Below are 60,948 nucleotides of genomic sequence, written 5' to 3' on the forward strand. Positions count from 1 at the left end.
GATTTCACCCAATTTCAGCAAATAATATAAGGAGTGCATTAGATCGTGAATTATTTATTTTGAAAGCATTATATCGTGAGTTTAGCCCCAGTGGTATGTAAACAAAATTCTAATTTCGTGCGTACCAAAAATTATATGAATTCTGGTTATTTAATCAACAATGGCGTGATTCACTTAAGATTAGAAAAACGTGTTATTTGTTGATATAGCGGTACATGGTATACGATATTCAACACTGCGTTTCAAAATTCTATGTTAAACCAAGAATTCTGGTTTATAGTTCAATAATTAAACGGCAGTAGCATCTTGGTATCCCTTTCTGTCACGTAGCATAAAGGCATATATTATAGGAAACATTTTCTAGAAGACTAATATATGCACGTCGCGTCTTCCGGCATGGTTCGTGCTCATGCTAATATGTGCCTTCGACATGCATCGTGTGCATTTATTTTTGAACAAAAACACATAAATTTTTTTCATACTTTTGATCCTACTTTTCTCTTTTATTTCATCTTAATCTAACATATACCCAAAGTTCCGTGACATAGGCAGAAAGCAAGCATTGTAAGGCGTGCTTTCAAAGACGCAGAATAGGTCTTCTGCCTATGTGGCACAAAAAGATGACAATCTGAGAAATAATTGAAAATAGGAAAGAGCGATGAAGAAAGACTGGCTTTTCGCATGAAATCCTCAGAGATTCAAGAAAAACAAAGCTTTTTGCCTGTAAAAAATGCGGTGCATTTCTGGCATGGAAAAAATTTCGACTGCAAGATATTTGCAAACAGGGACCCAAATAACCCAAATCTCGAACTGAAAACGTAAAAGCATCAACATCCCACAAGAGCATTCTCAACAAAAATGGTAGCAAGAACATCAATGGTACCAGGATCAATAAAACCAGACTTCCAAATGCCTTAATTAAAAGGTAACAACAAACCAGAACTTGTTCATTCAGGTTAAACTCATAACAAGCTATTTACATTAAACTCGAGACATTTTTTTATTAAGATTACCTCAAATCCTTATTAACTACACTAAACACTATTACCAACAAACTAGAACAACACTATTTTTACAGAGCTTGTGCTAGCGGGAGCCATAAAATGTCCCAGAGTCATGCAGCCAATGATCCCAATTGCTTGTTTCAGATCAAGCTCTGCTCAATACTCTCTATCTTCCATCTCCAAGCTTCGATGTTAGGGCAATCTTTAGCTGCTCCGCCGTGTAAAATCGACTCCCCATCTTCACAGTGGCTTGTTGGATCATCAAGTCTTTCATTACTGATACACTGGCATGGTGCACTTCCAGGTCTAGCTCCTTCAAGGCAAACATTAACCTTGCTGCTGGATGGTTCTTTTTACTGCATTGGATTTGGATCATTGCATCCCATCCGATAATTTTCGCATCAATCTCCAAATCTATCAGTTTACTGGCAAGGTGGTTAGACATCCTGTGTTCTTGATCATGTGTTGGTGGTGCTGTACATGACAATTCCTTCTTCATTGCCTCTAAATGGTTGTGCAACTCATCTTTCTCCGCATCTGCATTTTGTAGCTTTGACTTGAGCTCGTTGATATATGAAATTGCATCACCCAAGAGTGATGCTTTATCCATCTTCGACACGTTAGGAACCACGGCACGCAGGGCATAGAACTTCTGGTTAAGCTTCTCCCTTCTTTGACGCTCTGCTTCGACATGATTCAGAGGCTCTTCTCTTCCATTTGCCGGCTTTCTCCCTCGTTTTCGAGGCCTCTTTTCCGGCTCCACAACTCTACTACTATCGGCCTCCTTTACGACAGAAGCTTCGATGTCGGAGTGATCTGAATCACCAGCACCCCAACTTGATTTCACCACACCAGAAGGCAAAATTACGCCTGAAGTAAACGAAAGCATCTCTTCTTCATTGTTCCCTCTTGAAGTAGACGACCTCTTCTTATTCTCCACCAAAAACTGAGAGTTCCCTGAAAACAAATTTCTATTCCCAGTTCGCTTACTCTCACCAAAATTCAAAATCTCCCCGGCTTCTGGTTTCAACAAATGAGAAGACGAATTTCCATTCCTCACACTGCTGCTCCCATCAAAGCCATAATCCGAAAAATTCAAGCATAAACTCTGCCCCTGCGGATGATTCTGCTGCTGATTTACAGTAGGAATGAAACTGGGATTCTCGGTTAAACTACTGGAACTGCGGTTGTCACAGAACTGAGGCGACTTCTGAATCTGCTGATTGCTACTATTGTTGTTGTTATTGCTTTCCTTGAGCTCGACCCCAGGATTTGGATCACTAATCCAAAGTGAAGGAGGATCATTTTCTCCTTGATCAGCGGACCAAGAACCATCTTCAATTCCAGCATTGAAATTAAACAAAACCCGGACCTTGTTCATCAGATCTGAGCTTTGCGTGATAACTTCCGTTGAACCTAACTCAACAACTCCACTTGCCGACGGTATACAAACCATCGTCTGCAAACCGAAAACCTGGGCTTGCCTCGCTCTCTCGCACATGGAGCTCGCAAGTCGGTCTGACCCCACAACCCAAACCGGACTCGAATTGAAAAAGGCTTGTCCGGGAAGCCCGTTGCCGTTGACGAAAGACTGGGTCATGGAAACCAAAAAGAACCACTCGGTGTCGGTGACTTCTTCGTCGACGGCATCGTCGGATGGAGCCGCGGATCCGGAAATCAAGGAGTTAAGTTCTCTAAGCACTTTTTTCCGGTGCTCTTGTTCCGCGAGAGAAGAAGAAGAAGATGCTTTGGACTTAGCTTTCCCTTTATCCTCTTCTCCTTTGTAATACCCATCGCCCCAACCAAGTACGGTAGTGGCGGAGTAATCGTAGGAAGACTGCCAAAAGATGGCGTAAGTCCAGCTCTCGCGAGCCCCTTCGATGAGCGCTTGGAGACGGTGTTGAAGAGACTCTTGATTAAGGGAGAAGTTTGAAGGGTTGAGAGCAGCAGGAACAGGAGCAGGAGCAGGATGTGTGGAAGTGGAAGTGGATGCTGAGGATAGAGGCGGAGGCCAAATAGAAGAAAGATCAGAGGTCATGAAAGCTTCCATAACAGATGAATTATCGTCGGTCCAAAGATTCATGGTGGGTGGTAACTGATAGTCCGTCATTCCACAAGACTTGGGCAGGTTTATGTGAAGAAGATGAAGCAGAGAAAGTGGGGTTGGTTTGGTTTGGGGATTTATTTGGAGTGAAATTGAGCTGATATTTTTGGTTTAGCGTGTGGATTCCCTCAAAAAAGGTGGTTTCTACGAAGAAAAGGATGAGCCGAGCGTACGAAGCTGCTCATTGGCTTCCCTTTCCCTTTCTCTAGGCAGCCTTATTTTGGCTCCTTTTCCCTCTCTCTAGGAACCTACTTGGCTTTGCCTTACAGCACGTGGCCGCTTCTTGTTTCCCCTTCGTTATGGGGCTTGACTGATGTTTGAGATGCGTCAATTGCTCCACTTCCTTATTCTCACACTCAAATCAATTCAATTTTGGGTAAATTTGGTATATAGCTATCCACCTATTATTTGGGTTTTATTTTGGTAACTCAATTATTATTTTTATAAAATTTAATTTTTGGTTATGTTTTATCATAAAAATTAATAATGATGCTGACATGATTTTTTAAAATTATTTTTCAATGTTAATATGATATTACTTTATGATGACACATCAGTTTCATCGTTAATTTGTGAACAGTGGATGACCATAACAGAACCAAAATATAACGTTTAAGTATGATTTTGGAAGAAAAAAATGCATAATGTAAAAAAATACTTATAATATTTGACTAAATAGTCTCTTTGGTCACTATATTTTTTTAGGAGCATTTTAGCTCCTAACGTTTCATTTTGAGGCAAATAAGCCCCTCTATGAATGAAAAATGTTAGTTAACAAATGGTTATAGTCCAAAATAGAGATATTTTATCCTAAAATGAAATATTCAGGGTTAAAATGGTCCCAAAAAAAAGAATAAGAACCAAAATAATTATTTGATAAAATATTAGGGGTCTTTCTACTTTAAAATGAAATGTTGGCGGCCGAAATACTCCAAAAAATAATAAGGATTAAAATGATCATTTTAATAAATATTAGGAGCTAATTTTAATGTTATACCTTGGAAAAAATAGTTGAAGTTTAGTGATTAAAACAGAAATTAAGTAATAGGTGTGATCAAATAGGTAAGTTACCCTACAAATTTTTACATGTATATATATATATTCCTCTCTTTTTTAGTTTTGTTAACAGTTAGAAAACTGCAAGTCGGCAAAAATTAACTTTACGACTAAAGCGTGAACCATTGTGTCATAACTAATAAATTACTCGACTATAATATTATTAGTCAGAAAACGGATAAGCAGATAGAGCCAACACGTGGCTCAGCAACGTTACGGCGTGACGTTAAACATTCTAACAGTTAGTGACGTAAGCAAACCTTTAACTAAAAAACTAAAAGCATAATGATAAAAATCTCCAATATTTAATTAAATAATTATTTTAGATTGTATTTTTATAGCATTTTAATATAATTTTTTATTTTAGGATAAAAAGATCCCTCTATAGATAAAAATCGTTGGTCAACGTATGGACAACACTTTAAAATAGGTGTCTTTTTACCTAAAATGAAACGTCAATTATCAAAATATTCAAAACAAATTGTTAAAATAATTATTTAATCAAACATTAAGAATGATTTAACATTAAAATAAAATATTTAGAGAAAAAATACCAAAAAAACTATTTAATCAAATCTAGAAGCAATTTTTGACATTATGCGAAATATAAAACAACATATGGCCATTCAATTATAGTCACATTCATACCATTTAGGCTATAAGACAAGGCAAGCCTATTCAATCTTTATTGTAAACAAATCACTTTATTTTTTTTTCGTATTTATAATTTAATTTTATCTTATTCATTTAGGTAATAAGCATGTTCAACGGATACATATAATAACTTTATTATATAATTCATTTATCGATCATATCATAAAGACAAACAAACATGTTTTCATATCGAAAATGTTTAAAATATATTATTTAGTTTAAACATCACTTTATAACATTACCAACCTATTATATACTCTACATTGCAATTTAGTTACTTGCAGGCTAGATGAGTTTTTATTTTAATTATTGATGAAACAATGAGACTCAGATTTACTCGGACTACATTAATTAAGACCTTATTACCAGAGTTGAGATGGGATCGAGAGAGATGAAATCCTGGCCGTTGACGAGGTCTCCTTCTGTATTTCAAAATTTGAAAATAAAATAATGAAACGATTCCGCATTGCCCTCATCTCCTTACGATTTTAAATTATAGAAAAGATGAATTATTGAGGCACGTTTTGCTCGATGCTTTATAGTGATATTTAATATTTAACAACATTTTGCGGGGGCACCACTTTGCCTCTATTTTATCACAACTTCATTATTGTATTTTTGCTCAATCCAAAGCTTAGCAATTACATCCCATACTTCTACTTTTTTTACATTTAACTCCTTGTTCTCTATTGCAAATGAGAAGAATATCTCTAGTGGCGGATTTACACAGTGAATAAATGTTTTGAAATTTAAATTTTCTCAGTTAGTTAATTATTTATTTTGTTAATGTTTTTCATTTCATAATTTTATTTATGTCTGTCATATTAAAAAGTTATATCTTAACCATTTTGGAGAAATTACAAATAAATTAGGTTTTTGAGTGGAACATAATCCATATTAAGAAAAAAGTAGTACGTCTTTTTCTTTGGTCTTCGAATCACCAAAATTTTAAGCTAACTTAAACAATTAAGTTGGTGCGTTTTTTGCTGAATAAAATCAAATAATCAATCAAATGTTTGCGTACATAATTTTTTTATTATAGATTGTTTTGTGACTCAATCACTTAATTAATCGTATTTACTGAAGAAAATATTATAATTCTTAGATTTATTTGAATATATAATATTCAAAAGTCTAATAATAATTTCACCCAAAAAAGTATAATAATAATAATAATAATAATATGATTGAGTTAATACTCGATTAATAATTATAATTTAAATATAAAAAATTATATGGTAAAGCATCAAAATGGTGGTGGTTTATCGAGCAATCAATCCATTTTTTAGTACAAAGGAAATTCAAACTTAAAGGGTAGAAAATCACCCCTTACGAAAATAGATTTTGTAAAGAAGATAGGTAAACGTTTGAGCATTATTTTGGGTTCAATTGATCCAATCCCATCCTCCCCTACTCCATTGTCATTTTTACACAATAACCACCGTTATCGAGTGATTTTAGTGATAAAATAAATGCTAATCTCCTTAAAGATTTGGGTTCAAACAACGACATCTGTATAGTGTGTGTACGTTATCAATAGGTTAAGAAACTTCTAAGTTTTAATATATGAAACATTTACATTAAACATTATTTAGTCATAAATAATATTTAGGATGAACTACATATTTAGTCATTCAATTATTCAGATGGTTTTATTTTAGTCATTCAATTATCTTTTTCCAAAAGCATATTTATTGTTACGTTTCGGTTTCATTTTAGTCACTTGTCATTAAAAAAATTAACATAACTACTGACGTGACATTTTTTTATTTTTTTTATTGATGACGTGATACTATCTTATAGTAACAAATCAAAATTACTATTAATTTTTTAAACTGTAGATGACAAAAATAAAATAAAAAATGTAACGTTAGGTATAATTTTAAAAAATAATCAAGTGACCAAACTAGAATTATAATAATCATTAGGTGAAAAATATGTAACTTACCCTTATATTTATTGCTTCAAGGTGTTGGAGGGGGTGTTATTGCTTCTTCAATTCCAACATAAGCTTGCCTACAACTTGCCAATTTGCAAAGCACACTCCAACTGAAAACAAATTAAATAATAAAAAAGACAAGGAAAATAAATTATTTTCCTTTTTTCTAAAAAATAAATTGTAAACTCACGTGGCCATCAGAACCATGTTTCGTCACTGGCTGCTCTTTGACCGTGAATTATACAAATTCCACTCCCATGGATTGTAGTTATAGACACAAATTCATAATTCCCACGAGTTACATGCCATGTTATGTTAGGTTTAATTTAATATCACTGTCTATAGCCTACATGCATGTTGATATTTAATAAGGGATCGAAAAATATTTTTAAGAATGAATATATATATATATGTAATTTTTTTATTTAAATAAATATAAATAAAATTTTAAGATAAACACAATTAATAAAATAATTAATAAACTAATAAATTTAAATTTTAAAATAAATGGATAAAATATACAAATAATCTCCGATTATAGGATATTGTTTTGTTGAGTTACTTGACTATTGAAAATTACATAATGATCCCTCGATTGTAGGTTATTGCTTTGTTGAGTCTTCCGACTACTAAAAGTTAATAAATGGTCATCAGACTATTAATATGTTACAAACTCATATTTTTTTCGCTAAGAAATTGTCGACAGCCTGAACTGGACGTTAACTTGTTAATTGTGATATGATAAAATTTGATTCAAGAATCTTAAATAACTATACAACTGAAATGGTTCTTGGATTAAATTTTATCATATCTCAATCAACAAGTTAACGTTCAACTTATATGACCATTAATTTTTTAACGAAAAATGACAAGTTTAGAACATATGAACACTTGAGGGATAATTTTATAATTTTTAATAGTCGAGAGACTTAACAAAATAACGTCCTATAATCAAAATATTATTTTATAACTTTTAATAATCGAAAGACTCAACAAAATAATATTTTATAATCGAGGATCAATTATATACTTTACACAAAATAAATATTTGGTCATCATAAGTAAAACGTATATCCGGCACGAATGGTATGAGATTTAGTTGATTACAAGGCAGGTTTCTCCCAATGGTATTTAAATACGATTCTGATCACTATCAATAATAAATTAAGTATAGGAAATAAAATAAAGAAAGAAGGGGTTAGAAGAAAATAAACTAACGCAAAAATAGTTTTCTTTTATTATTACTAATATAAGATAAGTATAAGATAATATATTTTAAAAAAGATTTTTTAATTATTTAATAATAAATTTTTATATTTTTGGTATTTATAATGCTTAAATTTAAAATATTTAATAATAATAATAATAATAATATTTTTTATTACTAATATCATTTAATTCATGCTATTTCAAAATAATTGATTTTGGGAAATGAGTTTTGATTAATTTATAGAGGAGTGGGCGGCAACTCCACGTGAATCATACATTGAAAATCAGTGTCCACGCGTCTAATGTGACGTGTCAATTGTAAACTTTTAGCCACCGTGTTTAATGATGCGCTGCCTTCCACTCTGCCAAAAATGAGGTCAAATTTGAAACGTGCTATCTACTTTTGGACTTACTTTGACTCGCTTTTTACCCAAAACTCAAATTTATTTTTTTAATAATTCATTTATATCACATAATTTTTACTCTATATATAAATTTAATTTATAATAATAAGTAATATTATAACAACACATTAAATTACTTTATTTTCAACTCTAGATTGTCAAAACCACTACCAACGGTGAGGAGGCCTGTTTTGTTTTCAACCTATTGCTTTGCATTTAAATATATTCTATTTATTAGGAAATGAAACATACATGCAGGCCCACAGTCGTTTTAGTTTGTAAAGGTTTATCCGACCTTACAGGTTACAGGCAAGGCAGTGATGGAGAACACTAGGCCTGCATTTTCTAGGAGCTAAGGTCAAATCAAACAACTTTGAGAGAACATGATATAGACAAGAAAAATATTTCAAACCTTTATATATAGAAACTCAGAATGTAATTGGTTGTTGTTAGCTTCATGGCTAGGGTTTATTTACCCATTGTTCATCGTGAGAGATTTTTTTCATTGTGTTTTCCTCTTTTATGATCAGGAAATAAACGATTTATATGCGAAGAAACCCGCAACAACTAATCGACGTTATGTTGATGCCAGACGAAACAAATTCTAGAAAACTGAAGTATTCAAACTCTGGTTCCGGCTGCCAACTGGTGTCTATCTCAAAAGCTTAGAGATGTATATATATATATATATAGCCCATTTTAGAAACTCCCTAAATTCAACTTAGATATTACAATCAAATCATGAAGATAACACCGACGAGGATTCATAAAATCATATTTGTTTCAAGAGTCATCAACGGTTAGCAAAGTAGATTATAAAATAAGTAAGCATAAGTTGATAAACTCATAAATATATAAAAAAAATTCATATACATGCATACATACAAAGTAATACATGCCAAAATATAGTTCAAAGTCTAATATAAATAATATCTCAAAAGTTTAAATACATAATAGGTCTCAAGTTTGATAAAATTTAGACTTATTTACTATTCTATTCGAAGCATTTGTTTACTTTGAAATTTTTAGCTTAGCTCTTTTGCTTAATCTTTTTATATATATGAAATGAAAATTTTGTTAACAAACAATTTTTTGACAATCACCTTTGAAGCATAGTGTGGTAGTGCATTTGCTTCGTAAGTAAAGGTCGTGAGTTCAATCCTCACCAAGGGCTTGTTAAAGATTTTTTTTAATGGATTTTTCTAATAGTTAAAATAAATTATGTTGAATTCGAATTCGAGCGTTTTGAAGCTTTTAAAAGATGTTTGTATCGCTCCTTTTTGCCTTTAAGATCAGTGTCCAGGCCAGAGATATGTTCATACATACTAACATTTTGGTTAAAAATTCGCAGCACTTCAAAACTCGTGGAAGTGACTGACAATGTTGAAGTCACTTCTCAACGTCCATGGAAAATCGACACGTGTTTACCTTCAGAACATAAATGTTTTCTGTTTGTTTTGTCTTAAAATGCAGTGGAACTCATATGTGGAAACATGAAGAAAATGATCGATCATGTTTTCAGAGTTACGTAAATAGTTTTCCCGTGAACATGCAAGAAAAGAAAATGGTCCATGCTTTTACCTCAAAATTCTACTCTCAAGAAAAACCTATGAATGTAAGGAAAAACTTTAAGAAAGAATTAATGCAAAGATAAAGAACTAACGCAAAGGTAAATAATTAAAGGAAATGAAAGTGCTATGAATGGCAACATTTTAATTGATTGATTTTCTTGTGTGTAAATGACATTAAATAAATATTGAGGTGAAAATCTTTAATAGGTTGGGACCGTTGATGAGATGGTGGAAAGGGCCTATAAAATAATTTCGGGATTCAACATTTAAAACTCCAAAGGATAAAATTACAACATTGGTCCCTCATCCTTAGCTCCCACTTCAAAATCCCTTTTTATGACTATTTGGGCTCAATTCTCAACCAATTAAGTCCAAACTTTGATCAATGACTCTAATTAACCAATTTTATCAGTCCATAAGCTTTCGTGTCAACTCGGGGAGTTGCATGATTCTTGGGTATAGTCAAAGCTCGAGTGAGTAGTTACTGTTTCAATTAAGGGGCAGTGGCATGAGTGGTTAGAGTATTGGGTCTATGTGATGGGTGATGGTTTGATCAAATTTGGTTTAGGCCTGTAGGCCTATTGGGTTTGGGTTGAATTGGGCTCTGGTTAATTAATAGGAAATGTTAGTGGGATTGCATTTCCTAATTAATGCTTCATTGGCCTTTTGTCAATGCCTCATAATGTATATACTTGTGATGTGGGAAGAAAAAAAACAATTTGTCAATTTAGTAGTTTTAACGAGCAGCATATCTTTTGCATCTTTAATGATTCAAGTTTTTGGTAATAAAACACTCTGTAATAATATCAATAAAAATAAATACACAACCCAAGAATTTCATTAGAAAAAGGACTCAAAAGAACTGAGACAACGAATATGGACATAAAAACAAGTAAATTTAGCCTATATATATAAACAATACCATACATCTTATCCGTTACATAAAAAGGTAACACTCAGCATAATATCATAAATTTTTATTCAAATTTAATAATCAGCGACAAGGTTGAGTCTATTAATTTTTTAAACTAAAAATATGAAAATTTATTAAAAAGTTCCTAAATTGTTATATTTAAAAAAATTAAAATTTTTAAGTGACAATAATAATAAAAGTAAATGATATTGTTCATAGAGGATTTAAGTTTGAGTAACTGCGTTTGTAGAGTGTGTACGTTGTTAATGAATAATAAAATTTTTAAACAGATACTACTTATAATCACCATAAATTACTAAAAAAATAATTTATTTTAAATACTTTTTTAATCAATTTTATCACATCAAAGTAAAATTACTATTTACAAGCATTCATTAACAATTATTCGATTATCGTTTTAAGAAAATTTTACATATTTATTTGATGATTATAATGTAGTATTTGTTTAAAATTTTTCTTCACCATTGACAATCAACGTACAACTTTTCCTACAAATGTATATGTTCAAACTCAGGATTTGAATAAAAAATATCACTTTTCTAACCACTGAAATCGATTGATGGGTTTGTATTTTATATTTAAAACTTATATTAATAAAGTAAAAAAATCATTTAAATAAAATTGATTAAATTAAGGCATTAAGCAAAAATGAGAGAGTGAAAACGAAATTGAAATCAAAAGGAAAGGAGGAGGTAGGTTCCGTGCACCCAACGCATCTCTCATCAAGAGCTTAGCTTCGGTGTAGGGTCGGATGTGGACTTTGCTTAGATAAGAACGACCTCTTCCCTTTTCCAAGTATTTGCGTTTTATTTCTCCCTCAACTTACCATTAAGCATTCATCTTCTCTCTCTCTGGGGTTCCCTCTGCTTCTCACTCGAACGTTAAACACACTGTACCCTGAGTTTTCTCCTTTTCTTCTCTATTATTTCAAGCTGGCTATCGAAAATCAAGAATCCACTATCCATGAAATCAAGCCAAAGAACAGAAGAATCATGGTATCTTCATTCTCAAAATGAGCTCCTTGTTTTCGATTTTTTTGGAACTTTTTATTTTTTTAACATTTTTATATAGATTTCTTGGTCGAGGTTTTGTTTAAAATTTGAGTTAATGCAATGGTGCTTAATGGTTCATGTCGTGTTGACAGGGAGCTGGTGGGCCTGATGATGAAGACGAAAGGTGGCCTCCATGGTTGACACCTTTGTTAAGAGAACATTTCTTTGTTCAATGCAAGCTTCATGCTGATTCTCACAAGAGCGAATGCAATATGTACTGCTTAGATTGCATGAATGGCGCTCTCTGTTCTTTCTGCCTTGCTTACCACAAGGATCATCGTTATATTCAGGTTCAGTATTTCCCTTCATATTTCCATCTTGGTTTGCTTTTTATATCCTTTTTTTTTCTGTCAAAAATATCACCACTGTCTATATTTTTTCATTTGAAATTGATTTCCTTCAATGGTGGCATTCATGTTTCCATTCTGGGTTACAGTTTTATGTCCTTTCTCGATCGACTTTGTTTTCATCTAAACCACATTTATTTATCCACCTGTTTTTCTTCAGTTTTTCTAGGATAGTTTTCCTACATTAGCACGGACGTAAATTTTATTTGAATTAACTAATGTGATCTGCTATGGTATTTGACAGATTAGGAGGTCTTCATACCATGATGTGATAAGGGTATCTGAGATACAGAAATATCTGGATATTTCTGGAGTGCAGACTTATGTTATTAACAGTGCTAAGGTTGTTTTCATCAATGGAAGGCCCCAGCCAAGGCCTGGAAAAGGTGTCACCAACACCTGTGAAGTCTGTGATCGAAGCCTCGTCGACTCCTTCCGCTTCTGTTCTCTTGGTTGCAAGGTATATTATCAAACTTAAATTTTCTCGGTAGTCAATTGTGCTGTTTGGTAACTGGGAAAATAACTGTAGGACTCTTTCGAGGTTGATCCTATTAGTGTTCAATTCTTGATTTTACACGTGTTTTTGGTCAGTTATAACTTGTTTGCTAATTTATGTTTGAATTTATATTAGTATTTTGTTGTTGACTATATGGAATTGCAGATTGTTGGCACATCCAAGAATTTCCAGAAGAAGAAGAGGCACTTAGCCATGGCATCAGGCTCTGAGGATTCAAGCATCAGCAGTAGCCATGGAATGCTGGGGAACAACAACCACAAAAATAACAAAGCGCGAAGCTTTAGTCCTTCGACACCGCCTCAGACATCGGTCAATTACCGAACTGCAAAACGGAGGAAGGGGATACCTCATCGAGCTCCGATGGGAGGTCTGATCATAGAATATTAACCATGGCCATCATGATGTGTTTTAAGTATAGTTTACCCCCACGTATATAAATATGTGGATATAGATTATAGCAGCAGCAGCAGCAACAGCAACAACTAGATGTGGATAAATAATTCCCTTTTTCTTAGTGTTTCACAAGATAAAATAGGGTGCTTGGTTTATAGAATGAGATTACACATAAGGTTTTGGAGAGCAGTAAAACTGTAAAAGAGACTGAAAGATGTAAATAGGGCATTAAGAGTAGTGAAAAAAAAGGTTCAATCATCATGTGATGTTGTAATGTAATGTATTAACAAGAGAGAAGCGATGTCTATATTATATATGGAATAAAATTATTTTGTGTTATAGGACGGAAAACTACTTCGGATACTACAAAATTGTGTTCATTGACTCGTTTATATTATTAAACTTTTACTTTTGTTAATTATAATATTTAACTTTAGTTTTACATTTAATTATATCATTTTGTCATTAAGTCACTAATGGGATGATGCCATAGCTAACTATTGCTTACATGATATGTCATACCAAAATGATGTTTTGATGCCTAAAACGACGTTGTTTTAGACACTAAAATTTTGAGTTGTATCGATTTTGTCACTGAACTTTTTAATAGATTTCTTTTTTACTATTACGCTTTTTAGCTGTTATTGGTAGCCAAGCATTGTTGTTCATCGATTATATGTCGTGGTAAGATCAGTACTAAAATTTTCGTATTTCACTCCTCTTTTTTGTTCTTCCTAGTATTGTTTTTCATGAAACTCACTCAAAATTGATGAAAATCCATTTAAAAGTTAACGTATTAATACTTTGATCTCTTTTAATGACTGTCTGCTGAGGCTAGTTTTGAGGTGTGTTGTTCTTATTATCAAAATAATGCTTTTCACCGTTCAGATTATTAAACAAACACCTCAAATCCCGTAAATCTAAAAAAAATTCAAACATCTAAAAAGTGGTAGATTTTTGTGTTGAATTTCGTTGATTTTGAGTGAGTTTCATGAAAAAATAATCATATGCGAAGAATGAGGAGTAAAATACGAACATGTTGATATCGTTATTGATGTGAAAAATGATCAGTGACCGGCGATGATTAGCTGCCGACGGTGGTAGAAAATTAAATTAAAGTACCACTCTAATTTAATTAAATTTTTAACTCATCGTTGTTTTTTATTTAAAATTTTAAATTCTAAATCCTAAACTGTAAACTTTAAACCTTAAATCCTAAATTTTAAAACTAAATTTAATTAAATTAGATTACTTAAATCAAATCTATAATTTTTACATAATACAGAGACTAATGATATAATTTAACCGAATGAATATTTACTTAAATTTCAAGTACATATTATTAAAAACAATGTCATTTGAACTTATTTTTATATTTAATAATTGTTTACTATCAACATTTTGTATTTGATATTTAAAGTTGTTTAAAATAATTTAAAGGTAAATTTGAAGGACTTTTATTTAAAAGGAAATAATAAACACTTGCATTGCTGAAAGAGGAGTGGGGTTGAGCTTAGGCATGATTAGTGATGAAAGAAATATATGGCATCAATGCTGTCTTCAATCGGTCATAAAAATATCTTTTAAACAGAATCATGGACAAGGAAATCCCTACTTGCAAGTAAGGATGGATCAAGAAGGAGAGGCGAAGACGATCGTTCATCGCTTTTAATATAAAATTATATGTCCATCTCATCCACTAGTAAAAAAATCTTGTTCTTAAATTGTATATAAATTTGACTATAACGTTTGCAGGTGTATGACTTAGTCTCGTCCCTGCCAATCAAATTTTGCCGGCCTATTCAATCAAAATTTATCTATTACCATACCCATTATCCATTATAAGGGAAATGGAAAATGGAAGTCAATTATGTTTTTAAATTAGCTTTATCTACAATCAGAACTGGTGTAGATATTTAACAGAATTTAAGAAAGCTCCATATATCCAATTATTGTAACATAATCCGTTCATTCAGGCATGGAATCTTACCAAAAGAGAAAAAGAGAATCCCAGAAGATCTCCATGCTTATGGTATATTAATGGTTGGCCTATTTCCTAGCACATGCTTTTGTCGTAGATTATGAGATAGCTTCAGTTCTGATTTTGCACATTGACATGAAACTGTAGGTACAATTGGGGGTATAGTAGAAGGAATAAATCTAAAATACAACATGTTAATATAAAGTGAAAAAATAGTATAAATCAGTTGTAATAAAAAAAACTTATTAAGAACGTAACTCTCTAGAATAATTTGGGTACTATTTTAAGTTGAAATTAAAAATATTATGATCTTCGTAACAAATGATATAAATTGCATAACTATTTTGATTGCAACTTAAAAAGTCAACGTCAAGACATTCTCCGTTATAACCGAAATTATTATCAATTGTGTAATTTTTTAGTGTAGACATGTAACATTCTCAAAAATCCGCCGTAATGTAACATTCTCGGTTGTAATTGAAATTATTATCAATCGTATAATTTTTTATGTTGGACATGATAATATTTTAGGTTAAAACCCGCTACAACTTAATCATAAATAGGTCACCACAACTATTCACTTGTAACATACCATATCTCAATAGGTTTGCGTAATTTTTTTACCGTGTGTATATTTTTAAAATGATATTTTTCCAAAATCAAACTTTGTTGTTAAATATCTTAGACTAACCATCCCTTAGAAGGTATTGTTAAAAGATCACCAATTCCTAAGGAAATGAATGTAACAATAGGGTGTGTTTGATTCACGAAATGTAAGATTACTAACGGGAATAAAAGATTTCTAGGAATAGGATTAATGAGAATGTTGTATTTTGTGTTTGGTTGGTTTAGCAGGAATGTAAGATTACCGTGTTTGGTTAAAGGAATAAAAGATTATTGGAATGCATATTTGACCAAATTATCCTTATTATATATTTGTTTTTTTAACAAGTTGAATTCTACTATAATATTACTATAAGATATTTATATATTTTCTTTAAAAAATTTAAATTCATAAAATGTATATAATTTTTTTTACAAAATTAAAAATATAAAAAAGTTTAATGAAAGGGTAAAATTTTATTTTAACCCCTAAACTTCAAATAAAATTTTAATTATAGACTTTTTCTGTAAATCTAAAATAGTTTAAGGATAAATTTATAATTTAACATTCGTAGAATTTTTATTATTCAAGGACATAAGAATGATATTTTTGGGGGGGAAAATTAAGGGCATTTTAGTCCAAAACGCCAATAATCCAACAATACTTAAGGGAAGGGGGTAATGACATTCCCGTTAATATACCCAAAAAAATTTACTATTGGTAATAAAACATTACCGGGAATGAGATTATCAACCAACCAAACGGGAGAATATGGATTCTATTCTCCCGATAATCTCACATTTCCATAACTAAAACGCCCTGGCTTGTTGAATTTTTACTTGATCCAAGATGTGAGATGTATATGTCATTTCGAAGTGATATATTAATATGTTGGTGATCTATCACTGTAACACCCTTAACCCATATCCGACCCGAATATGAGTCCGAGATATCACATTGACTTTTCAAACTTTGACACTTAAAGAAAAATCAAGAAATTTTAAACTTTCATTAAAACCAAATAATTTGTTGTTAAATATCTTAGACTAACCATCCCTTAGAAGGTATTGTTAAAAGATCACCAATTCCTAAGGAAATGAATGTAACAATAGAGTACGTTTGGTTCACGAAATGTAAGATTACCAACGGGAATAAAAGATTTCTAGGAATAGGATTAATGAGAATGTTGTATTTTGTGTTTGGTTAGTTTAACAGGAATGTAAAATTACCGTGTTTGGTTAAAGAAATAAAAGATTATTGTAATGTATATTTAACCAAATTGTCCTTATTATATATTTATTTTTTTAACAAGTTGAATTTTACTATAATATTACTATAAGATATTTATATATTTTCTTTATAAAATTTAAATTCATAAAATTTATATAATTTTTTTTTACAAAATTGAAAATATAAAAAGGTTTAATGGAAGAGTAAAATTTTATTTTAAACCCTGAATTTCAAATAAAATTTTAATTATAGATTTTTTTTGTAAATCTAAAATAGTTTAAGGATAAATTTATAATTTAACCTTCGTAGAATTTTTATTATTCAATGACAGAAGAAAGATATTTTTGGAGAAAAAAATTTAAGGTCATTTTAGTCTAAAACGTCGGTAATCCAACAATACCTAAAGGAATGGGTAATGACATTTCCCGTAATATACCCCAAAAAATTTACTATTGATAATAAAACATTACCGGGAATAAGATTACTAACTAACCAAACGGAGAAATGTAAATTCCATTCCCCTGATAATCTCACATTTCCCGAACTAAACACGCCCTGGCATGTTGAATTTTTACTTGATCCAAACGTGAGATGTATATGTCATTTCGAAGTGATATATTAATATGTTAGTGATCTATCACTTTATTATGAAATACCAGATTGGCCCGTTCTGGCCCAAGTACCCTTATTCCCGCATAGTAAAAGTTGTAAAGTCAACAAGCTTGTTTTGATTTCATTGAACAACACACGATTCATTCAGTCCACAAACTTAATTATGCGTGAAGTGGAAGTTGTAGGCAGGAAATTTCGTAAGGCCTCAGCAATTGGGACAAATTTTCTTCTTAACCTGGAGAAATTGATGTGAGTATCTACAAAAACTTAGTATTGACGGGTCAAGTCTATCTAGCTTCTTTCCAAGAAGATTGAAGTGAATAAACTCCCTCGAAGAATTAAGATCTCTTACTCGCTTTTAACCGAAACCCCAAATACCCCCCTATTATACTCTTTTTTTTTATTAATATTAGCTGGTACGAGGTAATATAGGTTTAAATATAACTCTCAACTATTTGACATTAGACACTCGTACGCATAGCATTCCTAATGTTTAAACCCGAGACCTCAAGAAATAACAACAATTCTTTTATTACTAGGTTTGTGATGATACGTCCAAGCCCAACCCATATTATTATTTTCATGTTTAGGTCATCCTCATTTTTTATTTATAATTTAAGATAAATTATCTATTTGATATCTCATTTATTTTTGTATTTTTTTGGGAAAAATTATATTTAATGTTATCTTTTTCTTTTTCTTTCTTTTAATTATTAGTAGTTAAGTTCAACTATTGACTTAACCTAAATAGTTATACCACAAATAAACCCCATTCACTAATTTAATACATGACTTATTAATCCACCTGGCTAGCTAACCAACTATTCAATAACCTCAACTAACTCTATCAAATATTTAATCAGCAAATTAACTTCAACCTTTTTTAAAGTGAATTTGATCTTACAAGTTTATTACATAAGTTGTAATTGTGATATGCCCGAATCAAATATAAACAATTTTCTTCCTTGTTCTTAACATTCATTCGTAGTTATTCTTTAACATTTTCTTTCTTATTGTATTTCTTCTTCAAAACTCATTCGAAATTCCTTTTTGTTGGAAGCAAGACAATCAAACTGCAAGCTCTCGATTGCAATCTAAAGACCCTCTTAGACAAGAAGACACTCCATTATATTTGATTAAGGAAGGCAAGACTGTTAAACTGGTAAATCCTCCCCATATAAATTTCTACCATGAACACTTTGACTATTAAATATCAAATTCCATGTTACCTTGTGGAAGAATCATCAGACAACAGTGATAGAAAGATTAATGAAAGGTAAACATCAACCAACATAAACCAGTAACACTGATTTCCTCAACAACCCTGCACAACTTGAGATAATAACATAATGATACCGACATATTCATCAACAGTTTGAGCATCTAATCCAAATATGGTTCTATCATAGTAACAACATACTGATATGAACAGATCCAACAACTAAACTCAAGTTAAGCACTAGATTAAAGAAGAAACTGGAAGACTAGAACGATGAGATTAATGAAAACCAGAGACCTAAAACGAATTGAAATCGTCAATCGGAAACACAACTGCTGCACAAGCCAAGAACGAACCGACAGAGGAAGCACAACAACAGCAGATTGAAACCAGGATGCAATAGCCTCAGATCTGAGGTGTCAGATGGAATGGTAAATTACATGCAGCGACAATAGAAGAAGCAATCAGTGAATGATCAGGAATGACAGCAGTAGCGGCAGTAGAAAAAAAGACGATGAAGTGAACTGACCAAAGAAACATTATCTTCGTATGAAGAGAGGGAAAACAACGTAGAATTTATTATATCAAAATTTGGAATGTTACAAAAAAAGTATATAAAAACCTTCTGAGGATATCTTAAATCAACTCTATATCCCCTCGCGACATCAAATATCAAATTATACACATTTAATTACCGTAGAATTTATTATATTAGATATCTATTGATATAATATAATTACACTGTATCAAAAAGTAGATATTACATACTACATTGGATATAGATTTTCTTTATATTTATCCCTATAAAGTACTTACTGTATAACCCCACAAATCCTTTGCTGCTGCCCTCCTACTCGTTATAGAAAAAGGGAGAAAAACTTATCAGCTTTCGGTGGCTCCACAAATCACGCGAACACACATTATTGGCCTTTTTATACAATTTTCTACCTCGATAATGAAAATGATCATCTACTCTACCCCATCTCCCAACAGTGATTTCTCTTTTATATGTTTCTCCAGCAAATGTTAAATCAAAGGATAATTTGGATACTATTCCATACACGTTAGCTGGCATAGTTTTTCATGATAATGTTAACGATTTTAAACATTATGCTCACAGTTCAAAAGAAAAGAAAGAAAGATTTTGATCGAACTAGCTCATAACTACATAAAGAAAGGAGTTTATGTATCTTGTTTGTGGCGTCTTGGGGATGTATCTTCAGTTTTGTACTTCCTAAGAGCAAAACAAAACCCTATTAAATATAAGAATATCAAAACAACGAGAGTAATTAACAATATGATGTCCACGTTTCTCCATTCTTTGGTCAAATTGTCCAGTAATCCCGCTTTGCATGAATCACAGTGGAAGCAAAGCTGCATTTGTTCATTGCTCCACTGCAAGCAATCCATGCTTGCTGCTGTGTTGTTGGGATTCAGCCAATACGTTGGATTTATGTATGAATACCCGCACTCAGCTGGCGGCATACAGCATCCATACTATAAAACATCCAGTAAAAAAAAGAAATTATTCTTTGCTTTTTCTATGCATTGCAAGTTTAGAATAAAGTTTACCTGTATAGATGTTAACCGAGCATTGAAGAAATCCTGAGCTATACGATATCTCTGGTTTAACTCAGAACACATATCTGTTGAGTTAAGGCATGATCTAACTCGGTCCCACTTGTAAGGACTCGTTACCTTCCGACGAAGCCAACCGGAAAAATCATTAAGGTCATGTTCCGTGTAGGTGCGGCCTGGTGCAGGGTGGCCTGAACCCTTGTTGGTGATCAAATAGATGAAAACAACCAAACATGCAAACACTATTATCAAGATGAACATTGCTACGAGGTAAACGATAAGTAGCCAAGTGATGCGCCAGCACCCTCCTATGAAGCCTAATAGTGCCACGACCGAGATTGAGGCGCCTAGGATTATTAGAGGCCATTGCAGGACCTTGACGCAAGCGTTGTCTGGTTCGTTTGCGAGCCAGATTCCTGCACCGATGATTGGAATCGAGAGAAGCAAGGTGATGAAGTTGAGAGTACCAACAATGGTATTGTTTGCTGCCATCTCGGTTAGACCAAGGCTTATGTGAGGATACTTCTATGGGGATAGTTTGTTCTGTTTTCCTGTACTGAAATAAACCAAATACTAATGGGAATTTGGAAGAAAGGAAATGTAATGGCTTAGAGTAAGGATAAAAGTGAACCAAACAAAATGAAGAAAATGTTGACGACTATGGGGTCATATTTTCCAACTTTGGGCCAGCTAGATGAGCACGAATCACAATAAAATGGAATCCCTTGTTTGATAAGAAAGAGCTTTAATTCTTTCCAGTCACAAATGCAGAAATGCTTCAGTTGTGGGGATTTGCTGTTGTTTACTTTGAACTAGAAGGGGGGATATTTCTCGGGGGAGTACCACTGTCGGCCATTTTGTTTCCGAATTCCAAAACCGGGATTTCAGGTCTTTTGCTCCCAGGCTTAACTTTTCAAAACCAGCTACTAATTAAGATCATTTGTTGGTTTATTTTAGAGATTCGTGCCAAGCCCCTTGCAATGATCCATTTTTTAGTTGTCATTGATATGCAGGCATTTCCTGCATATTGTCAGACAGTAATTCATGAACCCCACCCTTAAAGTCAATGTTCTTAAGGAATAATTATTGAAGTAGGACACATCTCATCACTGTCTTTACAGAAATTTCTACTTAAGTTATACAAATTTTCAACCAAATGTAAACAGTTTACACATGCTTACTTATACAAAGTCGCAAAATCCAAAACTCCATTCAAACCAACCCCAATCGCTGCACTAACACTACCAGTTTAAACTTGACGTAGTTCTTACGCATAACCTTGCTTGTACTTTCTAAATATGTCCTCAGTTTTGGCATTCCTGAACGCACAACACCCTACCAGATAGACGCATATCAAAGCAATGAGAGTTATGAGCAGTATGATGTCGACTTTTCTCCATTCCTGCTTTATATTCGCAAGTAATCCCGCTTTGCACGAGTTACAATTGTAGCAGAGCTGCGTTTGGTCATTGCTCCACTGTATGCAATCCGGGTCTGCTATGTTGTTGATGGGGCTGATCCAGTTTGTTGGATTCACAAAATTGTATCCACATGCAGTTGGTGGCTTACAGCATCCAGACTGTAAAGAAAAAACATAAAGAAGAATAAAGATTTAGAGAATCTAATTACCTTAACACATGCCTGCTTAATTCTACTTTATTTTTAAGCTTAAAAAACTTGATCCGAACAATCTGTTGAAAAAAATAATTGTAAACTTTGAGGCATATTTGCAATGGATAATGGTAGAGATTCGAATTATAAAATTATGATTTTATATTCTATTTCATGAGACCTTTATAATAGTATATCATATGCTCAAAAAGATTTGAATGATGAATGAGAAATTGATACACAAAGTAAATTATTTGTGAATTATGTTGCAAAATACACTTATATCGCATATGGGTGGGATATCAAATATGTGATATGTTTATATATATGAACCAACTCTAGTGTTGAAGACTAAGCTGAAACTGTATAAATAAGTCTCAACAATTTTGTTGATTGGATTTCATGACACTAAGTCTCATATAGATCAAGTGCATCCCATTATTTAAGAAAAAAATAAAATTTAGTATAATATGTTAAAGAAAAATGAAAAAAATAAAATTTTTTACACCTCATTACTTTTAAGAAAATAAAATTAAAATTTTGGTCCGTCACTGACTATATATGAGTAATTATTTCGATCTTAATTCATTTTCCTTTTCTGCTTAATCTCTCTTTTTTGCTAACAATATCCCATTTCCGGAAGAAGGTTCATAGAATTCTAACAAGAACATAACATGGTTCTAAGCTCTCCTTTTGTTTTCTTGCAATGAGCTTATGCAATAACATACTTCATTAAGCTCCTATATGTAAGAATTTTTTAAGGAAGCAGTGAATTTAATCATATTAATGGAACAATTTGAAACATGAGGAGATGAAGTGAGATTTACCTCTATGGGTGTTAAATGAGAGTTAAAGAAATCTATAGCCATATTATAGCTTTGGTTCAGCTGGGAACACATATCTGTTGAGCTGAGACAGAGTTTAATCCTTTCCCATTTGTAAGAACTTCGAACTCTTCGTTGAAGCCAACCCGAAAAATCTTCAAGATGATATTCCAAGTATGCCCGACTCGGTTCGAGGTGGCCTGAACCTCTCACGGTGACCATGTAGATGAAAACAACCAAGCATGCAAGCAATATGACGAGGATCAGCATGCCAACAAGGTAAGCAATAAGGAGCCAGGGAATGCGCCAAAACCCTCCAATGAAGCCTGCTAGAGCTACAACCAAGATTAAGACCCCCAAAACTATAACAGGCCATTGTAAAATCCTGACACAGGAATTGTCTGGTTGATTTGCAAGCCAGATTCCAGCACCTATGATTGGAATCGAGAGCAGCATGGCAACAAAATTGATTGCACCGATTACATGGTTGCTAAATGCCATTTTTCTTCTTCTTTTTAGAGAACTAATCAGTCTGAGAAGAGAGTGAAAGACCTATGTGGGAACTGTTCTGAGATCTAACAATGAAAAAAGGCTCTTAAAACAGAAGAGGGAATTGCCTCGAGTAAAGATATACATGTTGAAAAAATGGGTACATGATAGTGCTCCCCACAAGTTTTATTTTGTTGTTTGCCTTGGATTGGACCGGTGAAAGCTACGAAATAAAGCAATTAATGACTATTTTTAAAGTGTATTTAGGTCTTCAAAGCTAATCACTTTTTTGAAACGGAATACATTTGTACAGGACATGCGAAGAAAAAGAAACAAAGTGATTAGTTGTCTACAACTTTTGTATTTATCAAGGAAAAAACTAGAGAAAAAGACAATTAAACTTCCCACATGTTCTTTGGTTTTGCATCCCTTTATGCCTTTTAGGCTTTGCTCCTCTTCTCTACTCCTAGGTATGGAGTGTCCCATGGAATTTGACCTTGAATGTATTTCCATCTTGTCACGTTTTCAATCATGGTGTACTTTCGTATTCGAAGAGCGTTGTGCCTCGTCTTCTACACTGTCGAGTTTCTCTGTTATCGTCTTGAATGACACTGCAAACAGAATCTTGTACTGAACTTGGATTTGCTTTAATTTCGTACATGGAATTGCTACGAACAAGCATCGGAGGCATCTCTATCGATTTCCTAGCAACATATAACTCCCCGCGACAAACCGATCATGTTTTCCAGATGAAGCCTACATAAGTATGCTGTGTAAAAACCAATGACCGCAACAAGGAATACTATTGTTACAATTATAGATGCTGGCTGGCTGGCGATATTTCCATTTTCTGGCTAGACAGGGAGCTAAGAACAAAAATACAACTTCAGTAACACCAGCAAAGTGGAACACGTTTCTTTTCAGATTAAAAAGGGTAATCTTATAGTATTTGACAACAAGGACCAAGTTACAGTACAGCAGTAATACAAACGTCATATACGTTCCCAGCCAGGGAGGGTATATTCATACATAATGACTATGCAGCTGCCATGTCAACAAGCCAAGTATACTTCAAAGACTTGAAGCGAGCAAAGAAAAGATTTTCCTAACTCATAAGCTGAAGCTTTAAGTTACATCAACATGACCCTGATGTCCTACCCCTAGGAATATAATTATTCACTTTCCAAGGAGAAGTTCTTAATGCAAAGATTTCCTGCTTTCGTCGCTTTTTTTTTCTCTCCCTAGGTGCTTAGAAGACTGCATTCATTCAATATCATCAATCCAGTCACCATATATTCGACTGATTTTATCTGGACCCTTCCATTTCTGAATGGTTCTTTGTCCTGGCTTCTGGAGTACAATGGATGTCCTCTGCGAAGGAACTCCACGATAAACATCTGAAAGAGGTACCAAAGGGGCTGATGCCGCCAAAGTATCTGCAGGAGTTTTTGATGGCACCCCTCCCCCTTGCTTTGAGTCAAAGGGGGGAGCAGAAGAATCCTTTGCTTCCGCATCCACAAGCCCCCCTCCAAATCCGTGTAATTCTGCAGCAATACAAACCATGAATCACTATATGACATATGCTTAAAGCATAGAAGATACTCATGACTAGTCATTTAGCTGCTCAACAATGGAGCACTGGTTTTAAGAGAATTCAAAAGTAAAGGTGAGTGAAATACAACTAACAATACGGTTCTCACTCACCTGAAATAATCGAACAGCTAAAGGGTACAAGCACATGAACTGCAAATTCTTGGTTCTTACTTAACAAGTGTGTAGTACCATTGGCCATGATACTCATTTGGAAAACCAACTTAAACATCAGTGGTAGTTTAATTAGAATTTGAGCCCCTAGAAGACTTTTAGTAACACAAAGCATACCCTCCAATCGAAGAAGACAATCCCAGTATAGAGCATACTCGTAGGAATGGAACAATTACAGACCTCTTCCCTAGATTGAAGCTTGTTGATGGGAAAAGTTGGGTTCACCCCTTCTTGAGAGAAAGCCCGGGGGGGAGAGAAAAGTCCCCTCCACCGAGCAACCAGCTGCCCTAACTAGAAGGGGTGAACCGCTAAAAGCCAACTTTTCCCATTAACAAAGCTTTTCAGTTGAACTCTATGTGAATTCTAGTTCTTTTCTTTTGACTAAATAGCTAACACCAATAACAAACAAATAAAAGGCATAACTATTTGCCATAATCCAAATCAAACCAGGACAAGAAGAAAACGTAAATTTGGTTAACCGATCAATCAATAAACCGTACCTCCAACTCCATGAGCAAAATGGCATTTATTTCCAAATGGGCAGTAGCCAGTAAGTTCCCACTTATTACAAATCCTTGTCTTCCAATTAGACGGTTTAACATTTGGCCCATTCCCACCACCACCACCACCTCCTCCACTGCCGCCGCCGCCCCCGCCGCCAGCATAACCTCCTGGCCCCAAACTAATAGCTACACTCTCTCGATTCTTGGACTGCTCGTCGTGCAAAAAGGTGCAATTGTCACCATAAGGACACCCTTCCTCTGTATAGAACTTCTTGCAATGCCTTCCCTTATATGATCTCTGTGTTTCACCTGAAAAATTAGAAGACACCAAAGCGGGAATCTGGAATTCCTCTCTGGGTTCTGACGAAATCCCTCTTTCATCTTCATTAGCTGCCACTATTTCTTGCCAATTAGGAGGTGGGCGCCGAAGCTCTTCAATGCTATGAGCAAAGTTACAGTTTGTGATATACGGGCAGGTGCCAACCCTGAACTTGCAGCAAAGCTTGGTCTTGAAGAACATTTTGCCTATGGCTCTGGACCTTGAATTTGATTCCTGGGATGAATTTTTCGGTTTCTTGTTCGGTGGCTGTTCGGAATTGGACCATGATTGAGGTTGTCTTTGGTCTTCGGTGGAGGAATCATGGTTGTTCCAAACACGGTAATCTTCTTCTGTTGCCCAAACTGAAGTGTCTGTAGAATTCGGAACCCAATTTTCAGGTGCATTTGTTTGAATTACGTGGACCACATTTTCTCTACCGTAATCCATTTTACTTTATTTTTTCTTTTCTTTTTTTTAAAAAGGGGGGAATTCCTTTGGAACAGAAAACCTAATTTGAGGTAGGAAATCACAAACCAGAAAATTGCAGATGTACCCAGAAGCTAAAATTATAGGAATTTGATGAAAACCCAATTTTCAGGTGCATTTGCAGATGTACCCAGAAGCTGAAATTACAGGAATTGGATGAAAATTGAAGTTAAAAGAGTGGTTTTTGTGAAGGAGGTGGAAGGATTTGGAGTTGGATCTACAACCATAAAATATCATGAGATATATGGGAAATGGTAAGAAAAGAAGAAGAAGATAAAATTCATTCATCAAGGATAATAAAAGTGGAATAAAAATGAAAATATCATATGGAATGAAGAAATTTAGAGATGCAGTGTCTACAATCTGGAGAACATAAAACCAAGATTTTTCATTTCTACTTTTGGTAAAAACTATCTGCGACAACACAACTTTGGAGAAGAGGTAAAACAACCAACTTGTTTTTCCCCCCTTCAAATTTTCAATTATAAATCTAGCCCATTATTCTAATTTAATTAATTTTAAACTCATCAAATCAAATATAAAAAAATATTATTCTCTTAAAAGTTTTGAGTTTGAATAGATAAATCTCATAGTGTAGATTATCAATAGATTAAGAAAGTTCTGAACATATATTATTTTGTAATTACCTAAACTATTAAAAAACAATAAATTTCACTTTATATATTGAAAATTTTAAATTAAAAAATGTAAAACAATCAAATTATATAACAATAATCAAATTTACAACTTACATATATCAGCAAATTTTGACTTATTTAATATTTTACTCAAAACTGAAAATTTTAAATTGTAAAAATATAAAAAATTAAGATTAAACTGCATAAATTAAATTTACATCTTTTACATAGTGTAAGAATTAATAAAAAGCTTAATTATAAAATAAATACTCATAATTATTTCTTTCTATTTTAGATACCTAATTTCTTCAACCAAAATATGTGTGGAACATAATGCAACCATTTATGGTATATTTCTTATTTTCCTTAAATAATTCTAGTGAATATTTAACATATACCCTTTCATTTTTTATTAAACATTTGACTTGTCGTATTTTTTGTCTTAGTTGTTAAATTTAGTTTATTTATCAAAATATTTTATGGTCCATTTGTTGGGTCGCTGAAAAGATTCTTTCACCAAATAACCAAACATAAAACAAACTGTACTTTAAACTAGAAATTAAGGAGAATAAAACTAGGAATTTAGAATATAAAAACACAATAAGAATGATCTAAAGAAGCTTCTTGAACCATCCAAAGTCTTCAAATGGCTTCAGTGGTAGGCTTTTCTTGAAGCTCGTGGAGTGTAGATAATGATTCTTACATTCATCAATCCAGAATGATTCATTTGAATGCCCATAATCATTCCTTCAGGGGTTTAAACTCTACGATAAGAGGAGAATGAAAGTAGGAGAAAGAGAAAGGATGAGACACCACACATCCAACTGTTCTCCCCTCTCCCATACTCCTAAACATAGGAAGCATTTAGGTTTTCAACAATAGGTAAATCATATTTTTAGTCATTCATAACTTAAAAAACCTCTTAATCAATCTCAATTCTCACTCGATTAAGCTCGTATTTTACCCAATAACTCTAATCACACATACTAATTGATATATTCATAGCCTGGAGTCAACACTTAAAAATTAACTAAAAAAATTGGATCATTACAAAAATTCATTTAATCAAGTAGGCCCAAACAACTCTCATGCTTGTTATTCTTCATCCTTAAATTGAATTGTAGGTAATTATCAGTCATGTCACTGTATAATGTGGCATCAACTAGGGGAAAATTGGTGTATCCTTGGTTAACATTGGAGGCATCAACTATAAACTCCCAAAACTATTAGGCATAAAACATCTCTCAACAACAGTTCTTCGTGTAACAGTTGACGGACAAGACGATTTAAAGAAAAAATAATTTATTATTAAACAACCAGTAGATTAATAAAATAGGTTCACCATGACTTGAATAGAGTGGGCTGGAAAGGACCAATTCCCTCCCAACCCACTCTACCATGCGAAACATAAGATAATGACTATATAAATAATCTCTCCCTATGAAGAAAGTGAATTCTCAAACCATCTTGTAGTTCTTTTATTTCTCATGCGGAGGAACACCTTTGAATTTAAAATCGATGATAATTATTTCCCGTCCAATTTAAAAAGAAAATATTATAAACCGTCAGCTCGTCGCCTCCATCCCTAACCCATTTAACCATTACCATTCTATATGTTGCACATCAAGAGAACCAACTAAATAATTCGAACTCTAATTCAGCTTATCAGAATTTGGTTATATGAAGATATAGATGCTCTTTTTGTTCCGAAGCTCGTTGTTTTGATAATGTTATAAACCTATTTATCAAGGTTAAATTGTAATTTTTTTTATGAAAAAAGTAAAATTTTAAATTAAACTGAACATTTTTATTATTTTGGTGTCATTTTTTATTCTTGAGATAATGGCAGGAAAACTGTCACTTGAGAATCTCACTCTTGGTTGAATTAGATTCCCAACTGATTTTAGTTTGCATCAAGTTGTTCAGGTTCTTGATTTTATAGTTAGATTTTTTTCACCTTCATTACATTGTTATGCTAGTATTTTTTTAAATAGTTCGATATAATTATAATATAATATTTGTTCAGAATATTTCTTAATATTGATAACGTACACACTCAGTAAACACAGTTGTTCGAATCTAGGATATCAAGAAAAACAATATTTCCTTTAATCACTAAAACCACTTATTAATTCGTTATGATAATCTTTTTAGATCCGGCTGATCATCTTTTTGTGTTTAGCATAAATAGGACATCAGAGTTAGGAAGAAAACCACGTAAAGGTCAAAAAAAAAAAAAAAGGAATGGGGATCATTATTTTATCATTATTTACTAATCCACATGTCATCATCTTAGTGAAGGGGCACACAAAGGGCATGGAGCTAGAGAAAGTTTGATAGTAATTACAAATATTAACCATCAATTGGTCTAATAAATGAAATGGAAGGCTTATCAAACAATATTAAATGTCAATTTTCAAACAATATTGATTTTAGATTCATAGTTCGGTTAACTTAAATTAAATATTACAGAATTTTGTTCTTTTTTATGATTCGAATTTGAAAAGTGTAATTTGCATGAGTGCATAAATTATATATAAATATTTTCAAAGAAAATTAAGGAAATATAATTTTTAAGCTTTAGAATTAAGAATTTAGAGTTTAGAACATATAATAATATTAAAATTCCGTTGGAAAAATATTTTATTTCCGATTCTCGCACATAAAATAATAAGCATAAAATAATTTTAAAAATCCCATGAATTATAAGACAAATTATAAACACTTTGGCTATTTGAAAAAAATGTATAAATACTTCACCTTCAACCTGAATTTTGGAAATGGATCAATCCTCCAAAGGTAGCTCACTCTTAAAATCCAACATCATCTTTTTCAATTTCTTGTTGCTTAACCTTTGTTGGATCATCATGTGAGCATCTTCGTAACTGCGATATATATATATATATATATATTAAATTAATACCACCATATATACATTGATTATTGGATAATCATATTAACTAAGACACTAACCTTTGTGGATGTGGGGAAAGAGCAGAAGGTGTAAGCAAGCGGGCGAGGCGAATAGCATCTTCTTGGTTAGTAACAGCGTGATTGAAGCATAAATATCGACCGTAGGACGAAACATCTTCAAAGACGCAGATGTGAGCGTCGACCAAGAAATGAAGGTCGACGGTCACCAACGTCCCACCCTCGTACATCTTGGCCGCTCCTTTCATGTAAGGGTGGGTGATCGACAGATGCCGCCCCGTCAACAATCTACCGTTGATCGAAACCATGTTAATGCCCCTGTCCATTGCCAATGCCCATGCTGTCTTCTCTGCTACCGTCTTCGATGGTGCGTGCCATAACTGCTTTGCCACTTTACTTGTGTCAATCACCAAACAAAAACTATAATCTAATCAATAAGCAGCTCTAACACCTTGAATTCGCGACAGAGATCGACATCGCTCCAATGTCCTTCGTCCAAATCGGATTCAATCGATCGAGGGTTGCCTCTCCAAATAACGCGGTGACGGAGGATGTGAAGACCACCTTGTCTATCGTCTCCGTCCGAGAGCAGGTCTCTATCACATTGTGTGCAGCTCTTACCTCTTCTTCTGCCATATATTCCTGCAGTTGACCATTTTCTCAACTTGTGATAGAGGTAAAATGACCATTTTCATGTAGAAATTAAATATGGAAGACTATCACAAATAAATAAATATTTTAATGACTAAATTTTAAAAAATAGATATTAAATATTGAAGAAGTATAATTAATTCATGTAGAAAATGACTAAAATGTAATAATAAAAAGACAAAATGGCCAAAACTATAATTTACCCAAAAATAAAAATATATATCCTAAAAAGTCAGGTCGGATTAAGCACAGATTTAATGTCGAATATCTTAAAACGATGTTGTTTTAGAATAATAAAACTCTTCCAAAAAGACTGTTTTAAGACTATAAATCCTCCTCTCATTTTCTTTCTTTTCTTTTTCTTTTTCCTCTTAAGGAGCAATTCTGCAGTGCTGCGCCTTAGTATACGACTAAAATAAGGCGCTACCGGTTTTGTTATTTAAAATAATAACAAAACCGGTTGCGCCTTATTTTAGCCGTATACTAAGGCGCCGCACGTGAGTGTTTCCCTTAATCTATACAAACCAATATTCGGCATGTGCTAATCGCACTAGTCATTAGGGGTATTTATCGAGCGGGTTGGGTAGTGCTCGATTTGTGTTCATTAAAAAAATTTATTGTTTAACTCGACTTGCTGCTCATTAAGTTCGTTAAATTTTTTGTTGAGTCGTGTTCATTAAAAAAACTTATTATTCAACTCAGCTTGTTGCTCACTAGAATTTTTACCTTACTTTTTTAACTACATGTAAAATCTACTAATACTATATAAAACTTAATATAAACATAAATTAACAAGTTTAACAAAAAAAAACTTATCAAAAGAATATATGAAACAATTTCAAAATCTAAACTCTAAAATAACAATTCACAAATACATCAAACTAGTAAATTAGTATATTAATAGATTAGTAGTGATTAGTAATTTATCTTCTTATTATTTGTTAGTAAATTAGTCATTATTATTTGCACATTCTTTTTTTAAAATAAAATTACTTTTAAGGTAGTACTACTAAAAAAATATAAAAATATTAACGATTTGCTTGTGAATTTATTGAGTGGAGTAGGATCTTGCTCGACCCAACTCATCGAGATCTTAAATCGAGTCACCCTGAATTAAACATTAATTGAATTTTGACAGAATCAAGTTCAAATTACTTACGAGCTGTTCGATTAGTCATCACTCGTTAGCCGATGATCGCTGGGAAACCCAAAGAGTGTTCACTGAATTCAAATGGATGTGTTGGTTGTCGAGAATGAACTCTAGCTTAATGGTAAAGTTATGATTTGTTGTAAAATGCTTTTAAGGTAAAGGAGCGATATTATTGTTGCAAAAAGCACATTTTATATAATGCAATAAGAATTCATACGGTTTGTTCACATTCAAGAATAACTAGAACCAAACATCTGGTGATTGCTATATCCTTTCCTGACATAGAAGCCATTACAATATATATTTTTCCTCACGGTATTATCCTAAAAGCTCTGCTGGAAACTTACTATCCCCCTATTCAAGAACATCACTCATTTTCCGCAGTGGAAACCATGGCAAACAGAAAGGGCAATGATCAGGATCAAGGCTATCAGTATTCCTAGAACGATCAGCTTGATCTTCATGTTCTGTAACCACATCTTTCTTCGGATTTTTGTTCCAGTGTTCCGAAAGTCTTGAGCCTGCAAACAAAAAAACTATTTCAGCAAAGTCAAAGAAATGAATGTTCTAGCTGTACAGGAAACATGTTAAAATTACATCTCCTTGGAAGAGCTTTATCAGCAAAGTTCTGTACATCTCTACCGCAGGATTTAAAAAAGCAGTGGTGCATCACCGCCCGCCACAGCTATTGGCGTAAAATACAGCGTGAAAATATTTTGCACCAATAGCTACAAAAGGCAGTGTACTCACCAAGCCATTACCTATTTAATATATATATATATATATATCTTAATCTAAAACAGGAACTAGAAAACTGAGACACAGTATAGAAACCACAACCTTTCTTTTAAGAACATCCAATACTCAGCAACAGAACAATCTCACAAATAAAACACAGAATTTTTTCAAAAAATATCAACTCAAGCAGAAATTCGAAAGGGGGAGTTCAGCAATTATCTTTTTCAGCTTCTCACTTCTGGTGTGAAGAGCTCAATCAGGAAATGAAAATGCCACAGGATTGAACTTAAAGACAAGAAGGGACGGGACACCAGAGAGAGACCAAGACCCGAGAGTGTAAAGCATGGAAGACTGAAAAGGCAGCTAATGGTTGAAGCTTGAAGGCAGAGGAAACTCTGAGAAAGCAGTATGCTTGGGTGAATTGTCTGTAGGCTGTTACTATGAGTAGATTTCGTCGATAGAGTTTGAATATATGTGGCCTGATTGAGATGTAGACAGAGAATATGAAGAAGAAGAGAACATAATAGGCAGGGAAGGAGCCTGTTATGAGAAGGGGATCGCATGGCAGGCCATGCCAAATTAAGGGCGCAGGCCGAGTCCATTTTGAGTGACCTGACCCTCTTATCTTTCTCTTATATATATTTAGGAAGCAGTTTTAGGGGAATTTTTTAGGAAAATGATTAAAAAGGGTTTCTAGAATTATAAATTTAACTGTTATATTTTACAGTAAGGGCAAATTTGAAAGAACCACAATCATGATACACATCTCTTTACTTGTACTTCTATCATTCCTCATGTTCTACTTCGGCAATATAACAAACTTGTACGGAGTACTCCAAGCCAAGTCTCAACTCTCAAGTTATCAACAGAAACAACACACTTAGTTAATGCGATTGCATAGATATCATATTGATGCATGAAAGAGAGAGAGAAACTGACCTGGTGATGAAGACTCTCAGTCTTATCGACTAGCAGCTCTATCTTTTCCCCTCTATCTAACACCTATAGGAAGGAAATTCAGTAAAAATTACCAAAACCATGTTTCAAGTAAGATTGTCAATTAAAAATAATAATCATAATTTAACTTGGGAAAACTGCAAGTATTTTCATTTGGCAAAAACCACAAATAATTGAAACTAGTTGAAAAAAATAAATCCCACACCAATTACTCAGACACTTAAGATCTAAGAGAGGACATACTATATATGATAAATGAATATCATAGAATTATCAATATGAGTAAAGCTATCTGTCACCATGACTATGTAGTCAAAAAATAAGCCTAAAAATAAACGAAAGAAGAAAGGTAAACCATAAACCAATGTAAAAACAGAGTAGCATCTGATATCTTCTACTCTAGTCATTCCCACCATTTACGAAAAACTGAAATAACAACAGGAGCATAACCATGGTGCATCTAATAAGAGCACATATACCTTTTCAATGTTCTCCATCATAACACCTTTGACTTCTGAAACCTGAGCTTTAACCTTAGCAAGCTTGCTTATTTCTTCAGGATGCTCAATGCAGTACTGCATATGTTCTTTTAGTTTTTGCCTGCAATTAAAAGCATAAGAAGATAAGATCTCTCCATTAAGTAATTCATGATTTTAGTCAGAGGCAGATACCCAAATTCCTTGTTCAGGCTGTTGGCAGGAGCTGTAGCGGCCTTTCCGCTGCCATATTTTGACACAAAGTCATCCTTAATTCGCTCCAAAAAAGCAATAGGCACTTGCCTTCCAGCAGACTCGTCGGCAACAACACAATATGCTGCAACATTGAGAAGTAAACCAATCTACCACCGTCACTGATTAGAGAAAATTGTCAAAAAGAAGGCAAATAATGGCACAGTAAAAGGTAAATAATGGTACAGTAAAAGGTTCTTTCAACACTTCTTGGAGTGAAATAGACTTCATCGAAGCATAATGCACAAATACTAAAATTATCTGATTGTTAGTTAGACTTGTAAAAATATCTTTCTCCACCTTCCAGACTGCATACCTGCTGTGCATCTCCATCTTCTGGTTGAACATTAAATAGACTATTGAGATTAAGAACAAAATGAGAAGATATTTACTAGGAAAAAACAATGAGTTAATCTTACTCATCTATTTTCGGTCATCCAACTGTGTAGGAAAAAACAATGAGGAAAAACTAAAAGAGTTTTATATTGTGTAGGTGGATCCTAAGCGCGCACACACATATATATATATATATATATATATATATTCCAAATTGGTTCATGACACTAAACATAAAAAAACAAAACCACTCATGACACAATACAATTGCACATGGGTCTTCAACAACCAGCATATTAAACAAATCCAGTAAAGCACAAAAGAATAAAGCAAAAGAACTCAATAATAAAGCTACATACTCAACGCAATCGATTTGAGTAAGTTCCTACTCTATAACGCATAATAACTCTTAATTAATCTAAAATTAAGCAAGGAACACAAAGTTTCTACTTTTTTTTTCTGACAAGCAATTTTCTCGAAAAATACAAAGAAAGAAAAACCCAAACTTTCCCTCTAGATCTCAAATCTGACTTTTCCCAGCGATCAAACTCATTTGTTAAAGACCCTAACTATAAAATTAAGGAAACCCCACAGTTAACATCTCTAGAAAAAGAAGAATAGGAACTTAACTGTAGCCATTGTCAACAAGGTAATTGAAGGTGTGACCGTCACAGTTGTAAGTGAACTTGTTGTTGGAAGAAGGAAGCTTTTGAAGGCATTGGAAAGCTATGGAATTGAAATTTCCACTGAATTCAGTGTACTCTGCTAATATAACTTCCCCACGAGATACAAATGCATAAATCAAAGATTTCTGCACCATTTTCCCAGATATTTTTTCTGTATGAGATTTCAGGATTCAGGGAGAAAACAAAGAGAGATCTGAGATTTGAGAATCCCTCTTTTCTTTTCGCTTTATATTGCTTCCCCTTTGTTTACCTTCAGAAGCACTCTTCTCTTCTGCTGGCCTTTTTGTATATATAAAAATCAGAAAAATAAAAAAGGGAAAGATGAAAGGCTATTTTCTCGGTATATCACCGGTTATCGGTATTATTATTGATCTAACATCGGTTAGACTATATTTTTTGATTTAATACCTTTAGCAGAAAAGCGCGCCTCCTGCACCGCGTTATATGTTGATTTGGCGTCACGTGAGTATAGCGTGTCCCTGCCCCGTCATATACGGTGATCTGGCGTCACGTGAGTATAACGCGCTCCATGATCTGCGCTATACGCTACGTAGGGGTATAACACAGATCAGGGGCGCGTTATACGCTGTACCAAAATTATATTTAACGCGGTCCCTGATCCGCGCTATATCTTTTATCATAGCGCGATGCAGGTACCGCGCCTTATATGCTTATAAATACACTCCTCCGGCTCACATCTCCTCGCATCTCTCCTCTCTTATAAATTAATACAACAATTCCGTCAACGAGTAATAATTCTCGCAATCTTCTCAAATTTAATTTAGAAGTTCGTGCAATTTTTCGTTATAAGGTAATTTTATTATAATTTTTTAATTATACTTATTGTTTATTATCATTATTTGAAAAAATATTATACTAATTATTTTCAATTAATTTTTATGTTTGTAAAATTGAAAAGCGGGAGCATACGTCGAAATAGTTTTGCGGTGCAGGTAATAATATAAAATTATATTATTTAAATTATTTACATTGATGTGTAAAAAATTTATTGTGTTATATTTTCGTTCATATATAATTTATTTAATCAGGTTTGTTTAAGTTATTTTTTTGCAGATATAATATTGCCGCACTTTTAAACTCAAAGAATGACGCGACTTTCAGCTATTGTTCTAACTCCTCCTGCGTCGCGAATGTGTTTCGCATGGCGGTGGCTGTCGGTCTCGAAGAGGATTTCTTCGTATCACTAGTTCTGACTCTTCGCTGTCATCATCATCGCCATCGTCGTCGTCACCATCGTCGTCATCGTCGTCGTCGTCATCCTGAGCAGGTACATCAGGTTGATGAGGAGCTGATGACGATGAAGCACCTCCATAGAATAAGGACCATGAAGGTATATGACTGACTATCCCATCGGCATGCGAAAACAGGAAAAATTGGGAAAACCTAGACATCGCTGAGTGTGAAAACTGTACAAGAGGTGTTTGTGCTGCGGCCATGGGTGATGAACATGAACCCGCTAAATATCCAGTATATGAACCCCAAGTCGGATCTGCAAACATAGACCCATAATAGCCTCCAGAGGGGTCATCTGTGACGGTGGCGGTGGCGGAGGTCATAAAACCAGGTGAAGGCGGCGGCGGCGGCATCTGGTAATGGAAAGGCGATGACAGCATCATATATGGCTGCGGTGGCTGCTGGAAAGGTCCTGCTGGTGCAGCTGAGGATGAACCGGAAGCACCTGCTCTCCGTCCACGAGTCGGGGGACGATGGTGCTGTGTCGGTGAACGTCTCTATCGACGTCGTGGAAAGGTCTGCCCTCGTGCATCCTCAGGTAGTAGAAACGGTTTCCCGTTACTGTTGAACCACTCATAATAATCCTCAGCATACATCAAGAGGTCATCAAAAATTGGCTCTCTACGGAGAAGGTGCCGATGTCGATCCTCCCACAACACGACCCACCCATGATGCCTCACCACCAATTTGTATCTGTCTTGCCGCGTCTATCTAAGCTATGCAATTCCTTCATATTGCGAGGTGTTTCCGGAATTGGTTGAAAACAACCAAACTGCCGGAGCATGCGATCAGTGGGTATCACTAACTTAAGATTCCTAATAAGGATCTAATACACGATCCTTCTCCTAAAAATAAATAATTACAAAAATTAATTCTTAATCTAATAATCATGCATTAAATGAATCAACTAATTATTACTAATAATTTAAATTAAATTAAAACGTTAAAATGTTACCGTATTAGCAAAGTGTCGAGATATTTAATTCTTAATCTAATAATCATGCATTAAATAAATCAACTAAATATTACTAATAATTTAAATTAAATTAAAACATTAAAAATGTTACTGTATCAACAAAGTGTAGAGATATATGATTTCCATCCGAGCGAAGTAGATTGCCTTCCATTATATATCTGCAAAAAAATTATATTAGTAAAATATTAAATAAAGTAAAAACATAATAGTAAAAATATTATAAAATATATCTTAAAAAGAGAGTATTTGAGAGAAATTTAGAGAAATTGAGAGAATTTGGTGTGATAAAAGTGATTGAGGATAGGGTATTTATAGGGAGGATGGGACGTGAAGGGTTGGTAATTAGGGGTATAGCGCGCCCCCTGCACCGCGCTATACCCCACATGTCAGATATCCAGGTATAGCGCGGATCAGGGGGAGCTATACCCACGTAGCGCCAAATCAGCATATAGCGCGGTGCAAGGGGCGCGCTTTTCTACTAAGGGTGTTAGATCGGAAAATATAGTCTGACCGGTGTTAGATCGATAATAATACTGATCACCGGTGATATACCGGGAAAATAGCCAAGATGAAATGGTTTAACGAGGTTTCAAAAAATAAAAAAAAGTTAAAATATACGAATGAACATCGATTATACAGCTGCTTTATTAAGTTTATATTATATTACAATTTCGTATAATTAAGAGATTATTTGTGTAATTTATCTTAGGAAAAGTATTCAAACTATATTTCTTTTCTAGTTTAGGTGTTTAAATATTTTTTTGTCAAGGTAGGTGTCTAACCTTAAGAATGTTCATATTTTTCTTCAAATTTTTAATTTTAAGAAAATACTTAAAATTAAAAAAGAGACTAACTTTTTTTAAAATTATAAAATTCCCTAATTATTATCTTTATTTCCAATTGTCGTTGACTATTCAGACCTAAGCCTCTATCGCTTCGTATCTATTGATCAATCATCTCTTTATTCTTTCTTCATGTGCTTCCGCTCGGTTAACGGGGATATCTTAGTTACAGTAACCTTAATATATGGTTAAAGAAAGATTTTATTGAAAATATTATTATTTTTTTTTAAAATTTTCGGTAAAACACTCGGTCAGCCGTCTTTAGAATTGTTGCCTTTTCTTGTTTTGCTTCCACTCCACCCGCCACCTATGGAAGCAAGCTAGCTCTATATATTAGTTACCCCTTTCCCCTTTTCATACATAAAATAAGTTAAGCATTTAAGTCCCTCCAAAATCATCAGTTCATTTACGTTATTTCTGATGATGGAGATTATGATTAGTCGACTTATTTAATTACCATAAGATAAAAACTAAATTTTGAGAATTTTAAATATAATATCTTCGCATGAATCAAAATTCAAGCGATCAATTTTTTTCCTGAAAAGTATTAAAATTCACTTTAATCATGCATAATTGAGCTAATAATCTAATTCTTATTAGTTTGTATTGTTAATAAACATACTTGAAACATAAAAAAAATGTCAAAATACAACTTAATCAACCTTCATAACACTCAATTCACAATTGATCATGCCTAAACAATCACAAATCCAATTATGCATTTGGAGTCGCTTTCTATAAGTTACTACAGTCATTTTAAAGTAATTTTAGCCAATTAAGGTCAATTTCTTTGACTAGCAAGGCTAACATAATAATTCCATACTCGTGTTATGCTTAATCAAACCAACACCATTATTGTATGATTTAACATTTTGTCCAATTCAGTGATAAGGTTGCTATTTAACCAAGGGCGGAACTAGGATGAAAATATAGGAGGGCCAAGTTGCTTATCTTTGAAATTAACAAGGTTCTAGAAGGTTATGAAACCTCAGAAATAGATGATTGAGACTTAATTTCACTAATTTCAAAATTGTCATGTCCTAAAAAGTAATTAAACAAAAAAAGTTGGAGACAATACCTAATTTCATTTAACTTTAAAACTGATAATATCTTAAAAAATAATTAAACCATAAAATTTTAGAAGTTCAAGACTTAATTTTAACGGTTTTAAAACTTTAAGGACTTAAAATACAATTAAACCATAAAAGTTGAGATGTTCCGTCCCATATGATTCCGTCACTGCATTTAACGTATGATGTTTCGTAAACATCAAATGATAGCTCAACTATGCAAGTTGATCAACATGATTTGTCCTTGTAGGCCACATGAGAATTCCTCAAGAAATTGAACTCCGAGTTTTCAGAACTTCATTCTCCAAGCTGGGGAATTCAGAGGCACCTGAATTTGCTATAGCACACAGTTTTATTGTACGATTGAAGTATTGAGTTGCTATAATCTTGTATCCAAGTTCAGGTGCCAAACAACTGTAAGTCAAATGGCTGAGAGTAGGAATATATAAAATATTTTAACTTTATTCCTTTCCTACCAATTGGTGGCATCAAGTTCTCAAATTGATGATATATAGATTCATGGCCACCTCCTGCAATCCACACGTAATTGCCAAAGGCATCAAAAACTAAATTCTTTGCATATGGTGTGAATGTGTGGCTCAAAATCGAGTGACAAAGATATACATGCATGCAAACATCTTAATGATAAACATGAATTTAATATCTCGTTTAAAAATATTTTTTAAGGTGAATACATATATATTAATAATATAAATTTTTATATCTTATGATAATACTTTTTTCCTTTTGATTTATGAGTCACTCTTATGTTGTATCCTATGATGGTTTGTCGAGTTGTTTTTTTTTTGGCATAATGACTTTCTCCCATAGAAGTATTTTTTGGCGTTTTTTTTAGTGTTAATCAAGTTGGTTAGTTTTGTACCTTCATGCAATAATTTTGTTTTTAATGGTTTTGTCATTATTAATAAAAATATGTTGGAAAAAAAGTAAAATTTTAAGAAGAGTGAACTTATAAAATTCTAATGAGTGGAAACAGATTATCAATTGAAAATACAAAGAAAATATCTAAAACATATACTAATTTAAAATTTTAAGGATAACGACTACCGTCACCCGTCTTCTTTCAGTCCATCCTTGAAATAAACCATAGTTTGGTATAGTTGGAAGAATAAAAAAAGAGAATGAAGTATCATATACGGTTCTTTCAAAAAATTTAAAGAAAAGTTTAGATTCTTTTCGTTTTCTATTTTGTTTGAGTATGCTTTGCTTTGAGGTGTCGTATTCAAGAATTGAGCAAAAAGCAGAAGGAAAAATAAAATTCCTTGCTACCACCACCCTCAAAACCCTTCATCTTTTTTGCACTATATAAAATTAGGGCTCACATTTCATTTCAAAACATAACAAATCCTTCATCTTCACAATGGCTAGCAAGCCTCATCAAGAAGCAGATAACAATTCTATCATCAAGGAAAAAACTGTCGTAAGTACATAGTAGTATCAACAAGCTTCTCACATGCTGTTTGGTTACCAGGAAAATACTTTTTTCATTATGTTTTGGAATCCAATGTCGCAGGATAATAAAGATGTTATCACATTTAAACCCAGAGCTTTTAACATTGTTTGGGGAAATGACAGCCGTTATTGGCGCATTCCTAATCCTCCTCGCTCATTTGCGCCACTGTCCGAGTAAGAATAAGCCCTCTTATTTATTTATTTTTCATTACTGAGAAATTCTTCGATGAATATTGAATCATGGTAATAAACAGGGAAGAAGCCGCGGAGCTGGTACAGGTATCGTGGCTAGAAGTGACGGGTTCATGCCAAGTAGAGCCATTAACGACGTATGAAATCAGCTTCACACTTAGCTTCAACAGAAATGCATTTGGTTGGAGTGGGGCGCCGGTTTTCTTGATGGCTAAGGTAGGGAAGAAAGGCAAGTACAAGTGCAGAAAACTCAAGGAAATAGACAACTTGTTCGAGGAACCCACGGATGTTCCAAGCAATGAAGACTCGTTCACTGTGGATTCTGGTCAACTACAACCAGACATGAGACTTTATTTTGGTTTGTATGAGGTGTGGAGTGGAAAATGGAAGGGAGGTATGAGACTTCATCAAGCCATCGTTAAAGAAATTAGTAAATGAAAGCAAGTCATCAACAAATTGATAGATTTCTGGTGATGGATCTCTGATGGTGGATTGAGAGTACAGTCGTATCATCAAAATTCTAAATTCTCATATATATTTTTTTTGTATTTTGTATTTATAATCTTACGTTTGTCCATGTGAATGGTATCAATAATTAATAGGTGCGTAATGTTTTCAGTTTTTGTTAAAGCTGAGAATGGTATTACAAATTAATTGGACTGAATAATGGAATATTAATGGCAAGAATTCCTATGTGTTGGAGTTTAAACTTATGATCTGTTTGTTTTATTGTAATTGATTTGTCGGAAAATATTGCCCTGATTTTTCAGTGTTTAGGTAATAGAAAACAAATCATCAATGTAATTCATTTTAAGTTTCATGCCTAGATTCTATCACTGTTTCTCATAATAATTCTATAATTTTAGAACCTTTTTATTCCCATATGTTTTATTACTACTTTTTTTTAAAGTTTACTGGTTAATTAACACTTGAAAATTTTGAAATTCAGCAATCGCTCAAAATATAATTGTTACAACATATGTCAAGTTATTTGAGCATAGGCTAATTATAGAATAGTCTTAATATTTTTATCAACTTGATATATGTCCAAGATGTTTACAAAAGGTTTCCTCATCCATTTCTCAAAACATTGAGAACAGAAAACCTTAGTAAAAAATATTTCGTTGAATACCAACTTGAAAAGAAACTGGTGAAGGACATTAGATCCATGCAAATACTGGCACAAGCATCTCACCAAAAACATTCTCAGTGTCCCAAATTGGAGACCATTCCCGAAATATGACGGTGTAGGATTCCCTAAGACAGTGTCCCTGTTTTTCTTTCTTTGTCCTTCTATATTTTGTTGCATAGGTACATAAATCCTTGAAATTAGTTTTCAAAGAAGAGTTTGTTTGTAGCAATATTATAGTTTTCATTCTTTTTATATCGAATACAATGGTTTTAAACTTTTTGATTTCATTTTCCCTTTTAAAAGTATCTTATTAGTGAAAAATGGAAACAATCAATTACGCGTGCCACTAATTTGCACAAAATCAATACTCTTGCATTAATTTAAAAAAAAAATCAATTATACCCATTTATTAATGGTTTTCTCTGGTGGAGTGATTTTTATTACCAACTAATAAATGAATTCAATCTATCTCAGTGGTTAAAAGGATGATTGTTATCACTAGAAGTCTCAAGTTTGAAAACCTGAGACTACAAGAATATTTGAGGTTTCATTATCATATGGTGAAGAATTTCAAAAACAGATATAATCACCCTAAATTAAAAAAAAAAAACTAATGAAATATCAATATTTGGTATGCCCAAAAATATTCAACTCAATAAATAGTTAAATATTTTTAAAAGGAATTTCCCTTTTGCTCGTTTTTCTAAATCAATTCCCTTCTTCATTTACCCTAATTCTCTTTTACTGCTAATCCCTAATTTGTTCGATTTATTCCCTTTTTCTCCGGGGATCATGACAGATAAGTTAAATCCTTTAATGCTAAATGCTCTGCCCTAACGAGCCATTCCATTTTCAATTTAATAAATATTGTGTTGGTTACTGTTATCTATAACTATTGTGGAGGAATAACTTAAACTTAGTTAACGGACAAGTTATGGTCGAATTATTTTAGATAATATCACCAGTTTTCAAGCATCTTGGGTAATACAAGCTTTCATCAATCAAGAAAAAAAACATGAAGTTGTCAATTAGTTAAGAAAATTTTAAACAGATATTACCTTCTAATCACCTCAGACTATTCAAAATAATAATAATAATAATAAAGCTTAGTAATCATCAATTTTATTGTAGAGCTTTTCACTCTGTTTCTCAGATCGTTCTTATAAGTCATTAAGACGGCAAGAAACTATGTAAATAAGAATGCTAGTAGCATACAAAGTGCGACTACAAGTACATATAACTTACTTCCATAAATCCTCAGACCTTACTAGTGACAAAATCTTTGTCAGTGGCTTCCCAGATGGTGGTGCCATCACATGCACATATCTTCTTGTAGTTTTCCCCTACTCCAGCACTTCGGGCAATCACTGCAGCTGTCAGACCTGGATCTGATCTATCTTCAGTCTCATATACAGCTATCGACCGCCCGATGAGATCGCCAACTCTGAGTTGCTGTTTGACACAAGTCTTAAAAGCCTCACCATTCTCATCCACATCTAATGTTCCCAGGTCGCCAATCGGCTGAAAAGCAAGGACAAGAGTAAGGAATGAAAAGTAAACATTTTTTTTGAGAAGAGAATGAAAAGTAAACATGATGGTATGAAAGAATGGACATCGAGATGCAGGCTTATAATAAAAAAATATAAAACAAAAGAGAAAACATTCCATAAGGGAAAATCCTTCAAGAGAGAACACAATTTGAAACGGTCCAATCAAGGTGTCCATATGCACATAACTGTTGAGACAAAGCTATACGAATCGGTTAAATATGAGTATCAACTCCTTTACAGAAAAGAATAATCTTCCACAACTTTTCCTGTTTCATTCAGTTTCTCAGCAAAGAAGTCTGCAGGACAAGATCAGAACAATTGGGTTTTTTAAACATATTTTCAGTCATTATGGAAATTAAAAAATTTATGGAAGTAGCACCAACATAGTAAATAATTTGAAAATAATTTTAAGCCAGCACTCGACCACTCCCTTCCTTTTAGTTGTCCAGATCAGATAGCACTAAGAGGTTCATCAACCAGTAAGTCCATCTTTAACAAAGGTAAGTGGTACTTTGAATATCATACGTGCACTTCATGGTTATTAAATGAGCTTACAACATACACACACAAAGAGGGAGTATGAAAGTGATATATACAACACATAAAAAGGGAGAGCGTATGATTATTTAGGTAAGAAAAAGATACATGAAATCCAGGACTAAAGTTGGGAAAAGAACCTCTTTAGCAGTTCCTCCATTTGGTGGATTAAACACTTTCCCTGTACTGGCAGCACCTCTTGTTAGATCACCGAATTCATTAATTGACCAACCGTGTTTTCCTGGTGACAAACCACTAAAATTGGCTTCAATCCTAGCCAGTTCCATACTCACTTGAGCCAATCGAACTACACCAAAAATTTTGGGGCCTTTGAACTCAGCAACAGCTGCAGAAACTAAAATGTCTGCACAAGTACAAGGTAATAATTTGAGAAATTGTTGTTTATCTGCTGATAAGAGGTGGAGAATTTATTCCATGGCATGAACAGCATAGCATGCTCAGAAATGTGTTTCAAAGAAGCCTCTTTAAAATCTTTAAGTAAATACTAACTCATTATTTATTCATTGAAAGCTCTAACTGAACTGATTGCCAAAGAATGGATAGGAGGCAGTTTCTGGTCAATTTATTTAGAAATGGAACCATTTAAGTAGTCCTACAAATAATTATAGCAACTAACAGAACATTTCTAAATTTCAGGGAGTTCCCTCAAGAAGCTAAACTGAGCATAAATTTTGTTATGTCATAGCATAGCTCAGCATCCTTCTTTGGAATAATATAGTAAACCAAGGAACAGGCTGCAACATAAATTATAAAATTCCAATGAAAACTACGACTTCCCTTTCTGTTTGACACCAACATGCATAAATGTGGGCAATCAACAAATATATGAGCTAATAAACCCAACATAAAAGCAAGTTAGATTCGACAAACCTTCCGGCACGCCTTGGCCTATTAATCTAGCATTTCGACCAATCTGCTCGAACGCTTCGGTCATGGTTTTCACAGGCGAAGAACCAAGTATTCTCACCACTTGATTGCTCAAGTCCGCTTCCACACTTTTGATTCCTTTGTTTTTATGAACAAAAATAAACACCAAATGAAACAACATTCAGAGAATATCCTTTAAAAGCCTAGAAAGATAAATCATGCACAAAATTATTACTGTTGCCTTACCATCAATTGTTTGTAACTTATTCTTGACCGCATTAACACAACCTTCACACTTCATATCCACCATATACTCAGTCTGATACCAAAATAAAAGACCCAAAATTTTTAGCATATCAACAAAATATAAGGATTAATCAACAATAAGCATCCAATTCACGAGAATGCAAAAATAGGGGGAAAACTCAATTTATAGGAGAATAAGCTATGTACATGAATTAGATTAATCAAGATGTAAACTTACAAGAACGTCAGGCAGGACCCGCTTTCCTGCAAATTCAAGATAGAAAGGATCAAGCATAGTTAAAGATAATAGATTTGATGTGAAAAGAAATTGGAAGTGCTCAAAATTGGAAATTCAGTAGCAAACCTGAGATGGGTTGTGATAAGATGGGGGAGAATCCATGTTAAGAGCAGTGGGAGAAGGGGTGAAGTTCCTTGTAAGGCCTAAGCGATTGGGTGGTGAAGAGAGGAAAGGTAGGCTTTTGGTATTGGGAAGACGAGAGGATTTGCAGGAGGATGAAGAAGAAGAAGAAGAGAAAGAGAAGGCCGTGGGCAGAGCAGAGGCAGCGGCTATGGCAGTTGCTGGGGTCAGCGACCTCAAAAATGCCATTGCTTTAGTATGGTTGTTCTTTTACTGACACGGACCAAATGGTTAGGTGAAGGTGCAGTTCGTCGAGAGTCGTGACTTAGCCCGCTTTCCAGATACTTCTTAAGTGGCTCATGTTCCATATCAAATTATGCAAAATATTTGGGTAAAAATATTTTTTTATATGTAAAATAGAATTCAAATTATTTAGTTATAGTTTTAAACAATTAAGGTATTTTCTAAAGTTTTAAATGAGTTATTTAATCAAAATTTATAATTTTCTTAATTTAAAATAATTTAATAAATTTAATTCTTAATATTTAAAAGCTTCATAAATTTAGTATTTCTTATGACACTATAAAATCAAGCGAGCTTGTCATATCAAATAATAGTTAGATAACTCTATTCTATGGTAAAGAAGTAAAATTTATTAAAAAAGTAATATGAAAGTAATATAACATTTATTATTATAAATAGATTCAAAAAAGTCAAGTCAATAGTAGCTCCCTCAATTATAGGAATTTACCGATTATCCATCAAGAGTAACGGTGGTAGGATTTAAACTTAGTCATACAAACTCAAATTCATGAATTCTAATCACTTGCGTTAACACTCATTGACGTAATATAACATTTATGAGAGAATAACAAATAATCTAAAAAAGAAGAAATTTTAAAAAAGTTAACTTTTTTAAATATAAATGATAAAATGAGATTTTTAATCCTAAAACTTATAAATTGTCAATTTTATTATAATTTGAAATAATTCAATAAATTTAGCCTCTTAAATTTAATAATTTTATCAATTTAGTCTTTTTATAATACTGTAAATCCAAGCGATCTTATCGTATTGAAAAAGTAGTTGGATAACTCCATTCTATCATAAAGAAGCAACAAGTTACATTTAAATTGTTATTGTACTAAGAAAATAACATGGAAGGAACATAATATTTATGGGAGAAAAACAAGCATTTAAAAGAAGAATAGACTAAAATGATGAGAGATTTTAAATATAAATGATTAAATTTATTGAAATGTTTCAAGTTAATACCAAATTGATAGACTATATAAATTTTGAACGCTAAAATTAATATCATGTTTTGTAACATCACTATTTTATATAACATTTAATGGTTTATTGGTATGTTTGTAATAAATGTTTATTACACTCTTTTTGATAAATTTTTTTGTTAAATTTATTTAATTATGTTTATATTAAGTTCTATATAGTATTATTTGATTTTACTTATAGTTAAGAAAATAAGGTAAAAATTTTAGTGAGCTTAACGAGTAATGAGTCGAGCAACTAATTTTTTTAACGAGCATGACTCGAGCAAAATTTTAAACGAGTAACAAGTCGAGTCAGCAAACAAATTTTTTAACGAGCACGAGTCGAGCACTATCCAACTTACAATCGACTCGCTTGATAAGCACTCATATTCGGGTCTATATAGGTTTCGAGTTGAGTCATTTGGTTGGATAATCAAGTACGAGTTAAATTTATTTTACGTAGCCACAATCTACATTGTGGATCCTGATTTATATAAAACCTTGAAATTTCAAGGGCAAGACCCTATGTCCACCATGGTTGGATCACACCTCTCTCTTAACCATTTAACATAGCCAAAATCTATCTTGAAATTGGGTGTGTTCATAATGGATTCTCACAATCTTTTGATGTACAAGTAGAGGCGTTCCAAAGCAAATCCAAGTTTCTTTATTTATCTTCACTAATTAATTTGGATAACAAGAGCAAATAAACAAAACAGTATCAAATTAAACGTGGGATAACTCTTAATCGTCGAGCTTTCTGTAAAACAAGGCCAAAGGCATCATCCATGTTCATGTTTTGAGGTGTAACTCCATCTTCAAGCTCCCAATCAAATGAGTGAATAAGGGTACCCAACACCAGGTGCAACATCCTCATGGCTAATGGCAATCCAGGGCAAATTCGTCGCCCACCCCCGAATGGAATGAGTTCAAAGTCCCTTCCTTTAACATCCACTTCTGATCTCATTAACCTCTCTGGAAGAAACAACTCAGGTTCGTCCCAGCAATTGGGATCTCTGCCTATAGCCCATGCGTTGATCAACACCTGTGCGCCCTTCGGAACCACGAACTCATGAATCTCGATATCGGCTTCAGCTTTTCGAGGGAGTAAGAAAGGAACTGGAGGATGCAATCTCAACGTTTCCTTGACAATTGCTTGCAAATAAGGTAAAAAAGTATCGTCGGATTCATCCACCATCTTCCCTTGGCCAATTTTTTGTTGCAGTTCTCTTCGGGCATCAAGTAAAGTTTTCGGGTTATGGAGTAATTCCGCCATTGCCCATTCCAAAGTACTAGTTGTTGTCTCCGTTCCCGCTGTGAACAAATCCTGTTTCAAAACAAATTCTCACCAAGTTATGGACATGAAACTTCAATAGTAAGAGGTAAACAATTAAGAGACTGAAAAGAGACAAATTTAGCCACCAAAATCAAATGTTTGATCTGATTTCTATCAAGCTCTTGGTTGTCATCTTCACTGATTTGGAGAAGAATATCCAATAGATCATTAGTTGATATAGAATCATTCATGGTTCTCGACTCCAACCGCTTATCGATCAAATCATCGAAAAGAATCATCAACTTCCCAAAATGATTAGTCATCCGACGCCTTATGCCTTGCAAGTCAAGGTTACCAAGAAGAGTAGGGAAATAATCACAAAAATTTGGTTTTCCCAACTCTTTCTTGATACCCTCTATAATTTCTCCGAATTCCAGAGCTGTATCAGAAGAGTCCGCTAAATCAATGGAAAAAATAGTATTGGACATAAGATTAAGCATTGTTTTTAAAACAATTGTGCTTATGTCAATCGCTTCTCCGATTCGGGAACTATCACGAACACCGGCGAGGAGTTGTTCTATTTTGCTGTGCCGCAAGTACCGGTTAGCGTCGAGTTTGTGAGCAGAGAAAATGTGCAAATTGCAGATTTTCCGAAGGTTTCTCCATGTGGTTGAAACAGGCATCCAAGGCAATCCGGTTTCGTGGTGTTGAAGGGCATGAAGGGCATCGGGAATGGTTCGGTTACACGATATGGCGTCATGCGTTTGGAGGATTTCTTTGGCCATTGTTGCAGACGAAATTACTATAGTAGTTGTTTGGCCAAGTTTCAAAGTCATACTGTCGCCATGAATCTTGGCAAGTTTGGCAAGGGCCTTATGGGGCTTATCACCAAGCTGGAAGAGGTTCCCGAAGATCGGAATCGGAGGCGGACCGGGCGGAAGCTTGTCTGTTCTTCCCGATTTCCTTCGAAAGGCTTGAAACAAGACCACGAACAGAACAAAGCACAGCAACGAACTTAAGACATCCATCTTCTTTGGTTGTCCTTACCACCGATTCATCTTTCTATTGTGGACTACCTTCATATATACTAAGCCGTATTATTTTATAACCTTGCATCAGCCCTGAAATTAGGGGTGAATATTCGGTTGTTGTGATGAATCAGAATAAAAACAATTTCGACTTAGCGGAGTTGATGAGTTTTATTTTATAATTTAAATTTCTTTTAAAATATTTTTAGATAAATTTATGATATTCGACTCGAATTGTTTAAGTTTTTATTTAAATTTAATTATAAATATTTTTATTGTTATGGTAATATTTAATTTCAATTTAAATAATTTTCTATAGCAGTCGGAAAAATCTTCGAGAGCCCAAGATTGAATCGACTTAAATTAATGATTTAACCTTTTTAGAATCGCTACCAATCTTCTGGATTAAGAGAGTTGGATACCTAAAATTATTTTTTTACCTGATGTGCATCTTACCAACTTAAAAAGGTTCGTATGTTGGTTGCATGTGAGAAATGATTAACACCCTCCAATGCCATTGTACCAACAGAGTTATATGTTATATTAATAGGAAAAATTAAAATTTAAGCCAAAATTTAAAATAAAAATCCACTTACTTACAAGATTCGGTGAAATAATTAATCCAAATATCTAAATAATACGCGAATTCAAAATAATAATGAGACCTAGAAAAGGACACGTCCGACGAAAATTGAATATTGCAATAACTATTTACCATACACATACATATTCTTCTTTTTCATATATATATATATATAATTAAGATGCTCGACTTTAAAAATAAAGTTATTAATTATTAATTTTTTTATTTATTTGAATTATTTAAATCTTATTTTATAACTTAATTTTATTATAAAAAATAAACCTAGTGGCGGAAAAACGACAAATTACAATAAAAATGTCGAAGTAAAATATCTTTTACATGAACCAGAACAAAATTATCCATTTGAATATAAAATATTATCTTCTAACTTTAATTATTTTTTAACATCAATTATGGCGGCTAAACGACAAATTACAACAAAAATGTCAAAAGTAAATATCTTCTACTTGAAGAAGAAGAAAATTATCCATTTAAATATATAATAATTTTTTTTTTGTGAAAAGGAGGAGATAAAGTACCCAACTACAATTTAATGTCAGGAGACGTTACTATCTAAAAACAAGAAATTTAACGATTCTATCGGAGGATCCAGGATAACTCGGTACTATATGGTTCGGAGTTGGTGATTTTGGCAAGGCTATCAGCCACTTTGTTTTCTTCACGACTAACATGATTAATTACTACCGTCCAATCTCTTTCCATTAACTCGAATATTTTCTGCAGCAATGTGATGTTCACTTCCTTTTTTTGTTTCCCTTGGAGTCTATTAGCCACCTCCATGCTATCCACTTTTACAGTTACCTTCTTTTCTCCTATTCTCCATGATTGTCATAACCCTTCATACACTCCCCAAAGTTCTGCTTCCATTACTGAGCATATTCTGATAGATCTAAAGAATCTTGTTATCCATTTACCTTTCCAATTACGGATGACTCCTCCACATGATGTGAAACTCGTATTGTTGTTACGTGCACCATCCGTATTCAATTTGCACCAGCCAACTTGGGGAGCTGTCTATTTCTTTGTTTCTTGGTGACTTTGGGTCTTCTTTTGACAACTGTCATTTTGATGTCAAAATAAATTCATTCTTTTCAATTAATAAATAAAGGAAATACGTAGTGAAGATAAGTAAAAGTCGAGCTACATGAACTTAGAAAATTTCTAAATTTATGTTTGAATTATTTAAACCAGACGATAAGTAGTAGATAAAAAGAAGGTTTTGATAAAAATGATTAAATAATAAAAAATGATTTAAAGTAAAAAAAATGTAAAGTTGAAAATGAATATGGTAAAAACAACCTCAAGCCTCATTTTGACTCAATTTCCTTCGGATCATTGAATTAGATTTTTCCTTCGGGATTCACGTCAATTACTTGGCCTACAATGACAATCCTCGTGACTCTTCTTTGTATACCGAACATCCAAGGCAGTCTTTGATTCCAGCTTCGAAAATTGATCTGATCAACATCAACTGTCGTAGATCAATAACCGTTTAAGTTCATGAAGACCGACTCGGATTGTTGTTTCAATAACTACTAATTCCGATCTCAATTCCCTCTTGACAAGATAATCTCGCCAAGTGTGTTCCCAGGAAGTCGAATGTGCTTTCAATAAGCCATTTTTTCTCTCACACGTTTAATTGCAACTTGACTAAATTAAATCTTTGATTTTGAAAATAAGCGTAGAGATTGAGAGAGATATTTCGAAGTTATTCAAGTGTTTTTTAATTCTCACGTTGGAATTGAGTCATCGCCTAAGCTCCCGACTTATGAAATATGAGTTGTGTTTTTAGACTTACCTCAAGAGGATATTTATAGCCTCTAAAATCCTAAAGATAAACATAGAAATTAAAAGAAAAATAATCCTAATGATAATTCTAAACATTTTCTAAATTCAAACTTTAAAATTAAAAATAAATATCTTAAGATATCTTTGCTCGTCCATATTCCAAAAGGCGCTGATTAGATTTTTTAGGAAAATTACTGCTGACTGAACCTTCTAGAAACTGTCACGTCAAACCGTGTCATGCCCATAGTCGTGCTTATATCTCCAACCTTGACCAAATAATAAAAAAAATACAAAATGCGCCCTTTTTACTGCTAATCCTAAAAAGTAAGATTTTACACGAAAATAAATATAACACAACCAAATTAACAACAATAAATCCATTGGATCAAAGATTTAACAAGCAAATAATATTCGCACTGTTTCCTTTTGCTGATAATATCACTGCTTGGCTATCTTTCTGCATGCGTCGACTGCAGTCCATGACGCTCTCTACTCCAATGTTTTTTGGATCAAAAGTGCAAGCGTTCCATCGCAGCCATAGTGTCCATAAAATGGATTCGAATAATATGTCCTAATCTGTTTCCTCTATTGCGAAGTACCCTGGATCGTCGAGATTAATTCGAATCCAATCTTCGATTTCCATACTCATAAACTCCAGTTGCTTCCTTGGTTTGATCAAGCCTCTCTATATTTCTGCTGTTTTGGGGCACTTACCTAAGGATATGGTTTATCGTTTCCTCTATTCCTCCACACTCCCCACAGCTCGCATTCGATGCCAAGTGTCACCTGACTCTTTTGCTGTTTGTCATTATTCTGCTTTTAGCAACCAGCCAGAGGAACATTTTGATGCATTGTGTCACGGACCGCCAGCCCATGACCGAGCTAAACTCATTCCAGGCTGCCAGGGACTATCTTTGCCACATTCTGGGCCTTCTAGAAGACCCAAGTGAGCTGACCCAATCCATCTTGGAGACATGATAATTGTTTAGCATTATCTTAGAAGATAATGATGCCAACTCATTGCCCACTTGTTGTAAATAGTGTAGAGCTCTCATCTTAGCCATTGATGTATTTTAATCCCAACCGTTCATTGTAGGGGACTCCAACTATAAAAGGAGGCTCACCCCCTTTCATTTACACACCTCAAGTTGAGAAATACAAACTAGTATTCACTCTCAAATCTCTCTTCTTCCTTTGTGCGACTATCTCTTTGTTTCCCCATTTCCTTTGGGATTTCCAACGTTCTAAGCATTCTAGCTTAGTGAAGGTTCGGGTCACTTAGTCGATTTTCGACCTTGAAAACGTCTAAGGCCGCACGAGCTTGCTAGCAGCAGTCTAGCCCCGTGACAAGTGGTATCAGAGCGTGTCGTTGTGGGTAAGCAACGATCATTTCGACCGAGTTTGGTGGAAGGTACGAAACCGGGTTAGTTCTGTTTACTCATAACTCGTTCAATTTATTTTGCTAACTGAGATGGCACCACAACATGGTGATGTGGGAGGTTCCGATGGAAATGAATCCCGAAATGCTGGAAAGAAGAGGGCACTATCGAGAGATGTTCTCGCATCCCTCTAAGAGAAGGTTACCAGGCTCGAAGGATCCATGGCGGATGCCCAGAGAGTGCTGGACACGCTAGAGTCCGTAGACCTTGAAAGGCTGGGATCGTTGGATCTCGATAAACTAGAATCCTTGGATTCTATTAAGGATGATGTTCAGGATTCACTCAATGGGTTGGATGTGAAGACAATGGATCGAGGTAATTCCTTGGAAGCCATGGTAGTAGCTTTAAGGAAGGAAGTCGAGGAACTCAAGAGCGAGGGTTCCGATTCTGAGGTGGCAACGTTAAAGAGGGAGGTCGAGTTGCTCAAGACCGAGTTGTTAGTGCGCAAAGCTGCATTCGGAAATAGCGCAGCCACGGTTGCACCCAAAGCCTTGGGCAACATCCCTAAGCCGGAGAAGTTCAAAGGGTCCATGTCAGCCTAAGATGTCGAGAATTTCTTTTGGGGGCTAGACCAATACTTTGCGGCCATGGGCATCACAAAGGATGCCAAGAAAGTAAGCATCGCTAGCGTTTACTTGTCCGAGGTTGCCCTCATGTGGTGGCGACGTAGATGCAACGATGTGAAGCGTGGCACCGCTCCCATCGCAACATGATAGGAGTTCCACGCGGAGTTCAAGGAACAATTCTACCCGGAGTATTCCGAAGATGAGGCGCGGTTCAAGTTAAGGCGTCTCAAGCAAGAAGGGTCATTGAGGGATCATGTTCGAAAGTTTGTCGAAGTAAGTCTCCAAGTCCCGAGTTTAAGTGAAGAGGACGGGTTCTTCACCTTCATGGGTGGGCTAAAACCATGGGCGAAGAACGAGCTAAGGCGACGAGGGGTCAAGGATCTCTCAACTGCCTTGACGACAGCCGAGTCAGTCATTGAGCTTGGCGTCAAGAGTGTGGACTCCAAACCAAAGCCAAAGTTTTGAGGCAGCAGTGGTGATAGGGACAGGGCATCCAGATCCGACAGAGATTCGAGTGACAGTGGAAGGCCATCAAATAGCAAGCACTTGGATAAGAAAGATAAGTCAATTATCCAATGTTACAACTGCAAGGGCCAATGGCACTTGGCGAGAGACTGTCCGCAGAAGAACAAACTCTCAGCCATCAAGGATAAAGATGGGGAAGAGAGTGAGACTCTTAAGCTTGGCTCCATTCTTAGCACCATGGAGGTCAAGAAGGGTCGAAAGAAGAAGGGGTTGATGTTCGTGGACGTCAACGTTGCTGGCCAAAAATTGAGTGCACTAGTGGACACTGGTGCCTCAGAATTGTTCATGTTCGAACCAGTTGCCAAGAAACTTGGCCTTCATGTGAAGAAGGCGAATGGTTTCATCAAGACAGTGAATGCCGAGGAAGTTCCAATTACGGGGGTCGTAAAAGGAATCGAGCTAACCGTTGGGGGATGGTCCGGAAGAGAAACCATTAAGGTAATTTTTCTTGATGATTTCGATTTTGTTCTTGGCTTAAGTTTCTTGGATAGGATCAATGCTTTCCCAGTACCCTTTGCCGATTGCTTATGCATCCTGGATCCAAAGCAACAATGTATAATTTCAGTAAGTAGAGGGTCAGGAGTCGGGGCCAAAGTTTTATCCGCGATTCAATTTTTGAAGGTGGTGCACAAGGAGGAACCGACCTTCCTAGCTATCTTGGTATGTGACGAGCCAGCCACAACCAAGGATGTTCCCGATGTGGTGAGCCACGTTTTGACATAATTCAAAGACGTGATGCCTGCCGAGTTTCCTCCAAAGGGGGAGGTTGATTAAAAGATTGAACTTGTGCCGAATGCAGAGCCACCCGCTCGAGCTCCTTACCGAATGGCTCCGCCCGAGTTAGAGGAGATGCACAGACAATTGAAGGATCTCCTCGATGCTGGTTACATCCTATCATCGAAGTCCCCCTATGGTTCCCCAGTGCTGTTTCAGAAGAAACACGATGGTTCTTTGCGGATGTGCATCGACTACCGGGCTTTGAATAAACTCACGGTGAAGAACAAGTACCCGATCCCTCTCATTGCGGACTTGTTCGATCAGCTTGGTGGTGCAAGTTGGTTCACCAAGTTGTACTTGCGATCAGGCTATTACCAAGTAAAGATAGCCGAGGGAGATGAACTGAAGACAGCCTGCGTGACCAGGTACGGTTCTTATGAATACCTTGTGATGCCCTTTGGCCTCACGAATGCTCCAGCCACTTTCCGCACCTTAATGAACAAGGTGTTGCAACCATTTTTGGATCGATTCGTTGTAGTCTACCTCGATGACATCGTCATCTATAGCAAGACGTTGGAGGAGCATGTCGAACACTTGAGGCAAGTGTTCTTGGTATTACGAGACAATGAGCTCTATGTTAAAGAAGAAAAGTGCTTATTTGCCCAGACGAAGGTTCCTTTCCTTGGCCACATTGTTGGAGGTGGCAAGATCTGGATGGATCGAGACAAGATTCGAGCCATTGAAGAATGGAAGATGCCAACCAAGGTGACGGAGCTGAGGTCATTCCTAGGCTTGGCCAACTATTACCGGCGTTTTGTCAAAGGTTACTCTAAAATCGCCACCCTCTTGACCGAGTTATTGAAGAAAGACAAGGGGTGGGATTGGAGCCCAAAGTGTCAATGTGCCTTTGAAGAACTCAAGCTTGCTATGATAAGTGAGCCAATCTTGGTGTTGCCAGATCACACCAAGCCCTTCGAAGTATTCATCGATGTATCCGACGTTGCTATTGGTGGGGTTCTAATGCAAGAAGGACATCCGGTTGCTTACGAAAGCCGAAAGCTCAACCACACCGAAAGACGATACACGGTCCATGAGAAAGAAATGACAGCGGTTGTGCACTACTTGCGCACATGGCGACATTATTTACTTGGGTCCAAGTTTATAGTGTTTACCGACAATGTTGCCAACAGTTACTTCATAACCCAGAAGAAGTTATCACCGAAGCAGGCTCGATGGCAAGAGTTTCTTACCGATTTTGATTTGTCATTCGAGCACAAATCTGGGAAAGTAAATTTCGTAGCCGATGCCTTAAGTCGAAGGTATAACATGGAGCTTGTAAGCATGCCGACGGGACAGATGCTGGAACGCATCAAGGAGGGGTTGTCATATGATCCGATGGCCACTTCATTGATTGAGCTTGCCACTGAGGGTAAGACTCAAAAATTTTAGCTCGAGGGAGACTTATTGTATACTCGAGGACACCGCCTCTACGTACCGCAATTTGAAGGATTGCGAAAGGAGCTCATGAAGGAATGTCACGATTCCAAGTGGGCGGGATATCCGGGGATCCACCGGACTTTGACCTTAATAGCAGATCACTATTACTGGCCGCACATGGGCAATGATGTTGAGGCCTATGTGAAGGCATGTCTTGTGTGCCAACAAGACAAGATAGAGCAGAAGAAACCAGCTGGATTGTTGCAGCCTTTGCCAATCCCTTAGAGACCATGGGAAAGTCTTTCCATGAATTTTATTGTCGGTCTGCCGGTTACCGATGGATTTTCTAGCATCATGGTAGTGATCGATAGATTTTTCAAGTATGGTACCTTTATCCCAGCATCCAAAGTATGCCCAGCCGAGGAAGCTGCTCGACTTTTTCTAAAGCACATGGTAAAGTACTGGGGCGTACCGAAGACGATTATCAGTGATCGGGACACAAGGTTCACTGGGAGGTTCTGAAAGGAGTTGTTCAAGTTGATGGGATCAAGCTTGAACTTCTCAACGAGTGTTCATCCACAGACGGATGGGCAGACAGAGAGAGTGAATGCACTCGTGGAGACTTACTTAAGACACTATGTGAGTGCCACGCAACGTGACTGGCCAAAATTGTTGGATATAGCCCAATTTTCCTACAATTTGCAGAGGAGTGAAGCGACCAATCAGAGTCCATTTGAGATAGTTACAGGGCAACAACCGTTCACACAAAATGCAATCACGACCGGGTATAAGGGGCCGAATCCAACAGCATACCAATTTGCCAAGGAGTGGCAAGAACAACATGAACTAGCCCGAGCTTGTTTGCACAAGGCCGGGAAGCGAACCAAGAAGTGGACGGATCGAAAGCATCGGGATGTCAATTTTGAGGTTGGTGACATAGTCTTTGCCAAATTAAGTGGCATTTTGCGCAACACATATCACAAAGGGCTTGTGTGAAGATACAAGGGGCCAATCAAAGTTCTAAAGCGAGTAGGCATCATGGCCTACAGATTGGAGTTGCCTCCAACCATCAAAGCTCATCCTGTGTTCCATGTGAGCTTGTTGAAGCTATACCATCAGGATTAGGAAGAGCTAGATCGAGGCAAGTCACACCGAGCGTCAGTCGGGGTAAAAATCTCTTACGAGAAGGAAGTAGAAGCCATCCATGTGAAGAGAGCCGTTCATCGAGTGGGACATCGACCAAGGCATGAATACCTTGTTCAGTGGAAGGGGCTTCCAGAAAGTGAAGGAAGTTGGGAGCCTTCCGAAGACTTGTGGCAATTTAGAGATAAGATTGATCAGTTTCACTCTAGCCGCGCGACGAGGGCGTCGCTAGAACTAGTGGGGGAGAATGTCACAGATCGCCAGCCTATGACCGAGCTAAACTCATTCCAGGCTGCCAGGGACTATCTTTGCCACATTCTGGGCCTTCTAGAAGACCCAAGTGAGCTGACCCAATCCATCTTGGAGACATGATAATTGTTTAACATTATCTTAGAAGATAATGATGCCAACTCATTGCCCACTTGTTGTAAATAGTGTAGAGCTCTCATCTTAGCCATTGATGTATTTTAATCCCAACCGTTCATTGTAGGAGACTCCAACTATAAAAGGAGGCTCACCCCCCTTTCATTTACACACCTCAAGTTGAGAAATACAAACTAGTATTCACTCTCAAATCTCTCTTCTTCCTTTGTACGACTATCTCTTTGTTTCCCCATTTCCTTTGGGATTTCCAACGTTCTAAGCATTCTAGCTTAGTGAAGGTTCGGGTCACTTAGTCGATTTTCGACCTTGAAAACGTCTAAGGCCGCACGAGCTTTCTAGCAGCAGTCTAGCCCCGTTACAATTGGATGCCCCTATATTAGCCAATTGTCTTCCGTGTTTTTTTCCTGTGTGTTATCTCCAGTTGGATCTTTCTCTCTTTGCTTCTCGTATGCAGATTTAACTACGAATAATCGGTCTGTTTTCCATTTCCAACCCGGCCTGTCACACTTATTAGATTGAAAGGGTGGCATCGTTGCATTTATTCTCAGCAAAATCTCTTGTGGTAACAGCCCTTTTAGCATGTTCCATCTCCATTTACCATCCTCATCAACCATTGCTGCCACGCTATTGTGTAACTGATCAAGGGTTAAAGATTGGTCAGTTTCAAAGTTTATCATTGGACCAATATCTCCTAGCCAAGGATCCCTCCAGAAGTTCACTCTCGAGCCCCTTGAACCGTTTCGGTTGTTCAGAGTCTCAGGGATACATTCCTTCCGCTTATATTTTCCTCTAAGCACTCTTACCCATAATTGATCATGTTGATAAATCAGGTTAAAACCGATTTTAGTCAAGAACACCGCGTTTTGATCTTCTAAGTGTTTGAAGCCAAGACCACCTTATGTTATTGCTCTACATAATTCATTCCAGTTATACATCCCTTCCTTTGTTTCTGAACCACCCCATATAAAGTTACGAATTATCTTTTCTATTTCCGCACATGTTTCTTTTGGGAGTAAGGTGGCCTGTATAGTGTAATATGGCATGCTCGAGAGTGCTGCTTTTACCAAGATTGTTTTACCTGCAAATGATAAATTACTGGCTTTCCATCCTGATAGTTTATCACAAACCTTTTGTACGATGTAATGGTACGAGGCTTTTGTAACTCTGGTATGGAGTACTAGTGGGACTCCTATGTATTTACCTAAGTCTGTCACCTCTTTGAAACTGAAATGTGAGCTTATCTTGTCTCCGAGACCGTTTTCCACAATCTTAGAGAAGTAGATAGTTGTTTTTTCTATGCTCACCTTGTGGCCAGACACTTGACTAAATTCTTTAAGAATTGTACCTATTTTTGACATTTGCTCCTCCTAAGCTTATGCGAATAATACCATGTCATCGGCGAAGAATAAGTGTGAAATTGTCGAACCATTCTTCCCTAGTCGAATCGGCTTTCATTCACCGCTATTTACGTAGCATTGAATTGTCTGTACTAACCTTTCCATACATAACATGAAGAGGTATGAGGAAAGAGTGTCCCCTTGACGGATACCCTTTGTGGGTTTAAATGCTTCTCTCATCGAGCCATTCTACAGTACTTGTGTCGATACTGATGTAACACATTTCATAATCAACTTGTGTAATTTAATTGAGATTTGCAGATCACCCAGAGTATCGTCGATGAAGTACCATTATAATCGATCGTACGCTTTTTCTAGGTCGATTTTGATGGCCATCCATCATTATTTCCTTTTTTGATTTCATGGAATGTACCACCTCCTGTGCTATTATTATACCATCTGTTATCAAACGTACGGGAACGAAGCTCGTTTGATTACCTGAAATCCACTTGGTTAGCAGAGAGTAAGTCTGGTGACTATTATTTTCGTTACAGCTTTGTATATCACTGAACAGAGACTTATCAGGCGAAATTATTTGATTGATTTCGGGCTTCTAATCTTCAACAGTAAGACTAAGAGTGTGTGATTTAAGCTTTCTGATGGTTTTTTTTGGCAAATTTTGAATCCCACATTGGTTTTGTATAAGGAGGAGGGGGAATTCTTTTATTATAAATAGAGCCCTCCTACTCCTTAGTTTAACATCCCACAAATATAAGCTTTCTTCTTATTAAAGGCTATTTGTACCATTTCTCTCTCTTTGTAATATTTCCTCTATTAGTGAAATATTATTTTAGTAGTGTTAGAGGACGTATGCATAATTTTGGCCTAACCTCATTAAATTTTGGTGTTCTCTTTATGTCTATTTAATAGCTATTGTCGGGTATAGTTGTTGTTAATTATTGTCCTATTAAAATTACTTGTCTTGGTAGTTCTGTCTAAGGAGAGTGTGTTTTAAGAGGGACCATTGTGACCCCTCCACTCATTCATGGGAATCTACCTTGGGGTGATTTTTAGTATAATCGTTTTCACACTAGTCACCTAGATAATAGTTTTCAAGGTGAATTTGTTATTATTGGTGGAAATTAACCCGAATTCCACAACAATTGGCATTAGATCTCTTGGTTTATTTTAGTATGCTCTGTAATTGCGGCTTAGGCTGATGTTCCACATCAGAAAAAAAATTCCTTGGGCTAATTGACATTCCGCATTGACAGTTATTAAATAGAATTTGTAGTAGAAATGACAGACGACAAAAAAACATCCACATCGTCGTCAACAACTTCTTCATCTTCAATTTTGGCAAGAAATGATGTGACAAATGTTAGATTTACAGTGGAGATTTTTGATGGCACCAGTCATTTCGGCATGTGGCAAAGTGAGGTTCTAGATGCCCTATTTCAGCAGGGTCTAGACATTGCTATTGAAGGAGAGAAACCAGATTGTCATGTGATACTATTCGATCGTATCTTTCTAGAGAGCAGAAGTATGCATTTTCTAAGAAAACTTTTGTAAGTAAATTGTGGAAGGCACTGAAGGAGAAATTTTTGAAGAAAAGCGGTCAGAACAAACTCTACATGAAAAAGAGATTGTTCTATTTCAACTATGTACCATATATCACTATGAATGATCACAT

At 34.9% G+C, this 60,948-nt stretch overlaps 9 protein-coding genes, 1 long non-coding RNA gene and 1 pseudogene across 10 annotated transcripts in view; 3 read left to right on the forward strand and 8 right to left on the reverse strand.

The window, feature by feature from the left end:
- LOC120162786 overlaps window positions 1–996 on the forward strand; it is a 4,170-nt gene extending 3,174 nt beyond the window's left edge. Inside the window, exons 2-3 of the long non-coding RNA XR_005519573.1 lie at window positions 92–93; window positions 926–996. This is a non-coding gene — a long non-coding RNA (uncharacterized LOC120162786). The remainder of the gene's footprint in view (window positions 1–91; window positions 94–925) is intronic.
- A 130-nt stretch (window positions 997–1,126) lies between these two features.
- On the reverse strand, window positions 1,127–3,180 carry LOC120162783 (transcription factor MYC2-like). Its single transcript, XM_039172860.1, has one exon. It carries the CDS (start codon window positions 3,112–3,114, stop codon window positions 1,171–1,173), a length of 1,944 nt encoding a protein of 647 aa, XP_039028791.1. The 5' UTR covers window positions 3,115–3,180; the 3' UTR covers window positions 1,127–1,170.
- Window positions 3,181–11,724: 8,544 nt separating this feature from the next.
- LOC120162784 lies at window positions 11,725–13,528 on the forward strand. Its single transcript, XM_039172861.1, has 4 exons — window positions 11,725–11,870; window positions 12,020–12,217; window positions 12,519–12,734; window positions 12,936–13,528. Exons 1-4 carry the CDS (start codon window positions 11,868–11,870, stop codon window positions 13,176–13,178), a joined length of 660 nt encoding a protein of 219 aa, XP_039028792.1. The 5' UTR covers window positions 11,725–11,867; the 3' UTR covers window positions 13,179–13,528.
- Window positions 13,529–20,011: 6,483 nt separating this feature from the next.
- Window positions 20,012–21,295, reverse strand: LOC120162754 (protein TORNADO 2-like). Its single transcript, XM_039172841.1, has 2 exons — window positions 20,403–21,295; window positions 20,012–20,327 (listed from the first exon to the last, which is right to left on the reverse strand). Exons 1-2 carry the CDS (start codon window positions 20,898–20,900, stop codon window positions 20,013–20,015), a joined length of 813 nt encoding a protein of 270 aa, XP_039028772.1. The 5' UTR covers window positions 20,901–21,295; the 3' UTR covers window position 20,012.
- Window positions 21,296–21,592: 297 nt separating this feature from the next.
- LOC120162755 (protein TORNADO 2-like) lies at window positions 21,593–23,438 on the reverse strand. Its single transcript, XM_039172842.1, has 2 exons — window positions 22,847–23,438; window positions 21,593–21,987 (listed from the first exon to the last, which is right to left on the reverse strand). The coding sequence occupies exons 1-2, from the start codon at window positions 23,342–23,344 to the stop codon at window positions 21,676–21,678; spliced, it is 810 nt and encodes a 269-aa protein (XP_039028773.1). The 5' UTR covers window positions 23,345–23,438; the 3' UTR covers window positions 21,593–21,675.
- Window positions 23,439–24,264: 826 nt separating this feature from the next.
- On the reverse strand, window positions 24,265–26,831 carry LOC120162753 (zinc finger CCCH domain-containing protein 12-like). The gene is made up of 2 exons (XM_039172840.1): window positions 25,597–26,831; window positions 24,265–24,876 (listed from the first exon to the last, which is right to left on the reverse strand). The coding sequence occupies exons 1-2, from the start codon at window positions 26,363–26,365 to the stop codon at window positions 24,596–24,598; spliced, it is 1,050 nt and encodes a 349-aa protein (XP_039028771.1). The 5' UTR covers window positions 26,366–26,831; the 3' UTR covers window positions 24,265–24,595.
- Window positions 26,832–29,801: 2,970 nt separating this feature from the next.
- On the reverse strand, window positions 29,802–32,066 carry LOC120162758 (annotated as a pseudogene).
- LOC120162773 (vesicle-associated membrane protein 721-like) lies at window positions 31,983–35,353 on the reverse strand. Its single transcript, XM_039172851.1, has 5 exons — window positions 35,164–35,353; window positions 34,141–34,282; window positions 33,949–34,069; window positions 33,452–33,514; window positions 31,983–32,295 (listed from the first exon to the last, which is right to left on the reverse strand). The coding sequence occupies exons 1-5, from the start codon at window positions 35,351–35,353 to the stop codon at window positions 32,146–32,148; spliced, it is 666 nt and encodes a 221-aa protein (XP_039028782.1). The 3' UTR covers window positions 31,983–32,145.
- Window positions 35,354–40,564: 5,211 nt separating this feature from the next.
- On the forward strand, window positions 40,565–41,631 carry LOC120162744 (protein PHLOEM PROTEIN 2-LIKE A9-like). The gene is made up of 3 exons (XM_039172826.1): window positions 40,565–40,802; window positions 40,896–41,008; window positions 41,089–41,631. Exons 1-3 carry the CDS (start codon window positions 40,743–40,745, stop codon window positions 41,462–41,464), a joined length of 549 nt encoding a protein of 182 aa, XP_039028757.1. The 5' UTR covers window positions 40,565–40,742; the 3' UTR covers window positions 41,465–41,631.
- Window positions 41,632–43,252: 1,621 nt separating this feature from the next.
- LOC120162814 (copper chaperone for superoxide dismutase, chloroplastic/cytosolic-like) lies at window positions 43,253–46,070 on the reverse strand. Its single transcript, XM_039172887.1, has 7 exons — window positions 45,744–46,070; window positions 45,618–45,643; window positions 45,380–45,452; window positions 45,137–45,271; window positions 44,386–44,609; window positions 43,386–43,679; window positions 43,253–43,353 (listed from the first exon to the last, which is right to left on the reverse strand). Exons 3-6 carry the CDS (start codon window positions 45,441–45,443, stop codon window positions 43,416–43,418), a joined length of 687 nt encoding a protein of 228 aa, XP_039028818.1. The 5' UTR covers window positions 45,444–45,452; window positions 45,618–45,643; window positions 45,744–46,070; the 3' UTR covers window positions 43,253–43,353; window positions 43,386–43,415.
- Window positions 46,071–47,655: 1,585 nt separating this feature from the next.
- On the reverse strand, window positions 47,656–49,343 carry LOC120162815 (geraniol 8-hydroxylase-like). Its single transcript, XM_039172888.1, has 2 exons — window positions 48,434–49,343; window positions 47,656–48,338 (listed from the first exon to the last, which is right to left on the reverse strand). Exons 1-2 carry the CDS (start codon window positions 49,313–49,315, stop codon window positions 47,733–47,735), a joined length of 1,488 nt encoding a protein of 495 aa, XP_039028819.1. The 5' UTR covers window positions 49,316–49,343; the 3' UTR covers window positions 47,656–47,732.
- Window positions 49,344–60,948: the final 11,605 nt, after the last annotated feature.

This window comes from Hibiscus syriacus, unplaced genomic scaffold (genome assembly GCF_006381635.1).
Source record: "Hibiscus syriacus cultivar Baekdansim isolate YM2019G1 unplaced genomic scaffold, ASM638163v2 tig00111408_pilon, whole genome shotgun sequence".
NCBI lineage: Eukaryota > Viridiplantae > Streptophyta > Magnoliopsida > Malvales > Malvaceae > Hibiscus > Hibiscus syriacus.

What these genes read in the sequence shown, in the direction of transcription:
- LOC120162783 (XM_039172860.1), bottom strand. Translation starts at nt 3,114, where the DNA reads ATGACGGACTATCAGTTACCACCCACCATGAATCTTTGGACCGACGAT.
- LOC120162784 (XM_039172861.1), top strand. An exon ending in AGGATCATCGTTATATTCAG is followed by an intron (nt 12,218 to 12,518) that starts GTTCAGTATTTC and finishes GGTATTTGACAG; the next exon opens with ATTAGGAGGTCTTCATACCA. An exon ending in TCTGTTCTCTTGGTTGCAAG is followed by an intron (nt 12,735 to 12,935) that starts GTATATTATCAA and finishes ATGGAATTGCAG; the next exon opens with ATTGTTGGCACATCCAAGAA.
- LOC120162754 (XM_039172841.1), bottom strand. Translation starts at nt 20,900, where the DNA reads ATGGCAGCAAACAATACCATTGTTGGTACTCTCAACTTCATCACCTTG. An exon ending in CTCGGTTAACATCTATACAG is followed by an intron (nt 20,328 to 20,402) that starts GTAAACTTTATT and finishes GATGTTTTATAG; the next exon opens with TATGGATGCTGTATGCCGCC.
- LOC120162755 (XM_039172842.1), bottom strand. Translation starts at nt 23,344, where the DNA reads ATGGCATTTAGCAACCATGTAATCGGTGCAATCAATTTTGTTGCCATG. An exon ending in CTCATTTAACACCCATAGAG is followed by an intron (nt 21,988 to 22,846) that starts GTAAATCTCACT and finishes TTTTCTTTACAG; the next exon opens with TCTGGATGCTGTAAGCCACC.
- LOC120162753 (XM_039172840.1), bottom strand. Translation starts at nt 26,365, where the DNA reads ATGGATTACGGTAGAGAAAATGTGGTCCACGTAATTCAAACAAATGCA. An exon ending in TTTTGCTCATGGAGTTGGAG is followed by an intron (nt 24,877 to 25,596) that starts GTACGGTTTATT and finishes GTATTGCTGCAG; the next exon opens with AATTACACGGATTTGGAGGG.
- LOC120162773 (XM_039172851.1), bottom strand. Translation starts at nt 35,353, where the DNA reads ATGGTGCAGAAATCTTTGATTTATGCATTTGTATCTCGTGGGGAAGTT. An exon ending in CCTTGTTGACAATGGCTACA is followed by an intron (nt 34,283 to 35,163) that starts GTTAAGTTCCTA and finishes TCAATGTTGCAG; the next exon opens with CATATTGTGTTGTTGCCGAC. An exon ending in AGCCTGAACAAGGAATTTGG is followed by an intron (nt 34,070 to 34,140) that starts GTATCTGCCTCT and finishes TTTTAATTGCAG; the next exon opens with GCAAAAACTAAAAGAACATA.
- LOC120162744 (XM_039172826.1), top strand. Translation starts at nt 40,743, where the DNA reads ATGGCTAGCAAGCCTCATCAAGAAGCAGATAACAATTCTATCATCAAG. An exon ending in TCATCAAGGAAAAAACTGTC is followed by an intron (nt 40,803 to 40,895) that starts GTAAGTACATAG and finishes CCAATGTCGCAG; the next exon opens with GATAATAAAGATGTTATCAC. An exon ending in TCATTTGCGCCACTGTCCGA is followed by an intron (nt 41,009 to 41,088) that starts GTAAGAATAAGC and finishes GGTAATAAACAG; the next exon opens with GGAAGAAGCCGCGGAGCTGG.
- LOC120162814 (XM_039172887.1), bottom strand. Translation starts at nt 45,443, where the DNA reads ATGGTGGATATGAAGTGTGAAGGTTGTGTTAATGCGGTCAAGAATAAG. An exon ending in AGGCCAAGGCGTGCCGGAAG is followed by an intron (nt 44,610 to 45,136) that starts GTTTGTCGAATC and finishes GTACTTGTGCAG; the next exon opens with ACATTTTAGTTTCTGCAGCT. An exon ending in ATGGAGGAACTGCTAAAGAG is followed by an intron (nt 43,680 to 44,385) that starts GTTCTTTTCCCA and finishes CTTGCTTTTCAG; the next exon opens with CCGATTGGCGACCTGGGAAC.
- LOC120162815 (XM_039172888.1), bottom strand. Translation starts at nt 49,315, where the DNA reads ATGGATGTCTTAAGTTCGTTGCTGTGCTTTGTTCTGTTCGTGGTCTTG. An exon ending in AGATCAAACATTTGATTTTG is followed by an intron (nt 48,339 to 48,433) that starts GTGGCTAAATTT and finishes GTTTTGAAACAG; the next exon opens with GATTTGTTCACAGCGGGAAC.